Here is a 72,089-nt window from a genome sequence, read left to right as displayed (position 1 = left end):
TTGAAGGCGGGTGTTGGCGCCCGCAGGCAAATGTTTTTTAGGAAACCAAAAAAAAAATTTGAAAAAATTTAACTGTAGGAATACACATTTCAAAGTTCAAACTAAAATGCCCAGAATATTAAACAGAAAAAAATATTTAAAGTATTTAGTTCATGAAACAAGGATTATTTAAGAGGTACCAGATTGTCAATGTTTAAAATATTCAACTAGAGGTACATAACTAAAAAAAAAATTGAAGGCGGGTGTTGGCGCCCGCAGGCAAATGTTTTTTAGGAAACCAAAAAAAAAATTTGAAAAAATTTAACTGTAGGAATACACATTTCAAAGTTCAAACTAAAATGCCCAGAATATTAAACAGAAAAAACTATTTAAAATATTTATTTCATAAAACAAGGATTATTCAAGGGTACCCGATTGTCAATGTTTGAAAAATTTGGCTAGAGGTTAAATCATAAAAAAAAAATTGAAGGAGGGTGTTGGCGCCCGCAGGCAAATGCATTTTAGGAAACCAAAAAAAATTTTGAAAAAATTTAACTGTAGGAATACACATTACAAAGTACAAACTAAAATGCCCAGAATCTTAAACAGAAAAAACTATTCAAAATTTTAGTTGATAAAGAATTATTATTCATAGGGCACCAAGTTATCAATTTTCAAGTGAATACAAAATATTCAACTAGAGTTACAGTACTAAAAAAAAAAATTGAAAGGAGGAGTTGGCGCCCGCAGGCAAATTGATTTTAGAAAACAAAAAAGAAATTTGGAAAAAAGTTTACAGTAGCAACACACATAACGAAGTTCAAACTAAAATGTCCCGAAACATAAACAGAAAAAACTATTCAAAATATTTAGTTCATTATAGAATTCATGGGGCACCAAGTTATCAATTTTCAAGTCAATACAAAATATTCAACTAGAATTACAGTACTTAAAAAAAAAAATTGAAGGAAGGTGTTAGCGCCCGCAGCAAATTGATTTTAGAAAACAAAAAAGAAATTTGGAAAAAAGTTTACAGTAGAAACACACATAACGAAGTTCAAACTAAAATGTCCCGAAACATAAACAGAAAAAACTATTTAAAATATTTAGTTCATGAAACAAGGATTATTTAAGAGGTACCAGATTGTCAATGTTTAAAAAATTTGGCTAGAGGTTAAATCATAAAAAAAAATTGAAGGAGGGTGTTGGCGCCCGCAGGCAAATGCATTTTAGGAAACCAAAAAAGAAATTTGGAAAAATTTAACTGTAGGAATACACATTACAAAGTACAAACTAAAATGCCCAGAATCTTAAACAGTAAAAACTATTCAAAATATTTAGTTCATTAAAGAATGATTATTCATAGAGCACCAAGTTATCAATTTTCAAGTCAATACAAAATATTCAACTAGAGTTACAGTACTAAAAAAAAAAAATTGAAGGAAGGTGTTAGCGCCCGCAGGCAAATTGATGTTAGAAAACAAAAAAGAAATTTGGAAAAAAGTTTACAGTAGAAACACACATGACGAAGTTCAAACTAAAATGTCCCGAAACATAAACAGAAAAAACTATTTAAAGTATTTAGTTCATGAAACAAGGATTATTTAAGAGGTACCAGATTGTCAATGTTTAAAATATTCAACTACAGGTACATAACTAAAAAAAAAATTGAAGGCGGGTGTTGGCGCCCGCAGGCAAATGTTTTTTAGGAAACCAAAAAAAAAATTTGAAAAAATTTAACTGTAGGAATACACATTTCAAAGTTCAAACTAAAATGCCCAGAATATTAAACAGAAAAAAATATTTAAAGTATTTAGTTCATGAAACAAGGATTATTTAAGAGGTACCAAATTGTCAATGTTTAAAATATTCAACTAGAGGTCCATAACTAAAAAAAAAATTGAAGGCGGGTATTGGCGCCCGCAGGCAAATGTTTTTTAGGAAACCAAAAAAAAAATTTGAAAAAATTTAACTGTAGGAATACACATTTCAAAGTTCAAACTAAAATGCCGAGAATGTTAAACAAAAAAAACTATTCAAAATAATTAGTTGATAAAGAATGATTATTCATAGGGCACCAAGTTATCAATTTTCAATTCAATACAAAATATTCAACTAGAGATAAAGTACTAAAAAAAAAATTGAATGGAGGGGTTGGCGCCCGCAGGCAAATAGATTTTAGAAAACAAAAAAAAATTTAGAAAAAACTATTCAAAATATTTAGTTCATTATAGAATTCATGGGGCACCAAGTTATCAATTTTCAAGTCAATACAAAATATTCAACTAGAGTTACAGTACTTAAAAAAAAAAATTGAAAGGAGGTGTTGGCGCCCGCAGGCAAATTGATTTTAGAAAACAAAAAAGAAATTTGGAAAAAAGTTTACAGTAGAAACACACATAACGAAGTTCAAACTAAAATGTCCCGAAACATAAACAGAAAAAACTATTTAAAATATTTAGTTCATGAAACAAGGATTATTTAAGAGGTACCAGATTGTCAATGTTTAAAAAATTTGGCTAGAGGTTAAATCATAAAAAAAAATTGAAGGAGGGTGTTGGCGCCCGCAGGCAAATGCATTTTAGGAAACCAAAAAAAATTTTGAAAAAATTTAACTGTAGGAATACACATTACAAAGTACAAACTAAAATGCCCAGAATCTTAAACAGAAAAAACTATTCAAAATATTTAGTTGATAAAGAATGATTATTCATAGGGCACCAAGTTATCAATTTTCAAGTCAATACAAAATATTCAACTAGAGTTACAGTACTAAAAAAAAAAAATTGAAGGAAGGTGTTAGCGCCCGCAGGCAAATTGATTTTAGAAAACAAAAAAGAAATTTGGAAAAAAGTTTACAGTAGAAACACACATAACGAAGTTCAAACTAAAATGTCCCGAAACATAAACAGAAAAAACTATTTAAAATATTTAGTTCATGAAACAAGGATTATTTAAGAGGTACCAGATTGTCAATGTTTAAAATATTCAACTAGAGGTACATAACTAAAAAAAAAATTGAAGGCGGGTGTTGGCGCCCGCAGGCAAATGTTTTTTAGGAAACCAAAAACAAAATTTGAAAAAATTTAACTGTAGGAATACACATTTCAAAGTTCAAACTAAAATGCCCAGAATATTAAAAAGAAAAAACTATTTAAAATATTTATTTCATAAAACAAGGATTATTCAAGGGTTAGGTAATAAACAGAAAAAACTATTCAAAATATTTAGTTCATTAAAGAATTCATTGGGGACCAAGTTATCAATTTTCAAGTCAATACAAAATATTCAACTAGAGTTACAGTACTTAAAAAAAAAAATTGAAGGAAGGTGTTGGCGCCCGCAGGCAAATAGATTTTAGAAAACAAAAAAAAAATTTGGAAAAAAATTTAGAAAAAACTATTCAAAAAATTAAGTTCATAAAAGAATGATTATTCATGGGGCACCAAGTTGATAGAAAAAAATATCAAAATATTTAGTTAATTAAAGAATGATTATTCATGGGGCTCCAAGTTATCAATTTTCAAGTCAATACATAGTATTCATCTAGAGTTACAGTACTAAAAAAAAAAAATTGAAGGGAGATGTTGGCGCCCGCAGGCAAATTGATTTGAAAAAACAAAAAAAAAAATTTGGAAAAAAATTTAGAAAAAACTATTCAAAATATTTAGTTCATTAAAGAATGATTATTCATGGGGTACCACCAAGTAATCAATTTTAAAGTCAATTGAATCAAAAAATTGAAGAAGGGAGCCTGCAGGCAAATTAATTTTAGAAAACAAAAAAAAAAATGTGAAAAAAATTTTACTTTAGGAACACGCTTTAGAAGTACACGGGTACTCAGCGTACTCCCAGGTATAGCCGGTTAACCTTGAAAAATATTTATACAAAAAAATCTACTAGAGTTCAATGAATTGAAAAATAAATTGTTTGAGAAATCTGTGTGAAATAACACTAAAGAAAAGAATACGCTGGAAGTTAAATATTGCAATACATATTAACTACTATCCAAAAACTAGGTATTGTTTACATTATAATAATACGAACAGTTATTATGATCAGAGGTGTATCACCGTAATATATGTATTAGAAAATGTATAAAAACGAATGTAATTTATAAAGGATGCAAAAAAATTAAATCAGAAAAAGGTCCTGCACGGACTCTATTATGTGATTGTAATTTATGAAGGACATAAAATAATGTTTAATTAATATTGTGTTTGGCTGGGTGTACAGTCAATATTAAATAACAAACTATAAAGTCCAAATGCAAATAAAAACATAGTCAGATATCTGTTTTAGTGTTTGTAAATATGTGCGGAAAAAAATTAGATTTAGTACAATGTAAAAAAATGTGGAAAGAAAACCCTGAGAATTCTTTGACAGTAGGATAATAAAACACTATACTATATATTAAATTAAAACTATTGATTTTATACATTTTCTATTTACAAAAGCTCATAAGTATTGAAAACCTTATAAAATCCTAAAAAAATTATATTTTGTTATATTTTAAAATACATTTTATAATTTGTTGTGTTAAAAAAATCATTATTTAATGTTGGCTGTATTTAAGTTTTTAATAACTATACTGGTACAACTCTAGCTGACAGTCTTTAAGACCGTGTTAAAAACTATAATAATTAGTTAACGTCTAATTTACTGTCCTATCCTAACCTAACCTAACATAACCAAATTAATAATATTTAAATATTTTCTTTCATTGTTATGTTTACAATATCGAATACCTTTATAGTTAGTAGGAAAAGATCATCGCAAAGCTCACGACCAGTGATTGTAGTCGTCTATCATTACCATACCTTCAACTAACATTAGGTGTACCAAACTAGCCTTCTTATGACTAATTACATTAGGACACTTTGAATAAAAGATCCTGAGTTGATGGTTGCCGAACTTATAAGTGATTGATTAAGTTGATCCTTTGATTGTTGACACCTTAGTTCCCCTCGAAGACCGCTGGTAAGACTATTACCATATACTATTACGTCCTATCCATTATGTTATATCTATATTATCTATGATGGAGCCATACCCAGCTCACTCGTGTAAACAATTTGAAGCACATAAAAGCGATTAACGAGTCTCTATTAATGATAATATGAAATCCCAGACCTGCCCCCCATACTCTGATATTAATTAAGAGCCCAGCCCACCTTCATATTCTCTATGCAAAAAGTAAATTTAAGACAAATTTGTAAATCAATGCACAGTCTCTCTATTGTACTAATATTTGTGATTTCATTAATTTTCAGTATTTTGTATAATTAGATTGGGAAAACATAAGACAATATCATTTACAAGACTGTGACTAACACAATCATACTTTGATAAAAGTATATGATATAAGTACCTTCTATATTTGAATTATTCGTTTTTTTCCCGGTACTTTATTGATGGACGGCACTTTAACAACGGTCCCTCGATCTACTAAGGCAACCTTGAGGCATTTCCTTTTAGGAAATTAATTAAATTCTCAAACATAACTCTTAATTCAAGAGTTTGTAACTGATATAATATATGTTATGATATTTATGGACGACACTTGCACCATGGCCCCTCGATATAGTAATGTGGCGACCCGGCACATCTCTTTTAGATAAATGATTAAATACTTAATCAAGTCTTCCAATTTACTAAACATTTATGTTTTGTAGATAATTTGAAGAAAAATTTAAAATTGAAGAGAGACTGTGTGAATTAACAACATTTGTGGTATGAAATGTTTATTTGAACACCTGTTATAATGTATTATAATGAATTTAAGTTAATTTTTTATAATGTACTAAGTAAACATTTGAACGTTTATTACAATATATGTATATTATACATAGATTTCAAGTATGATTTTTTTTAGTTTTTTTTTTTGATAGTTACCTACCTACTACAATACAAGACACTTTATTTTTATATTTTGAAGCAACATTATATATTTTGGATTATTTAGATCTATATAAACTAAATTTCAGACCCATAGTTTAGTATTTAAAGTTTGTATGATCAAAGTCGTGGAACCAAATTTTATCAGACAAGAATTTTTTTTGTAAACCAATTTGAATTATTATTTATTAATTTAAAAAAATTTTAATAAAAACGTTTTCATTCAGTATTTTTTGAATATTTTATTATTTTTAATATTTTTGAATATTTCAGTGCATATATTTGCCTGTTTTTAGTGCATACACGCAGGCAAATATTTAACACTTTAGAGGATGTCAGATTTTTAGCGCACCATTTATTTCTCTCTCCGACCCACGCTCAATCATTTTAGTGTTTTCTTAATCGTACATTTGGTATGCTACGCGTGGGTCAAAGATGGAAAACAAATAGTGCGCTGACATCCCAACCAGCAACAAGTTTACACGAGTGAGCTGGGTATGGCTCCATCATAGATAATAAAGATATGGATAGGACATAATGGTCTTATCAGCGGTCTTCGTCCTTCGAGGGGAACAATTGAGGCCAAATAAAGTATGCTCATATCGAGTATCGACTATCAATATAAAGGAGCCTCAATTGCCTTCCCCCCCGGGAACGCGGCCTCAAATGTATTTAACATAGGCGTGGACTATCCATGGTGTCAACAATCAGAGGATCAACTTGATAATCAAACACTTAAGTTCGGCTACCTGCAACTCAGGATCTTTTTATTCAAATAGTGTCCTAATGAGTCATAAGGTTAGTTAGGTAAACCTATGGTTAGTTGAAGCTAGTGGTCTTTGCAATTCAAGATCTTTTCCTACGTATTCGACATTGTTAACATAACTATTCTACCTGTACACTTTTCTTTCCCCCGTCTCTCACAGCTATATACAGGTTCAGCCACTCTCATTCCACACCTCCATATGATCGGTATTCTGTCTATCCATCTCTTCTTCAGTCTTCTCGCCCCTCATTTCCCACCTAAATTAACTAACTTCTATAGCAACTCTCACTATCTCTTATCATACAGTGACCGAACCACCTAAACCTATTCTCTCTTGTTTTCACTACAATATATACACTAACCTACACTACCCTTAATTAATTAATTTCTTATTCTATCCTCTTTTGTACCTTAACACCTAACTTATTATTCTCATATCTGCTACCCTCACTCCACTTACCTACCCTAACCTTACATTTCTTTTTCATCTTTCCCTTTCATACACCAAACATTCTGAAATCCTGTTGACCCATTTCCTTATCTTCGCCATATTACACACTACCTAATTCCTATTCACCCAGTCTCTAGTTACCTACAAGTCATCGTACTTGATTATCGGTGAAAATATTTAAATATCATTGAGCGAATTCCCTACTCGAAAGAATTACTTAAAAAAATATCATACCTCCCAATTTTCTAATTTTTAACACGACTTTATTGATAGCCGGAATAGTGTTTTACCAGTATAATTACAATACAAATATTGAAAAATTTCGGGCAATACATCCTTTGATCAATTAACAATAATAAAAAAAAAACCTACTGAGAAATAAGAAAATACATACCCCGTGACGGAATCAAAATCTACTACGAAACTTAGTCTTCGAAGCACTGAAACGTTAACACATTTCAATCTGCTTATGATATAATATTATTCCCAGTTTGAAAATTTTCACTGACGAATACCATTTGTGAAATAACACGCATCTTATGCAGTAAAATGTTCTACAATATTCTAATGACCTATGCGTTACAGTCTACAGATATTATATAAACCTACCAATAAATACCTAATATTAATTTTTATTACACAGGTTACAGAGTTTGTATTTTTAAATGTTGTATTCAAGGATTTATTAGTTTTATTTTTATACCTAACAAAAATTACATTTATTCACAAGTCAGTTATCAACTAGAACTCGACTACGAGTAAGACAGCGTTTGGATTGTTCGGACTAGGTACTTGTCCAATACTCGACTACCAGAATTTAAATTAAAGAATGTGATATACCTAGGTAACCTATCGATCGATTCTAAAACAGAAACTTAACCTAGGTACAAATAATATCATAATATCAAATAGTGAAATGTGAAAATTTGAAGAAAATTTCCTATAGGTATATCCCGTAAAACCCCCAAAATATAACGTACGTTTGAGGTGTTCTCTTAAAACCCAAATATTTAATGCCTGTATCCCGTATGCATAGAAAATGTATGTTTCACATTTAACGAAAACTAAAACTATCGTGACGGAACTGAATTACGAAGAACGTATAAAACAAAAATAATCGTCACCATCTGATAGGTATAATCTGCTATGTATTTACAAATCATATTAAATAACATTAATCATTATGTATTTTCTTATTTTGTTAGGTAGGTATAAAAACCTACCTTCCTACTTATAAAAGCATTACCTAATCATTGATTTAAAATTTTAAAAATTATTCTACTATAACAATAAATGAACAGTTGTAGACAAAGTATTATAATTTAAGGTATTTTTCATAATATCCTAATTTTTGTACACCTATAACAACTGGATTTTAAAAACTACTCTACGTCTAGCGGGTATATAAGTTTGTCTGACAATAAATATTTACATTAGGTCTACCGCGTCAACAGAGTAGTAGGACAAAACTTACGTAATTATTTATTCTTCCGGCGAAACGCGTTCCCTTCGAGTGTATAATATTGTCTAGAGTCAGAGCTGTGCATCTCCGCCAAGAAAAATGCAGTGCGCGTCTTCATATCTCCGATCCAAAAGTTCAATCTGGAAGTATTGAGATTAATGACATTTATAAAAATAGGCACGTAGTTTAATAACCAGAATGTAACGAAATATGTGAGTACGTATTGGAATCGCTGTTCGTCTCAGACGATTGTCATTTGCCATAGATTATTTATAATTATAACCTCACCGTCCTAATCATAGAAAATATATATATGGTCCTAACCGATGGATGATGGATGATTACATTATCTTCAAAAAAACATTTATTTGTTTCTACTAGACGCAAATGCGGTAAATTGAATTCAAATTTATAATATAGATAACGGTTTTTTTACTTGGTAACCATTTATTTATTACTTGGTTTATAAACAAATTCTAATTGATATAAAATAGTAATTATATAAAAATAGTATTATTAATCCCAATATTTAAAAATAATGTTTCAAATAAAATAATGAAAAAAATTTAAGAAATACCTATTAATTAATATGTATTACATAAATAACAAAATAACTAAATAAATTTGTGTTTTTTTTAAACATTTTCACGTCCCCCCCCCCCACCCCTTGACAAAATCATTTGACTGATTTAGCTATTTTATGAATTAAGAACGATACATTGAACATACAAAACTGTACCTACCTACTTAATAGTTATCAACCTATTAACCCATCAATAATATTATATTTTTTATTGTGTACACTAATCGATTGGTATATACAAAATAACGTTAAGTTATAAATAGGACGTGGATTTAAATGCATTAAAAATAAGAAAAATGCCTTAAAAATACGATTTAATGCACTTATATTACAAAGCTTAATAAAATGGCCAGAAAAATTAAAAGTCCAATTTAAACGAATATAAAATAGAATTTAGATAAGTGTATAGGTAGTGTATTCGTTATATTTTGAGTTTCATTATAGCACATCAGTCCATCAGATGCTATTTAATATTAATTTGAAATAAAAAAAATCGACAGTAATTCCATATTGGCAAGTGTTGTTTTTTATAACTGAAAACTGAAGTTATAGTATCGAACATAATGGGTACGTAAAAAAATAGAAATATAAGAAAAAAAATTACCTTTATTTAATTGTATTTAATTTTTTTCTAATAAGTTTTTATAAAATTGACTTTATCCCATATAAATGTTCTAATTTCATTTTTCAATTCGTTGATAATATATGAAACGAATTCTTTGCTTGGAAATCAATGTTTTAGAAAATTCAGAAAATGCAGTTTATATTTAAATATTATAAATAATAATTTCTGATGCATTGATGCGGGATGAGTGAGGGGGTGGACAATCAGCCGAACCGAAATCTAACTTCTTAAACACTTAATATAAACAATTTTTCACACACGCGTCATGGTATGAAAATAAAAAAATATTTATAATTCATATATTTATACCGATTTTCTACCGAAAAAATAAATTACTTTAATCTCAATATTATTTATTAGTCAACGATATCTTTGCTCAGAATCGTTTTTCGTTTGTTCGTTTTGTATTTTAATAATTTATACGTGGTATATAATACCGGGGTTTATAACTAATAATTATAGTAGTTGTGTTTGTTTTATTTCATTAATTTATTTAGTACTATACCAATAAATTATATATTAATTAATAATTTTTAAAAGATTGTGTTCAAAAAAATGAAAAAAAAATGTGATTTTAATTAGAGTCTTGTAATGTATACCTACCTATATTTAAAAAATAAATAAATATAATAATAACTGTTGAACTTTTAGGGACATAATAGGTAACACATTCGTGTATGTAGTATTACACTATTTATAAAGGTATATTTATATACCTATACGAGTATATGAGTAGGTATATTATTTATAAGTGCGCACACGTCAGGATAGGCAGTTGACCATTCCGTGAATATACTTTTATGTGTACATGGTTATACATCCCTAATCCCTATGATATAGAATATAGATATTATGTGAACAATAGAAGTTAAGTATGTGACACTAAATTAATAGTTACCTAACTATAAATAACTTATGACATTGTATTTGGAAAAAAAATTACCAGTTATTAATTAAAATTGTATCTTATGACTATTATCAGTTATAAGTCATAACATATATTTCTATAAATTAAACCAAAATATTTATATATTTATATTAAGTACCCTGTATAGGTATGCACCTATTAATTATAATTATTCTACAAACAGGGACTGGAAAAACGACGACGGCGTTTATATCTCGCGTATTTTATACATTTCTAGTCCGGACCTAAAATATGCGCCTACAACACTTGGATAGCACATTTTTCGTGACATTAAATATTTGATTTAAGTCTTAAAAGTAAATTTAAGCCCCAAAAGAATATAAAAACAAATTTACTTTAATTATCGACTCCTTCGGCGGAATCCGTGACGTGTGTGAACTGCGACGCCCATGAGGAAACGCTCCAGAATACAGCCAGAACTTAGAATATTGTGATTTATGAAAAATAAAATTATACGAAACGCAGTAAGTTTTTTGCTCATATCTTCTTTGCTTATTGAAATTTTAGAATTTTTAATCGACTGTGTCTTCTGCAACAACTTTAAGATTTGCCATAGATTAAATAAATAAATGATAGATATCATACTAGGTACGTCAATATGATGAATCCATGGATATAATATAATGCAACTTTTTATATCAAAGAGTTCTGTGTTAAGGACCAATTTGTTCATTGAAATTTGATATGACAATAAACCAAAATAGTTTATAATTTTGAATTTGAATTATAATAATATGATATAGGTGTTATTTAAATTATTATTTTCGTTTATCAATTTAATTATTGATTAAGGTGGTGAATAGATATCAGAAGCACAAGAATATTTTTATAAGAGTATATTGTATTTTATGAATTATTAAATAAAAATGTGATTACTGTATTTTAGAGTTAACATAAAGCCATATATATTTCTAAAACTCCAAGTCTATAATTTTAGATTCTGAGCGGATCGATGACTGTATTAATTTTACAATGATGTGTTCTTTATTTTTTTAATATTTTTAATTGTTTTTTCTTGTGGTCTGTGTAAACTGTAAACGATAAGTATTCGTAATAAAGATTCAATTTTCATATATAATATTATATTATAGGCACTCAGTATGTAATCACATGTTTATTTTTAGTTTAATTTAATTGTAGGTATTTAGTAAATAATAATAGGTATACGAAATTGTGTTTTCGAATAGCAATTTATTGTTTGTATTAATACCTACACCATAATAGGGAACTAAAATTTTGTAAATGATGTACAAATGTATTTGTGGTGTTTTAAGGCTGGTTGTAAGATCAATTTATGAGAATCCTTGCATTAAATTGTTAGGATTATTTGATATGAATAATTTTTTTATTACATATAGGTTTATTACATATTGGTAAGTCGATCAGAAACTATATTTACACTGAATGTTAATAGTAAAAAGCTATTAAAAAATCTATTATTTGTATTTATTTGTTAATAATAATTAAGACTTAAATATTAGCAGTAATCTTGTTCCTTTCACAAAATGTTTTTAAATTATTTTTAATTTAATTTACATTTATCCCAAAGTGATCTCTGAATAATCATTCAATGATGAATTTAATAGTTACATTCTCGGTTACATTAATTGGATTATAAATTAAAATAAACTACAGTTTCCAGCTTCTACTACAACATTATTTTATATTTTATTTTATGTTTTTAATTTTTTAAACGCAGTCTGCACCTTGTGTTGGTGATTTTACACATAATATAATAAAATTGATACTAGTGATGAGTAGGTAAGTACCTTATTGTTTAATCAAATTATTTACACGATTATTAACTAAAAAAATATCTATGAAGTATAAACATCCGCATTTCCATTATTTATAAATTCATAATTGTATGAGCTTTACATGTTACATATATTTTTCGAAAAAACTATTTAAAAAAACAAGAATAATTCCTATTTGATGTCACACGGGTTGATATAGAAACTGACTGCTACGACAACTGTGCAATTTTTTTTAAGCATAATACGTTTTGAAAACGTCCAGAAAAGAGTTTGTTTTAAGACTGTCTGTCTTGATAACAACTAATTTAATTTAGAGTGTATTGTTATATTATATTATAATGAAATTAATAATTATAGTAAAATATATAATTGCAAGACATTTAATACCTATATCTATAGCCATCTAGGGTATAAACTATACTAAAAAAGGTGTAAGTATGCTAATAAAATATATGAGGTGTATAATGTATTTATGTATATAAAAATATAAAATATAAAGATTAATAACATTGTATTGTTTTAAATACTACGCGCAAACCTAAGGTGATACCCGGCGAATGGTGTAACATGCAAAAAGGTGCGTATTAAACTTGATGTGGTGAAACGAAGACGGTCTCACGTATTTTATACATTGCGCTATTGGGATTAAACTTATAAATGCTTCTACGTCACCTAGTTAACAGATTGTCCGTGGCAATAAATATTTAATTTAAGTCTAAAAAGTAAATGTAAAATAGTAGGTAATAATATGAAAACAAACTTACTCGTAAACATCTACTCTTCCGGTGAAACGTAGCTAGAGTGCCGCCATCGCCGAAGAAACAGCTATCTTCATCCATCTTTATCTAATCATCTCACTCCGATGAGCTGAAACTTGAAAGTATCGAAATATTTTATGAAAATAACCTGATCAAACGAAATTTGCGAGTTTGTGTTACAACTTATCCGGTTTAACGAGCTGTCCGTTTATATTTGTTGCCTATTATTTTTTTGTTCACTGAAATCAAAATATACAATATATTATATTTATAATACAATAGTATTTCTGAAACTATACTCTGTTAACCGTCGCCAACGAATTTCGACAATTGACGATTGCCATAGATATCATAAAATATATTATTTACTATTATGATAAATCCAAATAACTTATATATTATTATATAAGTACTCAGTATACCTATAGGTATATTTATAAATCGTATGTTCTTTTACAGAAATCTTTGTGATCTGCAATGCACCTATTCTGGTTTCCTATTTCAATTATAGTTCGTATGCCAAATTTAACTATACAAACTGGTCCGCAAGTTTATAGACATTCTAATACATTCTCCCACCAGTGCCAATAGACAAAGTGTTTGAGAAATTATATTTTTTTGGTACCTAATTAATTTACAATATGATGATGCTAAAATAATTCTGACATCCACCCATGGTGGTTTTACATAACAAGTCGAGGGATGTTTTTGATTTTAATTGTTCGAGCAAGAGCAGTGTGGTATACCGGGTACATATGAAAATACCAAAAATTTCAATCAGTTATAATACATATAACTTAAAAATAAGACTGACTGCCAAGTTCAGACTTCCCTGTCGTTTTCAGTTAAAAACTAATGATTTCCGGCAATTATTTTTTGCAATATCGTTTTTAATTCGTTGTTACTTCTAATATATACATATGCCTATTTTAAAAATATTATTCGTGGGTAATTGAAACGTCTAAAATATAATATTATCATATACAAATACGATAATAAACAAATAATAATAATTCAACTTAACCGGCTGCGGTATTAATAATATTTAATAATATCAATATAAATATAGTATACAATATCCTAGGCTGACAAATCGTCTCCACGTAAAATCGTTTTTCGTATACTATGATATTATATCATTGAATTCAAATTTAACACTATCAACAGTCACCCACTTGTAACCTACTGTTCAGCAGAGTCACTTCCAATTTTTTTTTTTAGATTCTGAGGGAAGCGATGAATGTATTGATTTTACAATGATGTGTGTTTTTTTTAATTTTTTTTTTTGTGTCTGTCATCACCTTTTAGGACAGTAAAAGTGCTTGAATATTCTTTAACAGAAACTTTCTGATAGGAAAGTGAATCTAGTTGGTACTATGGGGGGTCAAAAGTAAAATTTTCCCAGTAGTTTTCAAAAGAGACGTGAAAAACAAAGGAAAAACGGGAATTTTTTACGCAAAGTCCGTTTTCGAGAAAATCGATTTTGGTTTTTGGTGCAACTCTAAAACAAATGACCGTAGGTACATTAAATTTTGCCTGAATGCTTATATTAGAATTTTCTATACACCATAACATTTTCCAAATATTTTGACTTATTTCAAGCTGTTTACGGACATTTTCAGTTTCCATTTTATTTTAGTTTTTTTTTTCTATAAATATCAATAAAATGTTATTTGTTGGTTAAAAAAGCTTGAAAATTTAATAGAAGGTTCCTAGGTTATTGTTTCAAAGGCAGATGAAAAAAAATAAAAATCCTTAGTCACGGTTTTTATTTATAAGCATTTAAAGTTCAAATATTGACAAAATACGGAAAAATCACAAAAATTATCAAATTATTTTGAGTTGAGATTCATAAAATTTTTCTTTTTCATTCTAAGATTTGAAAATGTAATACAAGATTATCCATAAGTTTACCTACCTATATCAAAAAAAAAAAAAAATGTCTACAAGAAAGTCAAATTAAATTTTTGTGAACGTTTGAAATTCATATTTTTACAACATTTGATATTCACTCGATTTCTCATGTAACAATTTTCTTATTTTGTTGTAATTAAAAAACGTATGACTGTAGATACTTGAAAATTTCACTGAATGTTTATATTAGCATTTTCTATACACGATAAAATTTTGAAAATAATTTGATTCTTTTTGAGCTGTTTACGGACATAGTCAGTTTTCCATTATTTTAGTTTTTTTTTCAATAAATATCAATAAAATTTTATTTGTTGGGTAAAAAAGCATGAAAATTTAATTTAAGGCTGCTGATATATCGTTCTAATAGCAGTTAAAAAATAATAAAAATACATAGGCTCAATTTTTATTTATAAGCATTTAAAGTTCTAATTTTGACAACATTTATCAAATTTATAATTTAATAATTATTTTGTAGTTAAAAATTTATAAAATGTTCAACTTTTGTAGCTAAGGATTAAAAATTTAAAACAAGGTTTCACGTAAATAGGTTATATATAAATTACTTTATTCACTATAATATCATCAAATATACTTGGTAATATCATAGGCTGACGGACCGTTTTCGCTCAGAATCGTTTTTCTTATACAATGATATTATATCATTGAATTCAAATTTAACACCATCCATTACAGTGACCCACTAGTAACCTACTGTACAGCAGAGTGACATCAACTTACCCACCTTTTTTTAATTGACCTCCCTTTTTATTTAATTCCTGATAAACGAGTTTTGGATAAGTACCTACCTACATAATAGGTACCTGTCCTACCTATATTAATTAAAAACTATTTTTAACACGATGTATTTACTTATTATTTTTGTCTTTTAGTTTATTTAATTTTGTATGATTAAAATATGTTACCTTTATACCCAAATAATTTTTAAGTACCTACAAATAATATAGAACTCAATTTTATTTTAACAATAAATACTTTTATTAATACAGTGTTGACTTTGTAGATGGGTAGTAATAAATTAACTGTACATTCAGGATTACATGCATTCAGGTGAATAATTATAAGATTGCAATGATAGATGTAAGATGTAAGATGTTAGATGTAAGATGTATTGTTGATTCATCAATACGATGCTGGGTGGACTTGAGGACTTCCCATGTTCAGCGACCGGCGTCGACCCGTTTTGTGGCACAGCGGAAACTTCGTACAGCTGACTGTTCGACAAAGACACTGTAATATTATTTGAAAAATATTATTTCTACTTAATCGTAATAACTGGGTATAATGAGTTTAATATTATATTATATTACAATAAATATTAAGTACCTATATTATTAGCTTCTAATAATTGGGACGTCATTTTTGTAGATATTGATCCGGACAAAATGATGCTGGCCCAGCGCTATGCCACGGTTTATGGCGTACCTATCCGATGAAATTGTTGGAGACTCTTTCAAACTGGGCAATCTGATAAACGGTGACGTGATCGTTACTTCGCGGCCATCATAGGGTAGACCAGAATACACAAAAATGTAGGTCATCGGGCTGTCGGCTGTATGTATGATAAAGTCCTGGAAGTGGGAATTACAATAGCCCCTAAAATGCTGTTACACCTCAACCTTAATAAAAACAAAGAATGATTAAAAAATGGCAACGGAATTGGCCTACAAATCTGAAAATAAGTTTATGGACAGATAACTTCTCAACGTAATATTATGACCGATCCAATAATAACTTTCCATAGGTACATCAGACCTATGTGCGACGGCTGCTCACCAACGTATCCACCAGATAACTTTGGTAAGTTTTCAAACTATACCGCTCATTCTTGCGGAATGCTAAAGAAAATTAATTAGATAAATATTATAGGTACTATAACAATTTTTAAATATAGACGTTTTCAACTCACAGTTATGCAGATGGATGTCGACCGGTTTGGGAGCGACGTCTGATACGCCATTGTTCTAATGAATTCAAACATAAATAATATATTATTATAATATTTTTATATTATATTATTATAATATAATTTATTTATACTATTATAATATATTTATATTTATATTTATAAGTAGGAACTATATTAATATAGTCTATTAATTATTTTTTTACTATGCTTTTATTGTATTAAAATATACACAATTACTTATAACTTACATTATTGGACCGGACATACAGCAACGCCGAGTTGAGGTACCTGTCCATAAACACATTTTCATCAGAAAAATATAATATAAAATATAAAGTAAAGAAATGCATAAAGAAAAAACTGTATTTATTCATACAATTTTGAAATCAAAAACATTAGAACAAGATAATGCTTTCTTGATAAATTAAAAATATTTGAAGATTTTATTTGTCATACGTTTACATGGCAATAGTAAAATTCTATTAAACCTATTAGGTACGTAAACAACATTTATTAATATGACAAATATTTAAAATTTCAAAAAAGGGAGACCCTCGTGTTAATACCCCTCACTTTGTTTTTTGGATAGCGCTGGGAGTTTTTGTGCACAAACGTCGGGACCGGGTGCACATTTCTGCACAAACTATGCACAAACGTTTGGCACATTCAAAAATCCAAATATTCAATGTGGGGGGGGGCTACCGTTTCAATGGCCCCCCCATTTTGTTTTAGGGATAGAGCTTTCAGTTTTTGTGCACAAACGATTGGACTTGGTGCACATTTCTGCACAAACGATGCACAAACGTTTGGCGTGGTCAGAAGTTCAAATTTCGAAAGTGGGGGGGCCATTGAAATGGACCTAGTTTATCGTCTTACCACATTAACTTACGGTACGGTACCGGCAGCTTTCATAGCAACAGCTTGTTTAGAAAAATTAGCTGATACAGGAAACGATTACCTACGTGCACGTGAATCCATAAAAAGGGATTTTTATATGGATGACTATTTGAGTGGCGCGTCAACAAAAGAAGAAGCTATAAGATTAAAACATGAAGTACTGTCAATATTAGGGCAAGCGGGTTTCGACTGTTTCGAGCTACGGTCGTGGTCGTCCAATGACCCTAGTATTATAAATAGTAACACATATTATGTCGGTCGATGAAAAAGGTGCGGGTAACGACGTGCGTGTTTTCGATTGTGCGATAGCAAAAATACTAGGCCTATTCTGGGAACCGAGCGACGACGTATTAAGGTATAAAGTAAGCGAATACGTTGAAAATACGAAAATTATTAACAAACGAAAAATATTGTTCGAAATAGCTACAATATTCGACCCCCTCGGTTTAGTAGGTCCAGTGGTAATAGTAGCTAAATTATTTATGCAAAATGTATGGTAGTTACGTGTAAACTGGGACGAACATTACCGAAAGACGTATCAGACGAATGACTACAATACAAAAAATGTTTACCGCGACTAAATAAACTAGTAATTCCGCGTATGATTATAAGTAAACATAAAATTATAAATATCCTAATTCATGAATTTGCGGATGCATCGACAAAAGCGTATGGCGCATGTTTGTATTTACGCGGTACGGATGAAGTAGGTACACACACAGTGAGACTTATATGCGCCAAATCTAAGGTCGCACCGTTAACAACGATATCATTACCGAGACTAGAACTATGTGCTGCGTTACTATTGGCGCGTATGCAGCATCGTGTGATTCCAAAATTACGACTAGACATAGAGAGAAAATATTTTTGGTCGGATTCTACTATTACTCTTGCTTGGATCTCGTCACCGTCCACCAGGTGGAAAACATTTGTTGCCCACAGGGTTGGAGAGATTCAAGATTTATTCTGCACTAGTGAGTGGTCACACGTTAGTACACACGAAAATCCAGCTGACCTAATATCGCGCGGGTGTGATGCGTCACAAATTGCGGCTATGGAATTATGGTGGTATGGGCGTATGGCCCGAAGTGGTTGTGTTTAAATAAAGAGGAGTGGCCGGCAAAAAATGAGGTTTTAAACCATCAATTTAATGGTAAAAATATTCCTGAAAAACAAAACGTTATACAATTTTCCGGTATTTCCACGGATAAATTTTCTATATTTGACAAGTATTCGTCGTTGGATAAAATAATACGAATTACCGCCTATTGCGTGCGTTTTTATAATAAAATAAAAGAACCAAAAATATCAGAGTGCGGAGTCTTAACAACAACTGATTTGCATAATGCAAATTTGCGACTTTTAATTAAAGTACAAAAGGACCATTTTGAAAAGGAGTTAATGGAATTAAATTCGGCAAATGGTCAGGTATCGTCGAAAAGCAAGTTATTCGATTGAGGCCGTTTCTCGACGCAGATGGATTAATCCGTGTGGGCGGGCGGCTAAAAAAAGCGTTATCATTAGGTATTTTTCAAAAGCACCCCATAGTATTACCAAAGGATTCCGAGTATACTAATTTGTTGTTTCAACGGGAGCATGAGCAGTTATTACACGGGGGTCCGCAAGCAATGTAGTTAGCGTCGATCCGGCTGCAATATTGGCCACTTAATGCCCGGAATATAGCTCGAAAGACCGTGTACCGTTGTGTGAAATGTTTTCGAATGAAGCCTACCGTGGTACAGCCAATCATGGGTAATTTACCTAGAGAGCGTATAGAAACCCAATCTCGTGCCTTTCAAATCTGTGGTGTCGATTTCGCGGGGCCTATAATGGTAAAACAAAGTTTAAGGCGAAATGCACCCACAACAAAAGGATATATTTTTATACTTGTATGTTTTGCTACTAAGGCGGTGCATATTGAGGTCGTTATAGATTTGAGCACAAAGTCATTTTTAAATGCGTTGAACCGATTTTTTGATCGCAGGGGAAAATGTGCTATGATTTATTCCGACAATGCTACTAACTTCGTAGGAGCAAACAGGTATTTAAAAGAAGTGTATCAACTTTTCTGAGATCAAAAGCATCAAGAGGTTGTTCAATCTGGTCTGGCTACAATAGGAGTACAATGGAAATTTATTCCCTCCAGGTCACCTCATTTTGGTGGATTATGGGAGGCAGCGGTTAAGTCGATGAAATCATTATTACTAAGTGTACTATGCGAATCATATTTAACTTACGAAGAGTTATGTACTATACTCGCTAGGGTAGAAGCGTGTTTAAATTCTCGGCCTTTAACGGCTTTGTCCTCTGATCCCTTTGATTTATTATATATCACTCCAGCTCATTTCCTAATCGGAGACTCCCTAATGTCTATACCAGAGCGGGATGAAACAAATACGCAGGTAAACCGGTTAGACCGTAGGCGTCGCGTTCAACAATTTTCACAGATTTTGTGGAAACGTTGGAGCCGAGAGTATTTGCATCAATTGCAAGGGAGGTCAAAATGGGCTAGTGAAAAGGGACCCAAAGTGGATATCGGCAGTGTAGTGCTAATTAGTGAAGAAAATCTGCCACCCTTACGGTGGAAAATCGGACGAGTGAGAGAGGTGACACGGGGAAATGACAACATCATTCGTACAGCGGTAGTCAAAACGGTGGATGGTGAGTTAACCCGGGCAGTGCATAAGCTGTGCCCACTACCATTCGAAGGAAAGGATGGTTAAAATCAAAGGCAAAAATAAATTAATTCTTGTAATAATAATAATAATAATAATAATTTTTTTTTTGATATGAATTGTTTGTATGAGTTTTATTCTTATTATCTATTATTAATATGTAACAACAATAGATTTTTTTTATTGATACCTATTATTATTCATTATGTTACATTATTATGTCATTATATTAGTCTTGTACTCATGTTTTATAATTACTGTTGGTTGAAACATATTTCAAGGCGGGCGGCATGTCGCGTATCGGTTGAACTGTTATCGAGTAGGTAATAATCGGAATGATAATATTGTTATCGGCTAGTGCGGCCGACGGGTTTGCCCTCGATCAATTTGTATTGTACATAATAATTTAGTCGTCGTCGAAAAAGAGCAAACGTGACATGTCGGCTCCGCATTATAGTGAAAATAAAATAAAAGTATTTAATATTCTATTTTCTCGATTTCGTATAAATTATTAATTAAAATAATAGTCTAATCAACCTGAATATCCGAAGTAACCAGCAAAGGAAACTTACAGTCCACTCCGCAACAAGTCGTATTAAGGTTCGCTCAAACCGAAGCGGCAGCGAAATTTAATGTCCATACGTTTTAATACGAGTGGCACTCACTAGCGCGAAATTAATACCGCGGCGAAAATGTTACCGCAATATTGAGCGCGATATTTTTATTTTTAGCTGCAGACACTATATTTTTCGCTTACCGCTGCGATAATCAGTTGTAAATTCCCAACTCATATTATTAATATATTTATCAAACAGATATCTAGTCATCGTAATCGTGCACCTTGAAGTTTGCACCTCGCAGTTGAACCTAACGTCGTGGTGTTTGAATGTATGAACGATTCTCTTGTTTACAATTTAATTTTTTATAATAAAAATGACTAATAAAGTTACATATTTTAATTGTACAGTGCAACAATGCAATATGAATATTAATATATTATTATCACATCAACATAATATTCAACATCCTAACTCTAATTATAATATATTATAATTTTTTGAGAGCTATAGCCTATAAGTCCCTAAGCCTAATTATAATCCTATGGTACCTTTTTTGTTCTTCATCATCCATTACAGCTGCTAACAGTAATACATCTTCTTCATCTGAACTTGAGTTTTCATAATAAATATCCATGGTATGATAACAATTTTAAAAAAATATAGAAATATGTTGTTTTGTACTTTTAAATATTAATATTAGTAAAAAAAATATAATACGTAATAACAAAATACATGTACGCGCATGGGTGTCACAATGTCGATTAATAATTTTTGGCAAAATATTTCGCTCCGGTTAGGTTAGATCAGCGGTATTTCAAAAGCGATAAATACCGCTGCCGCTACCGCTACCGCTTCGGATTGAGCAAACCTTTAAAAATTATAGAACCGACCATAATATTATAATTATAATAATTTTCGCGAATCAAGAGGGGTGGAGTACTGCAGCTTGATATTAGAGGGCGCTAGCGTCCTTATCAGTTATCGTCCGTGGTTTCGGCACAGATTATATGATAATATTTTCATATAATCTGTGGTTTCGGCACAGAATTATTCTGTGGTTTCGCCGTTTCGGTATCAATTATCAATTATCAATTGATAATGACTGTGCACAGTGGTCAATAATCAAAATATGAAATTGGCTTGCATAAATCATATTTTTAAATTATTTCAAAACGAGTTTACGACCAAACATATTTAATTATTGTCGAGTTTCGACTACATATAACGTTTATTGAAGATATTATTATGATGTTGACGATAAAAGTAAGTAACATAAACCTTGTGAAATTCCCAGATAAGCCTTTAAAATGTATAAATCTGATAGTATACGTTCAGCGTGTACGTGTACAAGTTGTCGATTTAAATTTTAAGTACACTATGGAAACTTTAGAAGTTCCAAGAATTTATTTATATTAGGTATATTAAAAATTAATTTTTTTTCAATAGTTTTATGTATAAAAGAATATAACTATAAATTTTTTCATTTTGCCCGTATAAACATAATATTATAGGTAGTACAACTAATTGTTTTTTTTAAAATAAAATTAGCGTATATGTGCGTCCTTGCCTAACAGTAAGTTTTTTTTGGACCAGTAGCGGGCATGAAGACAATTTGAGGTACAACAATTTATTTGAGTTTTTAGGGTGAAAAGACCACAAATTCCCACAACTGTCCAATTCAGACAATATTTGTTCAGTTTTATTTATAAAATAGTAAATCTTAAGAGGATTCCAAACCGCGACTGTCTGTTTTTTTCTAACACACGCGCAACATAGGATTTTAGACAGATTCTTTGCCAAACATAACAATTGATCTAATGACGCTTAAGAATAAGAATTATAAAAACCGATTTGAATTTGTCATCAAGGGGATAATATCAAAAATGTGGGAAAGTCGATTTCAAGTAGACTTGACGATGAATTCAAATTTAAAATTAGATCAATTGGTATGTTTGACAAAAAACACGTCTAAAATACAATGTTGCGCGTGTGTTTAGACAAAGACAGAAAATCACCGGATGGAATCCCCTTAAGAGAATATATAAATTGAGGTCGAAATTAATAAAATAAAAAATAACTATTACATTTTTGCATAAATTTAAATAAAAAATAGAATTTACATTATCTTCAAAACGAAAATCAATAGCATCACAAATCATCATTGATAGTTATTGGATAAATTAAAAATTTTGTTTTTGGAACTAAAAGTGTCAAAATAAAACCTAAAAAGTGTAATGGAAAAAGGTTAGGACAATGAATAATTTTGAAAAAATGCCGAAGGAAACAATGGGACTTACATGGTATATTATTTAATAATTATTAGCACAGTTATGACTATAATTATAAGTAAAAAACAGAATTTAATGCACCTGCATGTTTTTTTCGTTTTAATATTAGAATAGAAAAAGATTATATGACTAATTGATTCTATTAAATATCGTAACATTTTAAGTAAATCGCATATCTAAATATTTACACAGACTTAAACATTAACATTGGTTTTGTTCTTCACCGATGTCAGTTGCGTATCTTGGATTTTATCATGACAAGGGGGAGGGGGAGGGGATATAAAGATTTTAATAGTCAAAATCAGTATACACATATTATATTCTTATTATATACATGTCGTATTGTGTACACAATTTGGTCTCTGGGGATGATATGCCCTTTCCCCCCAAAGACACGCCACTGACCTATATGAATATTTACAATATTTGGCTAAATATTAAACTGTTGATTTCCTTATAAATTATATAAATATTTATGATGTAACAATATTATTAATATTTTATTTGTTCATGATTCAACATTATAATAGTCATTTAACACTGGCAGAATAATATCCAAAAATATATTATAGTTTTACCTAGTAAAAAATAAAAATTTAATATTTTTATAGCAGTTGTATAAAATAAAATATTTCAATGTTTTGATTAATTGAAAATCTTGTATAGTTAATATATTATAATATAAATATTTCAAGTATCTTTACATTAATCCTAATCAGAAGTATGTAATATAATATCATTATATATTCTTTTTAAAGAACAGGTGTTTTGGATATTGATTTGGCAACTCCTGATACAGTAATTATTCATGATTCTTGGATTCCTCAAAATGATGTACTTGCAAGCTTTTTCAAGTGCTAATCATAGAAATCAAGTAAATGAGCAAATAATTTGTTTTTATATATAATAATTATGACAAAAATAATTTTTATATTTTAGGTTATGATGTATTGTTTTGTTACAAGGCAATTAGTAGAACAACGAGTTAGTCATATTATACTCAAAAGAAATATTAAGTTAACTCACTTAATTGTAAAACCTGGTAAGTGGAAAAAACTAATTAATATAATTAACTAATTTTAATATACAATAATAGGATTATATATTACAATTTATAATTAAATAACTATTTCAAGAAGAAGAGGCGTTTAATATTATTTTTGATATGACAAAGACTATGTGAAACTAATTAAATTATCACTGTTAACTAGGATAAAGAAGAGTTATTTATTAAAATGATGAACGCAGTTCTAAAAAAATGAGACATCAAAATTGGTACGGACTCAAAAACAAATATTTGTCAAATCAGTATTTATCATCAATCAAATTGGCTATACTCCTTCAACAAATTTTAACACACAAGGATTAGAGAAATTAATAGGTTCTACGGTACATATGCCAACAATTAATTATAGGCCTATGAAAACTATCAAAGCAGCTGATGCACCTACAACTTAATCCTTGTGACGCTAGAAAGTAACTAATCTGATCATTATGAATATTATTATTATTAAAAATATTGTTAGTACATTTTTTAAACATAATATCAAACTAACTCAGAAATGAAAACAATTATTTGCCATGATTTTTGATGCATGACCCTGCTAGATAGATAGTATCTGAACTAATGATTCTTAATATTATATTTTTGACACTCCTTTAATATATTATTGGACAAACTCAATTAAATCATTTTATGCAATGAATTTAATAAATATTACAGAGTTGTATAAATTAGGAATTTATTTAACAGAAATATAATATTCAATTTGAAACTGTGCATTCAACAGCACACTATTCAAACCAGTGAACAAAAGTTAGCTTTATCGTACATGTGTTAGATGGAAACAACACATTCGTGTACAACATCTTCTTGACGGTATTGGTATTTATCGGGACAATATTATTATACAGCACCATATATTTTAGTGATATAAATAGGAATTTTATGTTACTAAAAACTAATGTCCTGTGTAATATTATTCTATTTAATACCCTTCCCATAAAATTAGATTCTAATTTAATATCTGTCCCGAGTAATATTAATTACTATCCTAATTATCCTAAGTATCTTTAAGACTGTTCCTACTGATAATATTGTATACATTTATTTTACTAGTTTTTATGACTCCCGTTAATAGTATTTCAATAAAGTACCATTACGGTATTATAGTACAGTTTCTAAATTATAAAACTATTTAGAAATAATGTTTCCTTTTAATATTTCATTCTTAACAAATATTTAATGATTTTTGATACCTTACCATGCTAGATAGTATCTGGAACTGAACTGATGCTTATTAATATTATTTATTTATTATATTTTTTTTTAACTCTTTTTAAACATTCAACTAACCCATGTGTGATTAAATAATCATTAAAATTATATGTATTTGATGCATGTTTTTTCCTTATGATCATTATTATGATAGATTATATGTTTGCATTCCTCTGATGTGTTTTCTAACAATGTGTTCTCGTCAACATTAGACGTGGGTGGTTAAAGATATTAAAAATATCTCTCTAGTCTATCTATGGTTCCATATTAGTTCTGATATTAAACTAATTTTTTTTATTTAAATTTAAAAAAAATTGTAGTCATTTTTACATCTGCGCACCCTAGTTTTTACTATTCTCTTTCTCCTCAAATTTTATTGACTGTTTTAATTGCACTAAACTGTTGTTTCATCGCAAAACGTATTATTAATGATGAATTGATAATAATTTATTAAACAATATCACAAAATATTGATATATTAGTTATATTTCTGTCGTTACTTTTTTAAACGTTATATCATCATATTTTTTTCATTTAATATCAATTAATAAAATTATGATTAATATTTAGAGTTCTCAGAGAATGGCTAATCAACATAGAATGTCAAAAATCTTACACATATAGGGCTGAAAAATAACACATGTATAATATACATGATAATGATAATATTATTACCTGATCTGTTAGCTGATTTTTTTTTATACTATTTTTTTTTAGACATTTGTTAAAGCAGAAACCTTAAACTGAAAAAGTAATGGATTTTAATAATGAAAAACCAAATACAGAAAAATCACTATAGAGACAATGTATTTATTATTTCTTAAGATAGAACTGCCTGAACCAGCTAAACAAAAAGAAACAGATATCAAAGTAAAATTTCCTTAAAATAAACAAAAAGAAAAGCAGATACGTGGATGTTGCTGCTGTACAGTAGGTTACAAGTGGGTCACTGCATAATGGATTGTATTAAATTTGAATTCAAGGATATCATATCATTGTTTACGACAAACGATTCTAAGCGGAGATGGTTTGTTAGTCTCGATATTATATATTATTATATTTCATTATAGCTTGTATGTTAAATTAATATTATAAATTACAACAAAATAACTAAAATCGTTATTTTTATTTTTATTCGTTTCTATGGTGATGAACAAAACGTTAGAAATTAAAATCCCATTTTTAGTGGTTTTTTGTAATTGGTCGGTGGTTTTCCCGTGGCATTATACTATATCGAAAAATGACCTCTCTAAAGTACCATGTTGATCCAATTTGCTAAAAGATAAGATACTATATGTTGAAATCGAAGCACTCCTTCTGGTAAAAATTTTGTATAAAGGATATAAAAAAAAAAAAATAAACCATTGTAAAACCATTAGATTCCTTGCTCCACTCAGAATCTGAATCATCAAGAGCAAATAAAAAAAAACTACATTTAAATATTTAAAATTGTCGTAATTTTCTCATTAACATTTTTCAACTTAATTTTTCAGGAACTAAAGAAAGCTGCTGAAAAAAAGGCAAAAGCACAGAAAATAGATAAAGCTATAAGAGGAAAGAGTGGAATAAGAACTAAAGAAAAACGATTAATAATATTATGAGAAAGGTAAAATCCCAATACATTATTATGCCACTAGTCATGACCAATGTAGACTGAGCTTATCAATTTGTAATTTATGTATTTTGCTATAGTTTTTCTTTAAATGTCATATAAAATTCTAGAGAATTTACAATTTTTATTATTTTTTTAATATTTAATGTAGATAATATACAAGAAATATATAAAATATTACATGTAAACCTTCACCTAATGAATGACAGATTAATAATTTCAGAAAAATACTTAGGACTCACCGATATTTGTCCCAATTATTATTATTATCATTATTCATGCATATGGCTGAAAATCCAACCTACTTATTATGTACAATTTGGGGACAACATATTTTTTTTTTGGTGTATTACTTTAATACATATAATTATAAAATAATTACTGATATTTTTGTTTGTGTTTTCATTGAAATGGTAAAAATAGTGATGCCAATCTCACTTGTATAACTCAACTATTAAAAAGGTAATAAGTGGTATCACTCTGCTGTACAGTAGGTTATAAGTAGGTCACTGTAATGGATGGTGTTAAATTTGAATTCAATGATATAATATCATTGTATAAGAAAAACGATTCTGAGCGAAAACGGTCAGCCAGCCTATGATATTATCAATTATATTTGATGATATTATTGTGAATAAAGTAATTTATTTATAACCTATTTACGTGGAGCCTTGTCTTAAATTTTCAATCCTTAGCTATAAAAGTTGGACATTTTATAAATTTTAACTTTAAAATAATAATAAAATTTAAACCTTGATACATTTTTAATTTTTTTCATCTGCCTTTGAAACAATAACCTAGGAGTCTTTTATTAAATTTTCAAGCTTTTTTAACCAACAAATAAAATTGTATTGTTTTTTTATAGAAAATGTTGTATAAATATGAATTTCAAACGCTCATAAAAATTTAATTTGACTTTCGTGTAGACATTTTTTTTTTTGATAAAAGTAGATATTAGATAGAGTACTTCTTTCGATATCTGCATCCTTTAGCTTTCTTAAAATCTTTAAATGTTTATGACCTATGATTCTGCTCCTAATTTTTATAGTAGTCTGGTAGAGTGAAGTATTATTTTCTAGTGCTCATAAAAAACTCTAAGAACATGTTTAAAATATTTTACATATTTTATTATATGATTAGCTATATCATTTATATTATAATATTATTCAATAATAGTTATCTTATAAACTTCAAACTAATTTTGAAAAATTGTTTAGTTTTTTGGTGTTTTCTTGTTTTAGCAACTTCCTAATTTTTTCTTTTGCAAGTGAATATCAGAATATCATTCTTGTTTTGACATTATGCGTTGTGATATATTTGGTTAATATTTGATTGTGTATTGAGCAACTAACCTTTGTCAAAAATAAATATTTCTTCAATAACTACAAATTATGTTTGAAAAATAAACAGTGAAAAATGTATATGAAGTTCTTAAATTGAAATGCAACATTACAAACATGATCTTTTATCGGGACAGCTAGTTATATGTATTTAGATATTCTACAGTATAATCTAGTACAGTGCTTCTCAATTTTTTTTGTAATGAGGCTCCCTAAATTTAATTTAAAGCTGATATATTGGTAATTATTCATTAGGATCTTACCAATCAGTAGAAGTACTTGACTTATCTTCAAAATCACCTTCTTGGACACCATCGGTTAATTTATTAGTGAAACGTAAGGAAGCAGGAGTTGGAGTCATACAGAATGATTTATATGCTGTAAGCTATGTTGTAATCTAATTTATATTTACAGATATTTTTGTTATAAAGTAGGAACCTATACATTATATAATAAATTCAAGGTTGGTGGATCTGGCAGATTTGGTACTAATAGTTTGAATAGCGCAGAAGTTTTAAAGGGTAATACTCAAGAATGGCATATGATATCTAGTATGTCGACTAGACGATATTCATTAGGGGTTGAAGTACTGAATAATCTTTTATATACGGTAACTAATATTTTATTTTTAATTTGTAATAATTATGTTCATTTGTATTAAGGGTAATCGGAATAAAAATTCCCCCAAAGAATATTCCCTGAAATACAATATTTTGATTAATTAAAATTGTAAACTAACTAAATATAATTCCTATAATATATATTAAATAATATATTCAATTCAATGATTCAATATTTGTGTCAAAAGCAGTTTTTTTTATTTGTTCCCTATATAGCAGTAGCCAGTAACAAAGCTAAATTATATTTTTTATATAGATTTACACATTTTATTGTACCTAATGAAAAGGAAATTATAATTAATGTTAATATTTTAATGTTTGAAAATTATAAAAGTTAGGTAATTAAGTTGTTTTCAATGTTTTTTTTCAACATTAATTGTAGCTTAATTTCTTGGTACTTGATCAACATTGATTTTTGTTTTTAATTATTGATAAACTTATTCTGTATTTTATTTAAATTTTGATATATTAATTAAATATAAGTATAATATATTTGTAATTAAAAATAATGATATGTATTTATTCTATCTTTTTCATTGATAAATGGTGTCTGGTGGATAGTATTGTTTTCCTAGAGCCAGGAAATGTTATTCTGCAATTTGTATTTGAATTATGTATTTATTCAACGTTTCATAAATATGTATTCAATCATTGTCATTGAAAAATGCTATGCAATAATATTGCATTCTGGAAATTTTTTATCGTGACGCCAGGGGTTTTTATTTCGCAAGTATTCATTTTAATTCAATTTTGCAGATTGGAGGTTATGATAATTCATTAGATCAGGTTTTAAACTCGGTTGAGTGTTATCATCCAGCTACCGATGCATGGACTTCAGTCGCAAAAATGCAAGTACGTCGATGTAGTGTTGGTGTATGAGTATTAGATGATGTACTATATGCTGTGGGTGGATATAATGGATCAAAAACTCTGAAGAGTGTTGAAACATACAGTTCTAGTAGAGGAATTTGGACTAGTATTGCTGACTTGCATTTGTGTCGAAAATATACAGGTAACTAATCGTAAAATAATTATTCATTATTTTGTGAAACAATTTGTTCTGTTTAAAAATGTATTGAATTTAAATTAAATTGTCTATATAGGAGTAGTTGCATTAGGTGGATTACTGTATGTCATCGGTGGAAGTGACAGAACTTGTAATTTGAAGTCTGTAGAAGTATACAACCCCAAAACCAATACCTGGACTATGCTAACAGCGTTGCCATATGGAGAACCATGTTATGGGTGTACATTAGTGATTGACAAGCCACCTCATTTTTAAAACTTATGAGCAAAAGAAAATTTGAATTACTAAAACTTATGAAAATAAATTTGTTTTTATTATTGTATGTACATAATTATTAAATATTTCAATAAATTGGGCAGTATTACAATTATTTATTGTTTTTAAAATTAAAATTAAAATATAATAATTATTATACTATGAAAATTAAATTATTATTTTTGAAGAAATCTGTTAGTAAGTAGTAAGTTGTAAGTTCTTACGACTATAATTCTAGATATGTTATGCGCTTATAGTAATTTGATGATTTACAATTTTTTTTTGTTATTTTTTTTGTTATAAATTTATTACAAGGTTCATCATAAGTAGTTCATATTTTAATCGAAAATACAAAATTTTTCTTTTTAAATCTAAGATTCGAAAATGTAATACAAGATTATCCATAAGTTTACCTACCTATATCAAAAAAAAAAAATGTCTAGGTACAAGAAAGTCAAATTAAATTTTTATGAGCGTTTGAAATTCATATTTTACAATATTGGACATTCACTCCATTTCTCATGTTGCAGTTTTGTTATTTTATTGTTATTCAAAAACAAATAACTGTAGACACATTAAAATTTTACTGAATGTTTACATTTTTATTTCCTATACACCATAACATTTTGAAAATGTTTTTACTCTTTTTGGGCTGTTAACGGACATTATCAGTTTTCCATTTTTTTAGTTTTTTTTTCTATAAATATCAATAACATTTTATTTGTTGGGTAAAAAAGCGTGAACATTTAATACAAGGCTCCTGATATATTGTTACAATAGCAGTTGAAAAATATTAAAAATACATAAGCACAATTTTTTTTATTAGCATTTAAAGTTCAAATTTTGACAATTAAAATTACATTTAAAATTTACAAATTATTATGTAGTTAAAAATGTATAAAATGTTCAACTTTTATAGCTAAGGGTTGAAAATTTAACAAAGTTCCAGGTAAATAGATAATTATATAAATTACTTTATTCACAATAATATCATCAAATATACTTAGTAATATCATAAACTGACTGACTGTTTTCGCTCAGAATCGTTTTTCTTATACAATGAAATCATATATTTAATTCAAATTTAACACCATCCATTACAATGACCTACTGTACAGCAGAATGACATCCATTGGTATTCATGTTGTATGCGGTCTACCGCACTTTTGTCGTCTTTTCTTTTGTTGCATAGTTAAAAATATAAATGTAGAATTTCTATATAATATTTAATAATACAAAAAACTCAAAAAAGTGTATAAAAATATGCATTAATTCATTAAAATATGTAGGTAAATTAAATTAGTATATGTATATATAAAAACTAACTCACAAAAAATGTAAAAATATATAGAAATATTCAAATATGCATTAATCAATTTAAATTAGGTACAATATAATTTACATCTCTTAAAAAACAATCAAATGTGTTGTCATTCTTGTTTTTTAGACGCCACCATTGTTCCGCCAAATATGAGGACAGCAATGATAGAGATGTACCATTCATTTTTTTAATGATTCGAAGTTTTAGACTTCCCCATAAACTTTCAAAACGTTGTATGTACGCACCACTGGTGGGATTGACAAAAAATTGGGAATGATTGACGGTTTTATGTAGGTATGTAGGTACAGTGGCGGATTTTCAAAATTTTTCTGGGGGGGGTCCTAAAAAATAATATGCATTTCAAATGTGCTATTTTTATTTTTATAAAAACAAATGTGTTATATTATATTGTGCTTATGTATATAATATATATACTATATTGTCTATATTCATAAAATTTACAAAATAAAATCTAATCTTCTTTTGGTTTTGCCTAGTTCTGCCAAGACTGCGTCAACTGTTAAGCATTGCTCATCCCTATGAATCGACATCATTGCCAAGCCGTTTAGTCTAGCCTGAAATCAAAATATTTTTTTATTGATGTATTTTGCATAATATTTGATTATTTATTCTTACCTCGTTCATAGAATTCCGTAGATATGTTTTGATTCTTTTCAAATTTGAAAAGGAGCGCTCATTTGATGCAGTAGAAACTGGTATAGTAGCAAGGATCTGAAGGAGTTTGAAGACACTTGGGTACATTTCTTTATTGCAAAATGTCATTGCTTGGAGTGCATTTTCTGGCTTTTTTCCCATGTTTTTTAATCTTCTTTGCCATAATTTATATTCAGTTGATAATAACGAATGATTTGTGAACTCCAGATCATCTTTGTAATCATCGGCTAATTGAATAAATTTATCTTCATTTTCTTCTGTATCAAACAGTGACTGAAAATTGTTAAGCTTAATCTTATGATTGACAAACCTTTGTTCAAGTTCAGTTATATAAGAATCCATGTACGGATTAAATATGGATACACGGTAATACTCTTCGGTAGATTTTGCTTGAATATTCATTCTATGTACTTGTCTTCCTATAACTCTCGGCATTGTTATTTCCACTTGAAATTGAGCAGCTAAATCATGTGCAGCTGTATATATTTTTTTAAATGAGTTTTCAGCATTATTTCTAAAACATTTCATTTCTTCTAAAGTTTCATCAGCTAATCTAGTTGCTAATTTTAAATCAATGTCAACTTTTTGCAACTGTTTAGATAGGGGTAAACCAAATCCAAAACCTTTTGATAATATTAATAATGAAATAATGAATTCTCCATCTAAGATTGATTTTTGTAAGCGTTGTGCTTTTCCACTTGTATCATGATCGTTCCATTCTGATATTTCACTAAAAGACTCTACAATAAATTCAAAAAGTTCTAAAAAATCATGCACCGCGTGATAACGTTCAATCCATCTCGTTGCACAACTACGTTTTAGTGTTTTTTTTTGTTGTGTCATTAGAGGAATCTAAAATTTTGTATGATAAAACATTTTTTCGTTTGGGATGTATGAAAAAATCTCGAATTTCGCCAATCAAGCTTAAACAATTCATGATTGGTCGCACACCACATGATTTAGAGACAACAAGGTTTAAAATATGTGCAGAGCAATGAACATACATCGCAGAAGGATATATTTGTCTTATGTGAGATTGAACGCTATTATAGATTCCCGACATAGACGCAGCACCGTCATAACCTTGTCCACGAAGAAATTTAAGCTCTACACCGAATTGCTTAAGAGTTTCTAATATTAAATTTGCTAAACCTTTACCTGTTGTATCATGTGCTGGTACAAATTGTAAAAACTCTTCACAAAGCACAAGTTTATTTAAATCAACAAATCTGACACAGAGAGACATTTGTTCCACGCCCGATATATCAGCTGTTTCGTCAGCGAGTATTGAGAAACATTTTGCAAAATTTACACGTGCTACAATATTTTTGAGTAAAACTGAATTACATGCTTCAATAATAGAATTTTGACTTGTTTTACTCGTATATTTAATTGTACCATCACTTTCTAAACACATTTTCAAATTTAAATCTCCTTGAGCTCTATAACGAAGAATTTCTCTAAGGTTTCCTTCATTATTTTTTAAGTCATTGTCATCAGATTTAGTGATAACTAAACGACCATCATCACGATGCCCTCGTAGAGAAATGTTCTGACGCCCACATAAAATAATAGCTTCAATTATTGGTTTAATTTTGTTTCTATTTTCTGTAATCTGTTTAACTCTCTCGGTATCTAATTGTTGTTCAATAGACATTTTTGGATTTTTTAAAACGTTTGAAAAATTAGTAGCATCAAGAAAACATTTTTGGTGATATTCTAGAGATGAGTGTTTGGTAAATATTTCAACCGCGTGTTTCCAGTTATTAAATTTTTTTACTACAAGACTACCTAACAATTGAGAATTGTGTCCACCATGAGATTTCGAAAACGCTACACAAAATTTACAAAATGCACCGTCTTGTATTCCTGAATACGACAACCAAGGAAATCGCAGTAACCATGTATATTGAAATTTAAGATTTCTTACTTTTTGGTCTTTTCCAGAAGTAATTGATGTTATCGGAAATTTATAATTTATTTCTGGTGTCCAAACTTTATTTAATATGTCATAAATTTCATTTTGTGAAAGTATTTTGTTGCAGAATAAACTGATATCATAATTATTATGAGTTAAGGACGAAAACGGAGTTGCTAAATCATAAATAGATTTTTTTGTACTAATATCAGTAATATTAGGTGAAAGTGGTCTTTTAGTTGATACATTTTCTCTTAAGGTACAAGTTTGATTAACATTTGAAGTTTGAATAGGTTTTAAAAAAAAAATTTTAATGGATGTTTGGTTTTTAGACGACATTTTATTGAAAAATAAGTTCGTACTCACTTATGATTTTCTGTAAATCGACTATTGCGTTATTACAGTGTGTCAGTGTTAGTGTCAATTGGCGACGGTCAACTAATCTATACATTTTAATAGTAGGTATAAAATTACAGAAATAGTGTGATAATAATATTGTTCTCTATAGTGGAAAAATACGCAGATAAACTCACTTTCGCTATACAAAAGAATATCGGGAATTAACGTTACGACGGACGATTTTATCAAAACTATTAAAATACGATTGTAAAATATTTTATTATATTATTATTATTTCAGTAGATTCTTGATAACCAACCTACTTATATTTGAAATATATATATATATATTATTATGTTATACGGTATACCTACTGCAGGGTCAGACTCTGTGTATGTATTATTTAATTATAAATGTATTATATCAGTGTCTGGGGGGGGGTCCAGACCCCATGGACCCCCCCCCCCCCCCGTAAATCCGCCACTGTGTAGGTACCCTTTATTTTCTATCGTCTTACATGCAATCCATTCATCCGAGTGTATTTCTGTACCAACTTCAATTTCATTTTGAATTATTTCGTGTCATGTTTGTCTGTCTCTTTTTTCTACAATAAAGTATCTTGCACCAATAATACCATTTTCATCTTTTTAACACATACCAAACACCCATGAACCAGTTAGTTTTTTACCATAATTTCTATTATTAAAATCGGGTTCCTCTTCGTCGCTCGACTCGTCTACATCAACATTTTCAGTACCTAGCAATATCAGCTCCCAATAATCGTCCTCTGTTGAACTTTCTTTTACCACTCATTAAGGATTCATCGACTTGAACAATAGTATTTATACCCCCTATTTTACTTCTTTTTTCAAGAGCAGCTATTGGTATGTCACGGCATAAATTCATCCAGTCGGTCACTGTGTGATTTCCATGCCCCGTTAATTTTATTATGGTACTTTGTGGTATTTCAAAACACCAATAATAAGATAGTTCTAAAATTTGTGACAACGATAGACCACTATTACATTGGCCATTTTTATCAGTATAGGTACGTGAAAAACGTGTGACCTTTCCGGACGGATTGAGTTCTTTGACAGCCTTTCTTTGCGCGTATAGAATTTAGTCTGTGAGCCACAGTAAACACAAGGAAGAGTGCCGATTTCAATAAGTCCTCTATCCTTTAAAAAAGCTACGGTATTTTCTTCCGATTGAACAATTGCATAACAATGTTCGGCTAACATGATGCTTAAACACAGAATGCAGAATAATGTATCACGTATAACGGCACAAACTAAACTGTAACTGATTTTCTCATACGTTTACGATTATTGCTATATTAGATTAACCTATATTGCTATATTAGATTATAAATCGTTAAGATAAAGCTTAATAGCCGTCGGATCAACGGGAATGACCTAAAATATGTAGGTATATAGATGCGCGACAGTAAACCGTATATTATTAAATATTATTAATACCGTAGCCGGTTAAGTTGAGTTATTATTATTTGTTTATTATCATATTTGTATATAATAATACATTTTAGACGTTTCAATTACCCACGAATAATATTTTTAAAATAGGTATATAAATTACAAGTTACAACGAATTATGAACGATATTTCAAAAATTAATTGCCGAAAATCATTAGTTTTTAACTGAAAACGACAGAGAAGTCTGAATTTGGCGGTCAGTCTTATTTTTAAGTTATATTATAGCTAATTAAACTTTTTGGTATTTTCATATAATATATCCGGTGTAGTCACTCGCACACTGCGCTTGCTCGAACAATTAAAATCAAAAACATCCCTCGACTTGTTATGTAAATCCACCATGGGTGGGTGTCAGAATTATTTTTGCATCATCAATTTTGAAACGTTGATTTACCTAGATTAAAAAAAAATTAATTTGTTATACTTAAGCTCGGTAAACTTTAAGCGTTGTACGGGTGCGTAAAACACCGAAAATCGTGAACTTCGTAAGGCTGTACCATAAATACCAATGGCTTCCCGGGAGTAGAGTTTTGGACAAGTACCTACATAGGTAACTTATAATAATTCATATTGTAAATTAATTAGGTACCAAAAAAATATAACTTCTCAAACACTGTGTCTATTGACACTGCCGGGAGAATGTATTAGAATGTCTATAAACTTACGGACCAGTTCAGGCGCGGACTGGTAAAATAGGGCACGGGATGCTACACAATTTAAAGGGCAAATAACATAAATTGTTGGGGCGAATTCAATACATGTAGATTACAATATTAATATATTTTATTTTGTTTTGAAAAAATATTGAATATACGTTAAACACGTAAATAAGTAAAAGTTACAAAAAACTTTCAATCAAAGTTGTACAATATTATAGATTACTAGTAATCGTAAGTTGGTAACAATCTGTTGTTCATTAGGTGTCTAGAGTCTTTAAATATATAATAAATAATATTAGGCAAATATATTTTAGGGCAAGGGATGATGTAGCATCCCAGCATCCCAGCCAGTCCGCGCCTGGACCAGTTTATATAGTTAAATTTGGCATGCGAACTATAATTGAAATAGAAAACCAGAATAGGTGCATTGCAGATGACAAAGATTTCTGTAAAAGAACATACGATTTATCAATATACCGTATAGGTACTGATGATACTGATAGTACTAGATAATACTATAATATATAAGTTCTATGGATTTATCATAATAAACAATATATTTTATAATATCTATGGCAATCGTCAATTGTCGAAATTCGTCGGCGACGGTTAACAATTCTAATAATTTCAGCAATACTATTGTATTATAAATATAATATATTGTATATTTTGATTTCAGTGAACAAAAAAATAATAGGCTACAAATATAAACGGACAGTTCGTTAAACCGGATAAGTTGTAACACAAACTCTCAAATTTCGTTTGATCAGGTTATTTTCATAAAATATTTCGATACTTTCAAGTTTCAGCTCACCGGAGTGAGATGATTAGATGGAGATGGATGAAGATGGCTGTTTCTTTGGCGATGGCGGCACTCTAGCTACGTTTCACCGGAAGAGTAGATGTTTACGAGTAAGTTTGTTTTCATATTATTACCTACTATTTTACATTTACTTTTTAGACTTAAATTAGGCGTAAAATAGGAATTATTCTTGTTTTTTTAAATAATTTTTTCGAAAAATTTATGTAACATGTATAGCTCATACAATTATGAATTTATAGTTAATAGAAATGCGGATGTTTATACTTCATAGATATTTTTTTATTGAAATCGTGTAAATAATTTGATTAAACAATCAGGTAGGTAACCTAACCTACTCATCACTAGTATACATTTTTTTATATTACGTGTAAAATCACCAACACAAGGTGCAGACTGAATTTAAAAAATTAAAAACATAAAATAAAATATAAAATAATGTTGTAGTAGAAGCTGGAAACTGTAGTTTATTCTAATTTATAATCCAATTAATGTAACCGAGAATGTAACTATTAAATTCATCATTGAATTCAGAGATCACTTTGGGATAAATGCCAAACGTATAAATGTAAATGTAAATTAAAAATAATTAAAAAACATTTTGTGAAAGGAACAAGATTACTGCTATATTTAAGTTTTAATTATTATTAACAAATAAATACAAATAATAGATATTTTAATAGCTTTTTACTATTAACATATTCAGTGTAAATATAGTTTCTGATCGACTTACGTATAAATAAGTACCTTCTATAAAATAATTATTCATATCAAATAATCCTAACAATTTAATGCAAGGATTCTCATAAATTGATCTGACAGCAGCCTTAAAACACCAAAAATATATTTACACAGACCACAAAAAAAATAATTGAAAATACTAAAAAAATAAAGAACACATCATTATAAACACATCATTATAAAATTAATACAGTCATTGATTCGCTCAGAATCTAAAATTATAGACTTAGAGTTTTAGAAATATAGTTGGTATTATGGTATTTGATGAATTTACTGTATACGTTTATGGCTTTATGTTAACTCTAAAATCCAGTAATCACATTTTTATTTAATAATTCATAAAATACAATATACTCTTATAAAAAAATTCTTGTGCTTCTGATATCTATTCACCACCTTAATCAATAATTAAATTGATAAACTAAAATAATAATTTAAATAATACCTATATCATATTATTATAATTCAAATTCAAAATTATAAACTATTTTGGTTTTATTGTCATATCAAATTTCAATAAACAAATTGGTCCTTAACACGGAAGTCTTTGATATGAAAAGTTGCATTATATCATATCCGTGGATTCATCATATTGACGTACCTAGTATAATATCTATATCATTTATTTATTTATCTGTGGCAAATCTCAAAGTCGTTGCAGAAGACACAGTCGATTAAAAATTCTAAAATTTCAATAAGCAAAGAAAATATGAGCATAAAACTTACTGCGTTTCGTATAATTTTATTTTTCATAAATCACAATATTCTAAGTTCTGGCTGTATTCTGGAGCGTTTCCTCATGGGCGTCGCAGTTCACACACGTCACGGATTCCGACGAAAGAGTCGATAATTAAAGTAAGTTTGTTTTTATATTCTTTTGGGGCTTAAATTTACTTTTAAGTTAAAACAAATATTTAATGTCACGAAAAATGTGCTATCCAAGTGTTATAGGCGCATATTTTAGTTCCAGACTAGAAATGTATAAAATACGCGAGATATAAACGTCGTTGTCGTTTTTCCAGTTCCTGTTCGTAGAATAATTACAATTAATAGGTGCATGCATCAATATATATATGTTCTGGTTTAATTGATAGAAATATATGTTATAGCTTATAACTGATAATAGTCATAAGATACAATTTTAATTAATAACTGGTAATTTTTTTTTCCAAATAAACGTTATTATAAGTTATAGGTAACTATTAATTTAGTGTCACATACTTAACTTCTATTGTTCACCTAATATCTATATTCTATATCATGGGGATTAGGGCCGTATAACCATGCACACATAAAAGTAATATTCACGGAATGGTCAACTGCTTAACCTGACGCGTGCGCACTTATGAATAACATACCTACTCATATACTCGTATAGGTATATAAATATACCTACATAAATAGTGTAATACTACATACACGAATGTGTTACCTATTATGTCCCTAAAAGTTCAATAGTTATTATTATATTTATTTATTTTTTACATATAGGTAGGTACATTACAAGACTAATTAAAATCACATTTATTTTTATTTTTTCGAACACAATGTTTCAAAAATTATTAATTAATATATAATTTATTGGTATAGTATTAAATTAATTAATGAAATAAAACAAACACACCTACTATAATTATTAGTAATAATAATATATCTATGTATAAATTATTAAAATACAAAATGAACAAACGAAAAACGATTTTGAGCAAAGACATCGTTAACTAATAAATAATATTGAGATTAAAGTAATTTATTTTACTATTAGACATTAGCACCTACAATAGTAGGTTAAAGTCATTTTTGCCCAAATAATAACATTTGAAAGTGTCATCGTGTCTATAAATTATAATAATATACTCTAAAAGTTTCATAAATCCGCGAATACTATTTTTAAATTACAACAAAATAACTAAAATCGTTATTTTAGATTCTGAGCGAAGCGATGAATGTATTGATTTTACAATGATGTGTGTTTTTTTTTTTTTTTTGTGTCTGTCATCACCTTTTAGGACAGTAAAAGTGCTTGGATTTTCTTCAATAGTAACTTTTCTGATAGGAAAGTGAATCTAGTTGGTACTTTGGGGGGTAAAAAGTAAAAATTTCCCAGTAGTTTTCACAAGCGACGTGAAAAACAAAAGAAAAATTAAGGAAAAACGGGAATTTTTACGCAAAATCTGTTTTCGAGAAAATCGATTTTGGTTTTTGGTGTAACTCTAAGAAAAATGACCGTAGGGACATGAAATTTTGACTGAATGTTTATATTAGCATTTTCTATACACCATAAAATTTTGAAAATATTTATTAAATATTTTATATAGTTTTTTTTTCTATAAATATCAATAAAATTTTATCTGTTGAGTAAAAAAGCTTGAAAATTTAATAGAAGGCTCCTAGGTTATTGTTTCAAAGGCAGATGAAACAAATTAAAAATCCTTAGTCACAGTTTTTATTTATAAGCATTTAAAGTTCAAATTTTGACAAAATACGGAAAAATCACGAAAAATAGCAAATTATTTTGATGAGAATTCATAAAAATTTTTCTTTTTAAATCTAAGATTCGAAAATGTAATACAAGATTATCCATAAGTTTACCTACCTATATCAAAAAAAAAAAATGTCTAGGTACAAGAAAGTCAAATTAAATTTTTATGAACGTTTGAAATTCATATTTTTACAACATTTGATATTCACTCGATTTCTCATGTAACAATTTTCTTATTTTATTGTAATTAAAAAACGAATGACTGTAGATACTTGAAAATTTTACTGAATGTTTATATTAGCATTTTCTATACACGATAAAATTTTGAAAATAATTTGATTCTTTTTGAGCTGTTTACGGACATAGTCAGTTTTCAATTATTTTAGTTTCTTTTCCTATAAATATCAATAAAATTTTATTTGTTGGGTAAAAAAGCGTGAAAATTTAATATAAGGCTCCTGATATATCGTTCTAATAGCTGTTCAAAAATATTAAAAATACATAGGCACAATTTTTTTTTATAAGCATTTAAAGTTCAAATTTTGACAACATTTATCAAATTTATAATTTATTAATTATTTTGTGGTTAAAAATTTATAAATTTATAAATTTTTAACTTTTATGGCTAAGGATTGAAAATTTAAAACAAGGCTCCACGTAAATAGGTTATATATAAATTACTTTATTCACAATAATATCATCAAATATACTTGGTAAAATCATAGGCTGACTCGTTTTCGCTCAGAATCGTTTTTCTTATACAATGATATTATATCATTGAATTCAAATTTAACACCATCCATTACAGTGACCCACTTGTAACCTACTGTACAGCAGAGCGACATCCACTTATCCACCTTTTTGGTTTTAATATGTAATTTCGTCCAAATTTTAACTTATAATATCTGTAAAAAGTAACTGTGTTTATAATAGATTATTTAGATTTTTCGGTTACAATATGAACCAGGAGCGGACTGGGCCGGCGGGATACTGGGAACTTTCCCTCTGAGACGAACAGCGATTCCAATACGTACTCACATATTTCGTTCCATTCTGGTTATGAGCTAGGTGCCTATTTTTATAGATGTCATTAATCTCAATACTTCCAGACTGAACTTTTGGATCGGAGATATGAAGACGCGTGCTGCATTTTCCTTGGCGGAGATGCACAGCTCTGACACTATCAATATTATACACTCGAAGGGAACGCGTTTCGCCGGAAGAATAAATAATTACGTAAGTTTTGTCCTTCTACTCTGTTGACGTGGTAGACTTAATGTAAATATTTATTGTCAGACAAACTTATATACTCGCTAGGCGTAGAGTAGTTTTTAAAATCCAGTTGTTATAGGTGTACAAAAATAAGGATATTATGAAAAATACCTTAAATTATGATACTTTGCCTACAACTGTTAATTTATTGTTATAGTAGAATAATTTTTAAAATTAGAAATCAATGATTAGGCAATGCTTTTATAAGTAGGAATAAGGTAGGTTTTTATACCTACCTAATAAAATAAGAAAATAGGTACATAATGATTAATGTTATTTAATATGATTTGTAAGTACATAGCAGATTGGTGACGATTATTTTTGTCTTATACGTTCTTCGTAATTCCGTTCCGTCACGATAGTTTTAGTTTTCGTTAAATGTGAAACATACATTTTCTACGCATACGGGATACGGGTATTAAACATTTGGGTTTTAAGAGAACACCTCAAACGTACGTTTTATTTTGGGGGTTTTACGGGATATACCTATAGGAAATTTTCTTCAAATTTTCACATTTCTAGGTTTATATAATATCTGTAGACTGTAACGCATAGGTCATTAGAATATTGTAGAACATTTTACTGCATAAGATGCGTGTTATTTCACAAATGGTATTCGTCAGTGAAAATTTTCAAACTGGGAATAATATTATATCATAAGCAGATTGAAATGTGTTAACGTTTCAGTGCTTCGAAGACTAAGTTTCGTAGTAGATTTTGATTCCGTCACGGGGTATGTATTTTCTTATTTCTCAGTAGGTTTTTTTTTTATTATTGTTAATTGATCAAAGGATGTATTGCCCGAAATTTTTCAATATTTGTATTGTAATTATACTGGTAAAACACTATTCCGGCTATCAATAAAGTCGTGTTAAAAATTAGAAAATTGGGAGGTATGATATTTTTTTAAGTAATTCTTTCGAGTAGGGAATTCGCTCAATGATATTTAAATATTTTCACCGATAATCAAGTACGATGACTTGTAGGTAACTAGAGACTGGGTGAATAGGAATTAGGTAGTGTGTAATATGGCGAAGATAAGGAAATGGGTCAACAGGATTTCAGAATGTTTGGTGTATGAAAGGGAAAGATGAAAAAGAAATGTAAGGTTAGGGTAGGTAAGTGGAGTGAGGGTAGCAGATATGAGAATAATAAGTTAGGTGTTAAGGTACAAAAGAGGATAGAATAAGAAATTAATTAATTAAGGGTAGTGTAGGTTAGTGTATATATTGTAGTGAAAACAAGAGAGAATAGGTTTAGGTGGTTCGGTCACTGTATGATAAGAGATAGTGAGAGTTGCTATAGAAGTTAGTTAATTTAGGTGGGAAATGAGGGGCGAGAAGACTGAAGAAGAGATGGATAGACAGAATACCGATCATATGGAGGTGTGGAATGAGAGTGGCTGAACCTGTATATATATAGCTGTGAGAGACGGGGGAAAGAAAAGTGTACAGGTAGAATAGTTATGTTAACAATGTCGAATACGTAGGAAAAGATCTTGAATTGCAAAGACCACTAGCTTCAACTAACCATAGGTTTACCTAACTAACCTTATGACTCATTAGGACACTATTTGAATAAAAAGATCCTGAGTTGCAGGTAGCCGAACTTAAGTGTTTGATTATCAAGTTGATCCTCTGATTGTTGACACCATGGATAGTCCACGCCTATGTTAAATACATTTGAGGCCGCGTTCCCGGGGGGGAAGGCAATTGAGGCTCCTTTATATTGATAGTCGATACTCGATATGAGCATACTTTATTTGGCCTCAATTGTTCCCCTCGAAGGACGAAGACCGCTGATAAGACCATTATGTCCTATCCATATCTTTATTATCTATGATGGAGCCATACCCAGCTCACTCGTGTAAACTTGTTGCTGGTTGGGATGTCAGCGCACTATTTGTTTTCCATCTTTGACCCACGCGTAGCATACCAAATGTACGATTAAGAAAACACTAAAATGATTGAGCGTGGGTCGGAGAGAGAAATAAATGGTGCGCTAAAAATCTGACATCCTCTTAAGTGTTAAATATTTGCCTGCGTGTATGCACTAAAAACAGGCAAATATATGCACTGAAATATTCAAAAATATTAAAAATAATAAAATATTCAAAAAAATACTGAATGAAAACGTTTTTATTAAAATTTTTTTAAATTAATAAATAATAATTCAAATTGGTTTACAAAAAAAATTCTTGTCTGATAAAATTTGGTTCCACGACTTTGATCATACAAACTTTAAATACTAAACTATGGGTCTGAAATTTAGTTTATATAGATCTAAATAATCCAAAATATATAATGTTGCTTCAAAATATAAAAATAAAGTGTCTTGTATTGTAGTAGGTAGGTAACTATCAAAAAAAAAAACTAAAAAAAATCATACTTGAAATCTATGTATAATATACATATATTGTAATAAACGTTCAAATGTTTACTTAGTACATTATAAAAAATTAACTTAAATTCATTATAATACATTATAACAGGTGTTCAAATAAACATTTCATACCACAAATGTTGTTAATTCACACAGTCTCTCTTCAATTTTAAATTTTTCTTCAAATTATCTACAAAACATAAATGTTTAGTAAATTGGAAGACTTGATTAAGTATTTAATCATTTATCTAAAAGAGATGTGCCGGGTCGCCACATTACTATATCGAGGGGCCATGGTGCAAGTGTCGTCCATAAATATCATAACATATATTATATCAGTTACAAACTCTTGAATTAAGAGTTATGTTTGAGAATTTAATTAATTTCCTAAAAGGAAATGCCTCAAGGTTGCCTTAGTAGATCGAGGGACCGTTGTTAAAGTGCCGTCCATCAATAAAGTACCGGGAAAAAAACGAATAATTCAAATATAGAAGGTACTTATATCATATACTTTTATCAAAGTATGATTGTGTTAGTCACAGTCTTGTAAATGATATTGTCTTATGTTTTCCCAATCTAATTATACAAAATACTGAAAATTAATGAAATCACAAATATTAGTACAATAGAGAGACTGTGCATTGATTTACAAATTTGTCTTAAATTTACTTTTTGCATAGAGAATATGAAGGTGGGCTGGGCTCTTAATTAATATCAGAGTATGGGGGGCAGGTCTGGGATTTCATATTATCATTAATAGAGACTCGTTAATCGCTTTTATGTGCTTCAAATTGTTTACACGAGTGAGCTGGGTATGGCTCCATCATAGATAATATAGATATAACATAATGGATAGGACGTAATAGTATATGGTAATAGTCTTACCAGCGGTCTTCGAGGGGAACTAAGGTGTCAACAATCAAAGGATCAACTTAATCAATCACTTATAAGTTCGGCAACCATCAACTCAGGATCTTTTATTCAAAGTGTCCTAATGTAATTAGTCATAAGAAGGCTAGTTTGGTACACCTAATGTTAGTTGAAGGTATGGTAATGATAGACGACTACAATCACTGGTCGTGAGCTTTGCGATGATCTTTTCCTACTAACTATAAAGGTATTCGATATTGTAAACATAACAATGAAAGAAAATATTTAAATATTATTAATTTGGTTATGTTAGGTTAGGTTAGGATAGGACAGTAAATTAGACGTTAACTAATTATTATAGTTTTTAACACGGTCTTAAAGACTGTCAGCTAGAGTTGTACCAGTATAGTTATTAAAAACTTAAATACAGCCAACATTAAATAATGATTTTTTTAACACAACAAATTATAAAATGTATTTTAAAATATAACAAAATATAATTTTTTTAGGATTTTATAAGGTTTTCAATACTTATGAGCTTTTGTAAATAGAAAATGTATAAAATCAATAGTTTTAATTTAATATATAGTATTGTGTTTTATTATCCTACTGTCAAAGAATTCTCAGGGTTTTCTTTCCACATTTTTTTACATTGTACTAAATCTAATTTTTTTCCGCACATATTTACAAACACTAAAACAGATATCTGACTATGTTTTTATTTGCATTTGGACTTTATAGTTTGTTATTTAATATTGACTGTACACCCAGCCAAACACAATATTAATTAAACATTATTTTATGTCCTTCATAAATTACAATCACATAATAGAGTCCGTGCAGGACCTTTTTCTGATTTAATTTTTTTGCATCCTTTATAAATTACATTCGTTTTTATACATTTTCTAATACATATATTACGGTGATACACCTCTGATCATAATAACTGTTCGTATTATTATAATGTAAACAATACCTAGTTTTTGGATAGTAGTTAATATGTATTGCAATATTTAACTTCCAGCGTATTCTTTTCTTTAGTGTTATTTCACACAGATTTCTCAAACAATTTATTTTTCAATTCATTGAACTCTTGTAGATTTTTTTGTATAAATATTTTTCAAGATTAACCGGCTATACCTGGGAGTACGCTGAGTACCCGTGTACTCCTAAAGCGTTTTCCTACAGTCAAACTTTTTCCAAATTTTTTTTTTTGTTATGCTATATGCTTGCGGGCGCCAACATCTCCCTTCAATTTTTTTTTTTTATGTTTTTAACTCTAGCCAAATTTTTTAAACATTGAAAATCCCATGAATAATCATTCTTTAATAAACTAAATATTTTAAATAGTTTTTTCTGTTTAAGTTTCGGGACATTTTAGTTTGAACTTCGTTATGTGTGTTTCTACTGTAAATTTTTTTCCAAATTTTTTTTTGTTTTCTAAAATCGATTTGCCTGCGGGCGCCAACACCTCCCTTTAATATTTTTTTTAGTACTGTAACTCTAGTTGAATATTTTGTATTGACTTGAAAATTGATAACTTGGTGCCCCATGAATAATCATTCTTTAATGAACTAAATATTTTGAATAGTTTTTTCTAAATTTTTTTCCAAATTTTTTTTTTGTTTTCTAAAATCGATTTGCCTGCGGGCGCCAACACCTCCCTTCATTTTTTTTTTTATGATTTTAACTCTAGCCAAATTTTTTAAACATTGACAATCTGTTGTTACCCTTTGAATAATTCTATAATGAACTAAATATTTTGAATAGTTTTTTCTGTTTAAGATTTGGTTAGGACATTTTAGTTTGAACTTCGTAATGTGTGTTTCTACTGTAAAATTCTTTCCAAATTTTTTTTTTGTTTTCTAAAATCGATTTGCCGGGGGGTTCCAACACCTCCCTTCAATTTTTTTTTTAGTACTGTAACTCTAGGTAAATATTTTGTATTGACTTGAAAATTGATAACTTGGTGCCCCATGAATAATCATTCTTCAATGAACTAAATATTTTGAATAGTTTTTTCTAAATTTTTTTTTTGTTTTCTAAAATGCATTTGCCTGCGGGTGCCAACACCCTCTTTCAATTTTTTTTTGTTGTTATGTGACTAGTTGAAATTTTTGTATAGACTAATGTGTATTCCTACAATAATATGTTTTTAAAAATTTTTTTTTGTTTTCTAAAATGCATTTGCCTGCGGGTGCCAACACCCTCTTTCAATTTTTTTTTGTTATGTGACTAGTTGAATTTTTTGTATAGATTTTTTAATGTGTATTCCTACAATAATATTTATTTTTAATTTTTGTTTTCTAAAATGCTATTGCCTGAAGCGCCAACTTTCTCCTTCAATTTTTTTTTTTTAGTTATGTAACTCTTGTCGAATATTTTGTATTGACTTGAAAATTGATAACTTGGTGCCCCATGAATAATCATTCTTTAATGAACTAAATATTTTGAATAGTTTTTTCTAAATTTTTTTTTTGTTTTCTAAAAATAGATTTGCCTGCGGGCGCCAACACCTCCCTTCATTTTTTTTTTTATGATTTTAACTCTAGCCAAATTTTTTAAACATTGACAATCTGTTACCCTTTGAATAATTCTTTAATGAACTAAATATTTTGAATAGTTTTTTCTGTTAATGATTCTGGGCATTTTAGTATGTACTTTGTAATGAGTATTCATACGGTAAAATCTATTTGCCTGCGGGCGCCAAAACCTCCCTTCAATTTTTTTTTTATGTTTTTAACTCTAACCAAATTATTTAAACATTGTCAATCTGGTACCCTTTGAATAATTCTTTAATAAACTAAATATTTTGAATAGTTTTTTCTGTTTATGATTCTGGGCATTTTAGTATGTACTTTGTAATGAGTATTCATACAGTAAAATCTATTTGCCTGCGGGCGCCAAAACCTCCCTTCAATTTTTTTTTTTTTAGTATTGTAACTCTAGTTGAATATTTTGTATTGACTTGAAAATTGATAACTTGGTGCCCCATGAATAATCATTCTTTAATGAACTAAATATTTTGAATAGTTTTTTCTTAATTTTTTTCCAAATTTTTTTTTTGTTTTCTAAAATCTATTTGCCTGCGGGCGCCAAAACCTCCCTTCAATTTTTTTTTTTTTTAGTATTGTAACTCTAGTTGAATATTTTGTATTGACTTGAAAATTGATAACTTGGTGCCCCATGAATAATAATTCTTTAATGAACTAAATACTTTGAATAGTTTTTTCTAAATTTTTCTAAAATTTTTTTTTTGTTTTCTAAAATCGATTTGCCTGCGGGCGACAACACCTCCCTTCATTTTTTTTTTTAGTATTGTAACTCTAGCCAAATATTTTAAACATTGACAATCTGTTACCTTTTGAATAATTCTTTAATGAACTAAATATTTTGAATAGTTTTTTCTAAATTTTTTTCCAAATTTAATTTTGTTTTCTAAAATCGATTTGCCTGCGGGCGCCAACACCTCCCTTCAATTTTTGTTTTAGTACTGTAACTCTAGTTGAATATTTTGTATTGACTTGAAAATTGATAACTTGGTGCCCCATGAATAATCATTCTTCAATGAACTAAATATTTTGAATAGTTTTTTCTAAATTTTTTTCTAAATTTCTTTTTGTTTTCTAAAATCGATTTGCCTGCGGGCGCCAACACCTCCCTTCATTTTTTTTTTTATGATTTTAACTCTAGCCAAATTTTTTAAACATTGACAATCTGTTGTTACCCTTTGAATAATTCTATAATGAACTAAATATTTTGAATAGTTTTTTCTAAATTTTTTTCCAAATTTAATTTTGTTTTCTAAAATCGATTTGCCTGCGGGCGCCAACACCTCCCTTCAATTTTTTTTTTTATGTTTTTAACTCTAACCAAATTATTTAAACATTGTCAATCTGGTACCCTTTGAAGAATAATTCTTTAATGTCTTTAATGAACTAAATATTTTGAATAGTTTTTTCTAAATTTTTTTCCAAATTTAATTTTGTTTTCTAAAATCGATTTGCCTGCGGGCGCCAACACCTCCCTTCAATTTTTTTTTTATGTTTTTAACTCTAACCAAATTATTTAAACATTGTCAATCTGGTACCCTTTGAATAATTCTTTAATGAACTAAATATTTTGAATAGTTTTTTCTGTTTATGATTCTGGGCATTTTAGTATGTACTTTGTAATGAGTATTCATACAGTAAAATCTATTTGCCTGCGGGCGCCAAAACCTCCCTTCAATTTTTTTTTTTTTTAGTATTGTAACTCTAGTTGAATATTTTGTATTGACTTGAAAATTGATAACTTGGTGCCCCATGAATAATCATTCTTTAATGAACTAAATATTTTGAATAGTTTTTTCTTAATTTTTTTCCAAATTTTTTTTTTGTTTTCTAAAATCGATTTGCCTGCGGGCGCCAACACCTCTCTTTAATTTTTTTTTTTTAGTTCTGTAACTCTAGTTGTATATTTTGTATTGACTTGAAAATTGATAACTTGGTGCCCCATGAATAATAATTCTTTAATGAACTAAATGTTTTGAATAGTTTTTTCTAAATTTTTCTAAAATTTTTTTTTTGTTTTCTAAAATCGATTTGCCTGCGGGCGACAACCCCTCCCTTCATTTTTTTTTTTAGTATTGTAACTCTAGCCAAATATTTTAAACATTGACAATCTGTTACCTTTTGAATAATTCTTTAATGAACTAAATATTTTGAATAGTTTTTTCTAAATTTTTTTCCAAATTTAATTTTGTTTTCTAAAATCGATTTGCCTGCGTAAGCAAACACCTCCCTTCAATTTTTTTTTTATGATTTTAACTCTAACCAAATTATTTAAACATTGTCAATCTGGTACCCTTTGAAGAATAATTCTTTAATGAACTAAATATTTTGAATAGTTTTTTCTAAATTTTTTTCCAAATTTAATTTTGTTTTCTAAAATTGATTTGCCTGCGGGCGCCAACACCTCCCTTCATTTTTTTTTTTATGATTTTAACTCTAGCCAATTTTTTAAACATTGAAAATCTGGTACCCTTTGAATAATTCTTTAATGAACTAAATATTTCGAATAGTTTTTTCTAAATTTTTTTCCAAATTTTTTTTTTGTTTTCTAAAAATCGATTTGCCTGCGGGCGCCAACACCTCCCTTCATTTTTTTTTTTATGATTTTAACTCTAACCAAATTATTTAAACATTGTCAATCTGGTACCCTTTGAAGAATAATTCTTTAATGAACTAAATATTTTGAATAGTTTTTTCTAAATTTTTTTCCAAATTTAATTTTGTTTTCTAAAATTGATTTGCCTGCGGGCGCCAACACCTCCCTTCATTTTTTTTTTTATGATTTTAACTCTAGCCAATTTTTTAAACATTGAAAATCTGGTACCCTTTGAATAATTCTTTAATGAACTAAATATTTCGAATAGTTTTTTCTAAATTTTTTTCCAAATTTTTTTTTTGTTTTCTAAAAATCGATTTGCCTGCGGGCGCCAACACCTCCCTTCATTTTTTTTTTTATGATTTTAACTCTAGCCATATTTTTTAAACATTGACAATCTGTTACCCTTTGAATAATTCTTTAATGAACTAAATATTTTGAATAGTTTTTTCTGTTTAAGATTCTGGGCATTTTAGTTTGTTCTTTGTAATGAGTATTCATACAGTAAAATCTATTTGCCTGCGGGAGCCAAAACCTCCCTTCAATTTTTTTTTTTAGTACTGTAACTCTAGTTGAATATTTTGTATTGACTTGAAAATTGATAACTTGGTGCCCCATGAATAATCATTCTTTAATGAATTAAATATTTTGAATAGTTTTTTCCAGATTTTTTTCCAAATTTTTTTTTTGAATTTCATACGTGTATGAACTGTTATTAAATAAGTTATATATTTTTATTGTCATAGATTAAACGTTTATCATCTGTGGGAGGAAAGTCAATAAAAATTATGGCAAAAAGAATAATGGCTATATTATTTATACCAGAAATATTATGTGAATTTTCATATAGTGGTCGTGGTAAGAAAAAAACGACCATTTGAGAAATTGCTTCTAAATAAAATTATTTTTGGTAAGTTAAACTTCAATAACAATATAGTAATTTTTTTTTTGTATTAATTAATTAATTTTTAGAATTTTAATTTTTTAGATTCTATCCTTACAATCAAAAAATTAGACAATGCTGATAATGCAGCTAATGAAATTGAACAGGTTATTAAGTACGTTCTTATTCAAACTCCATTTAAAATTAAAGATAAGGCAGGAAAATAATTTTTATAATAATCCTAAATATATTATTATAGTGTACAGAATTTCTTAATAATAATTTCTGTATACTTATTAATACTGATATTATAATTTTAAATGAAATTTTAAAAACAATAGATATTAGGTAAACGTTATAAATAACATTCATAATATACACTATACCTATTTGAAAGATTAATTACTTAACAAATGTATAACATAAACGTTAAATTCTTTTTTATATTAATAACTACGCTAAGTATAAACTCATTTACATAACCAGTTATTTACATTCTATTTAATTTTTACACTAATAATTTGTTTAAATATAATGTTGTTTCATACATGATTTTTTTTATGGTTATGAAGTTACATGATACACATTTACTTTGTTAATTTTATATTTTAATATTTTGCAAATTTTTTAATATTGTATAATCACAAGATTTGTATTTCTTGCAATTTTTTTATTATTTACTTTGCTATTGTTTTAATCAATTGTAGATATTATTCACTTTTCCATTTTTACATTATGATAATTTAATAGTATTAATAATCATTTACATAACCAGTGAATTACATTCTATTTAATTTTTATACTTATAATATTTGTTTAAATATAATGTGGTTTCGTATATTTTTTTATGGTTATGATGTTATATGAGACACTTTTATTTTGTTTATTTTACATTTTAATATTTTGCAAGTTTTTTTTAATATTATATTATAATCACATGATTTGTATCATAGGCAATTTTTTTATTATTTACTTTGCTTGTTCTAATAAACTGTGGATAATATTCACTTTTTCATTTGTTATATGATAAATATAGTATTTTAATTAATTTTGCAATTATCATTATTTACCTCTAGTTAAGTCTTCTCTATACCTATACCTATAAGGCTATAACCTCATTATATAAATAAAACTTGTAATAATAATTCTGATTGAACTATTTATACCATTCAATTAAAGGTAAACAAACATTAAATGTATGTCATTTAATCTATATTTAATGGTTGAGTTAAGCTAGAATATAAAATATATTAAGGTTCAATTAACATAATATTTATTCAATTATACAAAGTTCAATTAATATCCAATACCAATTAAGGAATGATCATATCGAGGTCAAATAAATCTTGAAGAAATGGTTTTAACAGGTTAAATAAATATTTATTTTATGACACTCAACCAACATTGTAGATAAAGTGTTCATTCGATCTATTTTTTTGGTCCAAATAAGATTTATGCGAGCTTTATTTCATCTTAAAACGATCACTACTCAATCAAAACTTAACATTCATTTAACTATAAACATTTAAATAACGACATTAATTTAAAGTTAATTAAAAGTTGGCATGTTATGTGGGATATTAGTAATTATATTTCAATATGTACTTATGAAATATACGAATAAATGTTAGCTTATTCTATGTCTGATTCATAAAAATAAATTAACTCCCTATTCAAACCATTCATATTGAAGCAGATACTGACTATTGAGTTAGTATACTTCATTAAAAGTTACAAGTTTACAAATCTCAAGAGTTGTTATTATTTAATATCGTCTATTTGCCATTTGGGACTTTGGTAAGCACATAATATATATATGTATATAATATTATATACATATATTATATTATCTGTGTTGGTAAATGTATTACAACGACACAATATTAATATTATATTTTATATTATTGTATTAAATAATATTATAGGTACCTACTACCTAATAAGTTGTAGGTAGTGATCTAATCACAAAAACTCGAACCCGGGAAACGGAACGTTAAACAACAACAAAGACGCAGATCAGCTGATTGTGTTAACGTTTACCTATGATCTGAAGTCTAAACCTAGGAAACGAGCTAGTAACCGACTTGATGTTATAACCTTGTTTACCCGTATTCGTAAACGGTACTGCTATATAGGCGGGGTACGGGACACGAGGTCGGCTACTCGGCTCGTTTAGTCGTTTACTTTAATAGTTTTCTATCATGGGTGTCATGGCGTCATAGAATATTTTGTTGTTAAACCTTAACGGCTTATTGCTCAACGTGTTTTCTTAACTCGCTTCGATAATCGACGCCAGTGAATCACGGTTCAATATTATCACGTACCTACTCTATAAATTGTTATTCGTGTACTCACATTGTTAATATTGTTATAATAGTGCGTACTGATGTCGGTAATTTGGAATTCAATGCATTTAATTTTAATATAATCGTTTGATTGACATTTACTTTTGTTTACAATATTCAATATGACGTGGTCGGTTATTCACTTCTTTAAAGATAATGGAGTAGAGGTAGTACCTAGCACATGGTTTAAAGATGATACATGTGCTTGGCCTAAGACCCATGTGAAACGTTTTATTAAAAACCAATGTACACCAAATACTAGAGGGTTCAAAGCTAGGGCATTGTCTACAAATATTTGTAAGCTTATATTTTTTTTACAAAATAATAACTACATTGTATAATAATATAACCTATAATTATTTTGATATACATTTTAGAATTGTTTCTTGTTGCTAGAACGAAATGCAAAAAATAATTGATCACTTCGGATTTATCATCTACTGAAGATGACAATTATTCTAAAATAAAAAATACAAATAATGGAAAAAAATCAAAATCTGGTAATAATTGCAGTAATAACAAAAAAACGGGATATGGCGCTGACAAATCAGGTAAGATGGTTATATTATGTATAGTATACCTTCTTTAATAATTTAATTAATATTGGAAAAAAATTTTATTATTAATAGTACTTTATACAATTATTAACTTATGTTTATAAAATGTGTATTATTTTTATTTTATTTTTGTAGACATTGAAACTGATAGCGATGACAATAATTATGAATTACCAGCTTATGATTCTGGTAAGTAAATATATATAATTATAATAACTATACCTACCTAAAATGTATTGTACTTCAAAATTGATAAAAATCTTTATTGTTGGTGATAATAATTCCAGTACAAATAACAATAACTCTCTGTCTAAGAAATGTAAGTTTTGTAAGTTTTCAATGATTTATTAATATAGTATATTTAATTTTATGTTCTCTATATTCATTTCTAATGACTCATATTTTTTTACAGCTTGTGTTGATGATATGCTCATTACTCCATCAAAAAATATACGAACATTAGTCAAATCACCATCAAAAACTCCAGTTTTTGAATCTAGTATGTACCTACCTATAATATATTATATATATAATACTATTTTATTCTAATCATGTTTTTGGGGGAATTATGTAATATACTTGTAGAATATTAGTTACTTGAATAATTTCATTATAGTTGTCCAAACTGTTTCACAAAAAAAAATTTTAATTATATTTCCGTTTACAGTTGATGATAATTTCTGCATGGTGAAAAATGTGTCACCTTATAGAAGAAATAAACATTTTGTACTTTCTCCTAATAATTTGGCAAGAGCAGAAAAAAACAAAAAGAGGAATTTATCTGAATCTCCTAGAAAAGTTTATCCATCTCCTGAAACTTTTCAATCACGTATGTATACCTTTATATATTTAAGTAATTTACAATCTATACAACATTATGTACAATGGGCAAATTTGATAATTAATATAATAGGAATAACAGAATTTAACATTTAGGGGCAGGCACTCAGCAGCACCACCCGACCGAGAACATTTTAGATGTCGTGGTTTTTTTATTTTTTTTTTTTATTTTAGTAGGTCTCTAGGCCACTGCCTTTTGAGTCTTCTACGTACATTGCCAGGAAGTGAGGTGGAAGAAAGTTGCTTTATTAATGGATTACTGTGAGAGTTTAAGTTGGAGTGAAATTTAGAGTAATGTGCTTTTGCTAATTGATTAAGTGTAGGAATTTTAAGGTCTTTGTGAAGATTTTTGTTTGTGAAATACCAAGGAGAAGATGTTATTAATCGTAGACAGATAGATTGAAAAGCTTGAAGAGTGTTGGTGTTAGGGGGCTTTGCAGAGCCCCATAACTGGATACCATATGTCCAAGCTGGTCGAATTATTGATTTGTATATTGTTAGTTTATTGGAAAGGGAAAGTTTGGATTTTAGGAGTGGTCTAAGGATATGGAGTCTAGAGTTAACAGTTTTGCGTTTCAGTTTAATGTGTGGGCTCCAGGTTAAGCGTTTGTCGAGAGTTAGTCCAAGGTATTTGACTTCGTTTGCCTTAGGAATTGTTATATTGTTTAACGTGACAGATGGAGAATCGAGATTACGTAGTGAAAAAGTTACTTGAACAGATTTAGTTTCATTTATTTTAATTTTCCATCTGTTTGCCCACAAGCTGATCATATTTAAATGGTTTTGAATCATTTCGCTGGCTTTGACGTGGCTTTCGTGGGAGGCGGTTATTAGCGTATCATCAGCGTATGTGCCTAAAGATGTATAAAATGTCTTGGGTATGTCATGAGTGAAAATCGAGTAAAGGAATGGAGCGATGTCGCTTCCTTGTGGGACTCCAGCTCTAATAGTGTAACGGGTTGAGTAGGTGTTATTTAGGCAGTATGTATACCTAATAATTAATTCTATTAAAATGCAATTTTTCTATCATATAAAAAAAAATTAAAAATATTTTAAATTACACTCAAAACACAGAGAAAAAAATTAAATCAGCACCTCTTATTAAGATGACTAAATACCATTGTTAGTATATATAAATAATATGAGGAACTTTACGGGACACCCCTTTTTTTGGTCATTTTTTGGGGGAACTTAGTCATATTTTTGACGAAAAAAATGATGGTGAAATCAGAATTTTGCGCTCGTACTTACTTTTGAAGTTATAGCTAATTGTAGTTTTCTGTTTATACTATAATCCTTAAATACCCATTTTGTGTAACAATTTTCGTATTGAACTGTTGCGCAGTGGTAACTTTTAAGCGAAAGTTATCAAGGGATCAGCGGTATGAACCTTGGCCAGGACAAACTTTTTTTGCATTTTTTGCAAATAAAAACATGTGATTGCTCCCTACGCCTACCGGCTCCGGTCGCCGAACTCGAGGTCCTTCGGAACTCGGTTGGGGGCTCGGCCCAGGGCAGAAAATAGTCCGCCTAGGTGGGAGGGGGGAGACCCCTTCGGGGTCTGGGGGGGGGAGTTGGATAAGTGTAGACCTAAGCTAACTTAACGGATGACCTAACCTATTGTTTGACATATATAGTAGTGCTATATAACAGATGTATACTTACCTATTAGTTACACCATCTAAAATACCCAATAGTCAATAGGTACAATTACACAAAATAAAGCAAGTGGTTCATAAACAGGTACATTAATAGTGGTGAAACATAAACAATTGATTAGATATCCAGAAACCAAAAAAAAAAAATTACAAATAAATATTTTATTATACATTTTATGAGGTCTACTCTGATTGTTACAGATAAACATCGATAAGATTAAATGACAAATTCAAGCTTTAAATATTACCTAAATAATATTATCCATTGTGTTTTTGTATTCGTACGCGTCAATATTACAATATTATATATTATATAGTCAGGCCCGGATTAAAATCTATAGTGCCCATAGGCTGTAAAAAATTTGGTGCCCCCAATTAAAAAAAAAATATTGTACACATTTCTCTACTCGATACTTGAATAAATAATAAAACTTTATTTTAGGTTTATTAGCCACATCAATATGTACATGTATATAATACCTATGTGAAAACAAGTAAAAACATAAAATTAAAATTAAACAAAATATATTTTAGATATATAAAAATATAAAATAATCATATTACAAAAAGTAACAAACCATTATTTTATACTTTTCTTTTTCTTGCTTTTTGATGGGAAAATATGTTAATAGTATCATTAAAATCTAATTTTTCAACCAATTCTGCTTCAATGCTAAATATTGCTAATGCATTCAGTCTTTCCTCCTTCATGGTTGACCTCAAGTAGGATTTTACTCTTTTAAGTACAGAAAAAGCTCTTTCGCCGGAGCAGTTTGAAACTGCTGTACTAAGGTACATACGCATAACTATTTCTAAATTTTTAACCTAGGTATTTTACTAAGTAAAATCACTTCTTTTTCTTTTTTATCAATTGCACGCTTTCTCGCTTGTGCTCCACTAATATGTCGTTCCTGATCCATTTTTACAAAAATATCGAACACTAAACCATATATAACGCACTACTCGCACTAAAGTAAAACCTTTATAATTTAAATTTACAAGTTACAATAGTGTTAACAAAACATACGTACGATCAAACGGACGAATTTTCGATGCACGTGACGCGTGTATACGAAATACTAATACTATTTAATATTTTATACTATTTTATCCAATTTATGACCATCGGCGGCGAGCTACGACAAATATAAATAAGTAAATGCACTGGCATTGTCTGCCGTCTGCGGCTCTACATACGTTATCGGTGTGCGACCGGTTCTACAGAAAAATAACAATCTAAAAATAAAACGAGGTTTAGAAGACCGCACGACAAAACGCATTGATTATTACTATTTCAAATTTCCGATATTATTTAAATAAAAATAACATCAGGATAGTATTGTGCTTATTGTCAATAATTATTTTACAGATTGTACAATTTTTCTAGTTAAAAAAAAAAAAAATAAGGATAGTATGTAGTGCCCGTGCCCCTAAATCCGTGGTTGTGTAGGCTGAAGCCTACACTGCTTACGTCTTAATCCGGGCCTGTATATAGTATTTACAATGGAAAAACATATAAATTTGTTCGATTTGATAGAGTGGTCAAAATTAGACGATGGGTTAGGTTTGATCAACAAATTACAAAGTTTTGGTACATTGCCAACCGAAATGAAATGTATCCGAGGGCATGACATGAAATTGACCAAAGATCTGTCGAAAAATGATAATTACAAGTGGATTTGTGGGGAAAAAATAGGAAGTAAAAAAGCGAGAAAGAATTGCAACTATAGGTAAATATAAAAATAATAACTAAAAACTAATGATACAAACTAAATATACAACTACAATTAAAAACAAAAATAAAACTTTAACTATTAATATTTATAGCATGTCACTCAGACAAAATACATTTTTCTACAAGTCCCATCTCAGCCTTTTGGAAATATGTAGTTTTGTTAATTTTTGGACGATGAATGCCTCATTCCCATTAATGAAACTGCAATTACGACTTGCCCACCAAACACTTACTGATAGGTCATCATTTTGCCGTGAAGTCACATACGATGCTATGGTGGTACGTAAGGTGAAGCTAGGCGAGTATGGGCACACGGTAGAAATCGATAAATCGAAGTTTGGACGACAGAAAAACACCACCGGGGCCATAGGGTTAAAGGGCAATGGGTTTTTGGGGGTTATGAGCGGGAGACCGGCAACTGTTTTATGGTACCCGTTGAAAACCGTAACGCCACAACCCTACTGGCCATTATAAAAGAATGGATAAAGCCTGGGACAACCATAATTTCAGATTGTTGGAAGGTAGTATATTTTATACCTACAATTTTAATTATAAATTTAATAATGAAAAATAATTAATAAAATATTAAATAATTAATATTTAGGCTTACAATACCTTGAATAACGAAGGCTATGTGCATATGACGGTTAACCATAGTCTCCATTTCAAAGACCCGGAGACAGGCGTCCATTCTAATACAATTGAGAGTTTATGGAGGCATTCAAAAGCCTCCATGTCAAATTACTGTCGTAAAAAAACATTTTATGCGGGATACTTGGCCAAGTATATGTTTACGAAACACTGTCGGGCGCATAAATTGGACCCGACAGCTGAATTTCTAAAACACGCAGGTTTAGTTTATAACATAAATAACACCGAACACGTTGGTCACGATAGCAATGAAGGTGGCGGTGACAATAGCGGCGACAGCATTGACAGCGGTGACGAACACGTGGAAGAGGAATACGATGAATTGAATGACGAGAGTGAAGATAGCGATGGTAATGACGACGGGAACGATTTGACGACAACGGCAGGAACGACAAGCAGCTTCGGTGGCATTGTGGCAACTTAGACTCGTCAAATAAAATATTATGATAACTTTGTTTGAATTTTTTAATTAATTTAACACCTATGCAAATAATCGATTGGTACGCCTGTCGGGTACGTTCTAATCCGCCCGGAGTGTAGATAATTAATAATAATAATAATAATAATAATAATGAAAATAACACAGTACTAATAATCTAATAATATATAATAATAATCGTACAGCCCTAAAAACCAAAAATAATAAAATAATGACATTTATTAATTATTAGGTACTATTTATACAATGGGAAAAAATGCAAAAAATTATTTTATTGAACGCGATACCGAACCCTAGTTATAAAGCATGGCAACGTATACACAGTAAGACCCGGCCAAGATAGTCCAATGAAAATTTGGTAATTTATAAAGTTATTTAACATACTATCTACTAACTTTGAAGTGCTATAACTTCGTAACTATGTCTGAGCGCCAAATTCTGACTTCACCATCGTTTTCAGCGTACTTAACTACTTAAGTTTCAATAATAAAAATTGCAAAAAAAAAGGTGTCCCGTAAAGTAGAAATATACCTAAAAATATAATATAATAAATTTATAACTGTTCAATGATTACAATTTACTAGGATTATGTTACTTACTTATTGTATTTTCTTATGTTGCAGTATTAGAAAATAAACAAAAAACGCCTCCAAAACCAAATAAATTAAAAAATTCTTCAGGTATGTAAAAATATTAACCTTCTAATGTTTTATTTTTAAATGTTTTAATTATGATGTATAATATATAATTTCAGAAGATCAATTTAAGGAACTCATTTTATACAATCTTTTAGTATTGAAACACAGCATTAGAAACATCAATGAAAAATTGACATTGGTTGTTGAAAGGCAGATCTCACACAATTATAATATTGAAGAATCTAATGATCTTACATTAGAATATTCTAATTTGGACTGCTTATTACCAATTGATGAAGAAGATACATTAGACAATATAGAAGAAAAGATAAGAAATACCATGCATCATTGGTAAGTAATTTCATTTATAATTAGACTTCATAAAATATAGACAATTTTTTTCTTAAATTAATGGTTTTTGAAACAATGTTTCAAGTTCAATTATTTAGACTAAATCGATTACAAATGTATTTTAATGTTTACAAAACGTATAACAACTATATACCTATTGTGAAACATATTTTCATTATGCATTCATGCCTAGTTTTAATTATGATAAATCATTTTTATGTAATTAAATACTCGTTAAATAAATCTGTACCACAGAAGTCATGTAACGCAAGTCACAAAAATGACATTTTTACTGGAGAGACAATACAAAAATGTTTGTATTGCAATGCACTTACAATTGTATATTTCAAAAATATTATTTCGCTTTACTTTTCTTAAGTATCACTCTAGACATACGTTTCTATACTTCTATCATAGTTTAGGGCTTAAGTTAGTATACTTCTTACTATCTATAAATTTATTGTTAGTTGGACTTACGTTAAAATACAATTAAACAGATCACAGAAAGAATATTCCAACAATAGAACTGACTCAATATTTGAAAAAATGGACTTGCATTAGTTGACTTCTGTGTTACAGAAATATGTATAGCTTTTATTTATTGAATGATTTTAAAGGTTAAAATTAAAAGTTTTTACTAAAGAATATAATGATTTGACTTAGTAACATTAAATACATATTACATTAAATCTTTATATTTTTTATCAAATTCAAATTATTAAATGGTTATTAATATCTTATTATTCCTATTCTACATTATTTTAGTAGGTCCTTAACTTAGGTAACATGTAAATATATTTTTACTATAGATATAATTACTGTATTATAATAATATACATACTTATAGTACTATATGGAAGGTTTAATATTTTATGACATTAAACTTTATTTTTTTTTGCTTATTACATTTTAGACTAAAAGTTAGCCTGGACTTGGCGGAAAAAGTATCAAAATCATGGTCAAAAGAATCATGGGATATTTGTTCACTGACAACATCTTAGCCTTATATTCTTTTAATGGCAGAGCAAATAAAAAAAAATGTTTTGCAAATCTATCAATTTCAAAAGTTATATATGTTGTAAATATATTATTTATTTTTACGTAATATGCACTCATAAATTCTTCTATTACTTTTCTTTATCTATTATATTATATTATTATGAATAACTGGTAGTATATAATATAACTAAGAATTTGTTATACTCTTAAAGTCTTATATAACAGCTACCTTTTTAAATTAATAACTCATTATATATTTTAGTCAATAAGTAATTTATGGAAGTTAATAATTACTAATATTCACATACAAAATGTTTAATTCCAAAACAACCATTTTAATAATGCTATAATTATGATTTAATACTTTTTCTTTGATTCAAGCAATTTAATCCTATATATTTGATATATTATATTATCTAAAATAATAATTATACATATAAATGTAATATATGCCGGTCTATATGAGTTTAATGGATGGAATATGAATATGTGTTTAATATATTATAATAATATGCCTTCTAACATTAAAATGCAATTATTAATTTTTGTTTTTATAATTATTATTGTTATTTGTTTTATTGTCCAGATGCTGTTAAATCAATTAAACGATTGAATAATGAATCATCGACCGATGAAATTGAAAAATACATTAAGTATTATCTCATTTAAGCACCATTCAACATAAAAAAGAAAAAAGAAATGTTTCATTGAATATGAATATCATTTAATTTTTTAATTATTATGTACAATATAATATAGCTAGGCTAGGTTTGCCTTTTAGTTATATCATATTTCAACTATATATACTATTATATTATATTCTAAATAAATGTATAGGTACATTATGTTTTACTATTATTATATTGTTATAGGGCCTAACAATATATGTTGAATTACATATTCAATACATTAAATATTTTGAATATTTTTGAAATAATAAAAAATTTTATGCAATTATTAAGTTTACATTTAAATTATTAAATATTCTATTAATTAATTGTATAAAAATTGCTGTAAATATACCTATATAATTATTTTTTAGAATATTTTAGTTAAAAACCGACGATCTGCTCAATATTCGACAAACATTTATCGGAGGTGAAAAAAGTTATATGAACGGTTGATTGGTGTTAAAAGAATATCTATTCAATATTAAACAATATTAAGGAATGTTTAAAGAGTACTTAACGAACCTTGAAGATTAAAGGTTTTTTAAACCTTTAAGTATATATAATTATTTCATATTGAGTTCCATGTCATTTCATATTTATAGTGTGTTAAATTAACATTAATTTAGTTGATATCCAATTGGTTGGCAATACTTATTCAGGGTTAAACATTGACTTGCCTACTTTGATTTTATGTTTATTTAATATTTGCATGCTATGTGGGAGCTATCTACGATCATTTGACTTTAAGTTACACCAAAAACTAAAATCGATTTTGATAAAACGTGATATTATTGGTAGGCTAAATTTCTATTTTATAATAGATCAATAGCCAATAGATTACCTATAAATCACATTTTTTTATTTAAATCCCGGTAGTCGAGTTTTGGACAAGTACCTACATAGGTAACTTATAATAATTCATATTATAATTTAATTAGGTACCAAAAAAATATAACTTCTCAAACACTGTGTCTAGAGGAACTGGTGGGATAATGCATTCGAATAATAAAATGTCTATAAACTTTTACGACCAGTTTCGCATAGTTAAATTTGGCATGCGAACTATAACTGAAATAGATAACCAGAATAGGTACATTGCTGATCACAAAGTACTTTCTGTAAAAGTACATACGATTTAATATTTATCAATAGACTGTATAGATACTTAGTATAATATAAAGTTCTATGGATTTATCATAGTAAATAATATATTTTATAATATCTATGGCAATCATCAATTGTCGACATTCGTCGGCGACGATAAACAATTTTAATAATTTCAGTGAACAAATAAGTAATAAGCCATCAATATAGACCGACAGTTATGAGCCGTATACATTATAAGGTAAGTTTTAACACAAACTCATACATTTCGTTATAATCAGGTATTAATATTTCATAAAATATTTTGATACTTTCAAGTTTCAGTTCAGAGCGAGATGAAGATGGATAAAGATGGTTTCTTCGGCGACGGCGGCACTCTAGCTAGGTTTCACCGAAAGAGTCGATGCTTACGCGTAAGTTTGTTTTCATATTATTACTATTTTACATTCACTTTTTAGGCTTAAATAAAATATTTATTGCCACGGACAATCTGTTAACTGGGTTACGTAGAAGCATTTATAAGTTTAATCCCAAAAGCGCAATGTATAAAATACGCGAGACCGTCTTCGTTTCACCACGCCAAGTTTAATACGCAACTTTTTGCATGTTATACTATATACGCCGGGTATCACCTTAGGTTTGCGCGAAGTATTTAAAACAATATAATGTTATTAATCTTTATATTTTATATTTTTATATACATAAATACATTATACACCCCATATATTTTATTAGCATACTTACAGATTTTTTAGTGTAGTTTATACCCTATAGATGGCTACAGATATAGGTATTACATGTCTTGCAATTATATATTTTACTATAATTATTAATTTCATTATAATATAATATATAACAATACACTTTAAATTAAATTAGATGTTACCAAGACAGACAGTCTTAAAACAAACTCTTTTCTGGACGTTATTCAGAGATCACTTTGGGATAAATGCCAAACGTATAAATGTTAATTAAATTAAAAACAATTAAAAAACATTTTGTGAAAGGAACAAGATCACTGCTAATATTTAAGTTTTAATTATTATTAACAAATACATATACATAATAGATATTTTAATAGCTTTTTACTATTAACATATTCAGTGTAAATATAGTTTCTGATCAACTTACCTATAAATAAGTACCTTCTATAAAATAATTATTCATATCAAATAATACTAACAATTTAATGCAAGGATTCTCATAAATTGATCTTTCAGCAGCCTTAAAACACCAAAAATACATTTACACAGACCACAAGAAAAAATAATTAAAAATATTAAAAAAATAAAGAACACATCATTATAAAATTAATATAGTCATCGATCCGCTAGGAATCTAAAATTATAGACTTAGAGTTTTAGAAATCTAGTTGGTATTATGGTATTTGATGAATTTACTGCATACGTTTATGGCTTTATGTTAACTCTAAAATCCAGTAATCACATTTTTATTTAATAATTCATAAAATACAATATACTCTTATAAAAATATTCTTGTGTTTCTGATATATATTCATCACCTTAATCAATAATTAAATTGATAAACTAAAATAATAATTTAAATAATACCTATATCATATTATTATAATTCAAATTCAAAATTATAAACTATTTGGTTTTATTGTCATATCAAATTTCAATAAACAAATTGTTCCTTAACACGGAACTCTTTGATATAAAAAGTTGAATTATATTATATCCGTGGATTCATCATATTGACGTACCTAGTATAATATCTATATCATTTATTTATTTATCTATGGCAAATCTCAAAGTCATTGTAGTCTTGCAGAAGACACAGTCGATTAAAAATTCTAAAATTTCAATAAGCAAAGAACTTACTGCGTTTCGTACAATTTTATTTTTCATAAATTACAATATTCTAAGTTCTGTATAATCTGGAGCGTTTCCTCATGGGCTTCGCAGTTCACACACGTCACGGATTCCGCCGAAAGAGTCGATACTTAAAGTAAGTTTGTTTTTATATTCTTTTGGGGCTTAAATTTACTTTTAAGACTTAAAATTAATATTTAATGTCACGAAAAATGTGCTATCCAAGTGTTGTATGCGCATATTTTAGTTCCGAACCAGAAATTTATAAAATACGCGAGATATAAACGTCGTCGTCATTTTTCCAGTCCCTGTTCGTAGAATAATTATAATTAATAGGAGCTTACCTATATAAGGTACTTAATATATATATGTTTTGGTTAAATTTATAGAAATATATGTTATAGCTTATAACTGATAATAGTCATAAGATACAATTTTAATTAATAACTGGTAATTTTTTTTTCCAAATAAACGTTATTATAAGTTATAGGTAAATATTAATTTAGTGTCACATACTTAACTTCTATTGTTCACCTAATATCTATATTCTATATCATAGGGATTAGGGCCGTATAACCATGCACACATAAAAGTAATATTCACGGAATGGTCAACTGCTTAACCTGACGTGTGCGCACTTATGAATAACATACCTACTCATATACTCGTATAGGTATATAAATATACCTATATAAATAGTGTAATACTACATACACGAATGTGTTGCCTATTATGTCCCTAAAAGTTCAACAACTATTATTATATTTATTTATTTTTTACATATAGGTAGGTTACGTCATTACAAGACTAATTAAAATCACATTTATTTTATTTTCTCGAACACAATGTTTCTAAGATTATTAGTTAAAATATAATTTATTGGTATAGTATTAAATAAATTAATGAAATAGAACAATTAATACATCTACTATAATTATTAGTAATAATAATATATCCATGGATAAATTATTAAAATACAAAACGAACAAACGAAAAACGATTCTGAGCAAATACATCATTAACTAATAAATAATATTGAGATTAAAGTATTTTATTTTACTATTAGACATTAGTACCTACAATAGTAGGTTAAATTAATTTTTGCCCAAAAAATTACATTTGAAAGTGTCATTGTTTATATAAATTATAATTATATACTCTAAAAGTTTCATAAATCCGCGAATACCTACTATTTTTAAATTACAACAAAATAACTAAAATCGTTATTCTTCGTTTTAATATGTAATTTCGTCAAAATTTTAACTTATAATATCTGTAAGAAGTAACTGTGTTTATAATAGATTTTTTGGTTACAATATGAACCAGGGGCGGACTGAGCCGGCGGGATACTGGGAACTTTCCCGGTGGGCCGCTACTAAAAAATGATTTGTTATTGCTATTTATTTATAATTATTATTAATATAAAAGATCGGCATAAATCGGTAGAAAATCGGTATAAAAATAAATTATAAATATTTTTTATTTTCATACCATGACGCGTGTGTGAAAAATTGTTTATATTAAGTGTTTAAGATGTTAGATTTCGGTACGGCTGATTGTCCACCCCCCTCACTCTTCAGCATCAATGCATCAGAAATTATTATTTATAATTAGGCCACGGATTTAAATATAAACTGCATTTTCTGAATTTTCTATGACATTGCTTTCCAAGCAAAGAATTCGTTTCATATATTATCAACGAATTGAAAAATGAAATTAGAACATTTATATGGGTTGAAGTCAAATATTTTAAGGCATTTTTCTTGTTTTTAATGCATTTAAATCTACGTCCTATTTATAACTTAACGTTTTAGGTTGATAACTATTATGTAGGTAGGTACCGTTTTGTATGTTCAATGTAACGTTTTTAATTCAAAAAGTAGCTAAATGAGTCAAATGATTTTGTCAAGGGGGGGGGGAGGAGGATATGGCTGATTTTTTAACATGCACAATTTCAAGTGTTCATAACCTCCTATGCTACTCTAAGGAGAAGTGACACAATTTCGTAAGAGAGGAGGCGTGAAAATGTTTAAAAAAAAACACGAATTTATTTAGTTATTTTGTTATTTAGGTAATACATATTAATTAATAGGTATTTCTTAAATTCTCTTTATTATTTTATTTGAAACATTATTTTTAAGTATTGGGATCAATAAAACTATTTTTATTTAATTACTATTTTATATCAATTAGAATTTGTTAATAAACCAAGTAATAAATAAATGGTTACCAAGTAAAAAAACCGTTATCTATATTGTAAATTTGAATTCAATTTACCGCATAGAAAAAAATAAATGTTTTTTTGAAGATAATGTAAAAATATCCATCATCCATCGGTTAGGACCATATATATATTTTCTATGATTAGGACGGTTAGGTGCCTATTTTTTTAAATGTCATTAATCTCAATACTTCCAGACTGAACTTTTGGATCGAAGATATGCATTTTCCTTGGCGGAGATGCACAGCTCTGACACTAGACAATATTATACACTCGAAGGGAACGCGTTTCGCCGGAAGAATAAATAATTACGTAAGTTTTGTCCTTTTACTCTGTTGACGCGGTAGACTTAATGTAAATATTTATTGTCAGACAAACTTATATACTCGCTAGGCGTAGAGTAGTTTTTAAAATCCAGTTGTTATGGGTGTACAAAAATAAGGATAATATGAAAAATACCTTAAATTATAATACTTTGCCTACAACTGTTAGTTTATTGTTATAGTAGAATAATTTTTAAAATTTGAAATCAATGATTAGGCAATGCTTTTATAAGTAGGAAGGTAGGTTTTTATACCTACCTAATAAAATAAGAAAATACATAATGATTAATGTTATTTAATATGATTTGTAAGTACATAGCAGATTATACCTACCACTTGGTGACGATTATTTTTGTCTTATACGTTCTTCGTAATTCCGTTCCGTCACGATAATTTTAGTTTTCGTTAAATGTGAAACATACATTTTCTACGCATACGGGATACGGGTATTAAACATTTGGGTTTTAAGAGAACACCTAAAACGTACGTTTTATTTTGGGGGTTTTACGGGATATACCTAAAGGAAATTTTCTTCAAATTTTCACATTTCTAGGTTTATATAATATCTGTAGACTGTAACGCATAGGTCATTAGAATATTGTAGAACATTTTACTGCATAAGATGCGTGTTATTTCACAAATGGTATTCGTCAGTGAAAATTTTCAAACTGGGAATAATATTATATCATAAGCAGATTGAAATGTGTTAACGTTTCAGTGCTTCGAAGACTAAGTTTCGTAGTAGATTTTGATTCCGTCACGGGGTATGTATTTTCTTATTTCTCAGTAGGTTTTTTTTTTATTATTGTTAATTGATCAAAGGATGTATTGCCCGAAATTTTTCAATATTTGTATTGTAATTATACTGGTAAAACACTATTCCGGCTATCAATAAAGTCGTGTTAAAAATTAGAAAATTGGGAGGTATGATATTTTTTTAAGTAATTCTTTCGAGTAGGGAATTCGCTCAATGATATTTAAATATTTTCACCGATAATCAAGTACGATGACTTGTAGGTAACTAGAGACTGGGTGAATAGGAATTAGGTAGTGTGTAATATGGCGAAGATAAGGAAATGGGTCAACAGGATTTCAGAATGTTTGGTGTATGAAAGGGAAAGATGAAAAAGAAATGTAAGGTTAGGGTAGGTAAGTGGAGTGAGGGTAGCAGATATGAGAATAATAAGTTAGGTGTTAAGGTACAAAAGAGGATAGAATAAGAAATTAATTAATTAAGGGTAGTGTAGGTTAGTGTATATATTGTAGTGAAAACAAGAGAGAATAGGTTTAGGTGGTTCGGTCACTGTATGATAAGAGATAGTGAGAGTTGCTATAGAAGTTAGTTAATTTAGGTGGGAAATGAGGGGCGAGAAGACTGAAGAAGAGATGGATAGACAGAATACCGATCATATGGAGGTGTGGAATGAGAGTGGCTGAACCTGTATATAGCTGTGAGAGACGGGGGAAGAAAAAGTGTAAAGGTAGAATAGTTATGTTAACAATGCTGAATATGTAGGAAAAGATCTTGAATTGCAAAGGCCACTAGCTTAAACTAACCATAGGTTTACTAACCTTCTTATGACTCATTAGGACACTTTTCAGAATAAAAAGATCCTGAGTTGCTGCAGGTTGCCGAACTTAAGTGTTTGATTATCAAGTTGATCCTCTGATTGTTGACACCATGGATAGTCCACGCCTATATTAAATACATTTGAGGCCGCGTTCCCGGAGGGGAAGGCAATTGAGGCTCCTTTATATTGATAGTCGATACTCGATATGAGTATACTTTATTTGGCCTCAATTGTTCCCCTCGAAGGACGAAGACCGCTGATAAGACCATTATGTCCTATCCATATCTTTATTATCTATGATGGAGCCATACCCAGCTCACTCGTGTAAACTTTTTGCTGGTTGGGATGTCAGCGCACTATTTGTTTTCCATCTTTGACCCACGCGTAGCATACCAAATGTACGATTAAGAAAACACTAAAATGATTGTGCGTGGGTCGGAAAGGGAAATAAATGGTGCGCTAAAAATCTGACATCCTCTTAAGTGTTAAATATTTGCCTGCCTGTATGCACTAAAGACAGGTATATATATGCACTGAAATATTCAAAAATATTAAAAATAATAAAATATTCAAAAAAATACTGAATGAAAACGTTTTTATTAAAATTTTTTTAAATTAATAAATAATAATTCAAATTGGTTTACATTAAAAAATTTTTGTTTACACACTTGGTAGGTAGGTAACGTATGAACCGAAAATATAAAAACATTTTAAGAAAATAAGCATAAATACGAAGAAATCATGAAAACATGCAATTATATTAACTTACCAGAAAAAAACGCATATTGGTAATGGTGTTGTAATAATAGAGATCTCCCCAAAAAAATACGTACTAATAGTTCAAACAAATCATAAAAGCCAACTGTAATAAATATTAATTTATGATAAAGTATATTAAAAAGCATTATTATCATAAATGAAACAAAACTATCAACTATGGACCGTCACATAATATAGGTATTTCTATATTTTTAGCTTCATAATTTCTGTTAAAATATTAGGAAAATGTATTAAGTACCGTAAAAGTGCTAAATTTGAGTTATTACTTAAAATATTATATTCATAACAAATTATAATAGAAGGTTAGGTACTGTTATTCCACATAGGTACCTATATTATAGTTTAATTTAACTACAACATTCTAGTAGAGTCTGATAAAATTTGGTTCCACGATCATACAAACTTTAAATACTAAACTATGGGTCTGAAATTTAGTTTATATAGATCTAAATAATCCAAAACATATAATATTGCTTCAAAATATAAAAATAAAGTGTCTAGTATTGTAGTAGGTAGGTAACTATCAAAAAAAAAACTAAAAAAAATCATACTTGAAATCTATGTATAATATACGTATATTGTAATAAACGTTCAAATGTTTACTATAGTACATTATAAAAAATTAACTTAAGTTCAATATAATACATTATAACAGGTGTTCAAATAAACATTTCATAACCACAAATTTTGTTAATTTACACAGTCTCTCTTCAATTTTAAATTTTTCTTCAAATTATCTAAAAAACATAAATGTTTAGTAAATTGGAAGACTTGATTAAGTATTTAATCATTTATCTAAAAGAGATGTGCCGGGTCGCCACATTACTATATCGAGGGGCCATGGTGCAAGTGTCGTCCATAAATATCATAACATATATTATATTAGAAATACAAACTTAATATTTCACTAACAGTAAATATTATAAAAAAATATTACGTAATGTACTATACTCATATTATATTATGATTGTATTAGTTACAAACTCTTGAATTATAAGAGTTATGTTTGAGGATTTAATTAATTTCCTAAAAGGAAATGCCTCATGGTTGTCTCAGTAGGTTAGGTTTACTAATTATTACTAATTATACAAAATACTGAAAATTAATGAAATCACAAATATTAGTACAATAGAGAGACTGTGCATTGATTTACAAATTTGTCTTAAATTTACTTTTTGCATAGAGAATATGAAGGTGGGCTGGGCTCTTAATTAATATCAGAGTATGGGGGGCAGGTCTGGGATTTCATATTATCATTAATAGAGACTCGTTAATCGCTTTTATGTGCTTCAAATTGTTTACACGAGTGAGCTGGGTATGGCTCCATCATAGATAATATAGATATAACATAATGGATAGGACATAATAGTATATGGTAATAGTCTTACCAGCGGTCTTCGAGGGGAACTAAGGTGTCAACAATCTAAGGATCAACTTGATAATCAATCACTTATAAGTTCAGCAACCTGCAACTCAGGAACTTTTTATTCAAAGTGTGCTAAGTAATTAGTCATAAGAAGCTAGTTTGGGAAACCTAAGGTTAGTTGAAGCTATGGTAATGATAGATGACTACAATCACTGGTCGTGAGCTTTGCGATGATCTTTTCCTACTAACTATAAAGGTATTCGATATTGTAAACATAACAATGAAAGAAAATATTTAAATATTATTAATTTGGTTATGTTAGGTTAGGTTAGGATAGGACAGTAAATTAGACGTTAACTAATTATTATAGTTTTTAACACGGTCTTAAAGACTGTCAGCTAG

General features: G+C 28.6%; 3 protein-coding genes and 2 pseudogenes across 4 annotated transcripts; 3 read left to right on the top strand and 2 right to left on the bottom strand.

Annotated features, from left to right (window-relative positions):
• Window positions 1–26,783: 26,783 nt before the first annotated feature.
• On the top strand, window positions 26,784–31,024 carry LOC132942392 (kelch-like protein 2; annotated as a pseudogene).
• A 1,355-nt stretch (window positions 31,025–32,379) lies between these two features.
• Window positions 32,380–32,989, bottom strand: LOC132942391 (52 kDa repressor of the inhibitor of the protein kinase-like). The gene is made up of 2 exons (XM_061010715.1): window positions 32,558–32,989; window positions 32,380–32,496 (listed from the first exon to the last, which is right to left on the bottom strand). Exons 1-2 carry the CDS (start codon window positions 32,936–32,938, stop codon window positions 32,380–32,382), a joined length of 498 nt encoding a protein of 165 aa, XP_060866698.1. The 5' UTR covers window positions 32,939–32,989.
• Window positions 32,990–33,407: 418 nt separating this feature from the next.
• LOC132943581 (zinc finger MYM-type protein 1-like) lies at window positions 33,408–34,253 on the bottom strand. The gene has a single exon (XM_061012616.1). The coding sequence runs from the start codon at window positions 34,251–34,253 to the stop codon at window positions 33,408–33,410; it is 846 nt and encodes a 281-aa protein (XP_060868599.1).
• Window positions 34,254–53,763: 19,510 nt separating this feature from the next.
• Window positions 53,764–62,687, top strand: LOC132942390 (uncharacterized). 2 transcript variants are annotated; one of them, XM_061010713.1, is made up of 9 exons: window positions 53,764–54,245; window positions 54,345–54,499; window positions 54,641–54,694; window positions 54,918–55,004; window positions 55,173–55,334; window positions 60,452–60,508; window positions 60,583–60,817; window positions 61,731–61,895; window positions 62,403–62,687. In XM_061010713.1, coding segments are annotated over exons 4-8 (528 nt in total). In that variant the 5' UTR covers window positions 53,764–54,245; window positions 54,345–54,499; window positions 54,641–54,694; window positions 54,918–54,931; the 3' UTR covers window positions 61,732–61,895; window positions 62,403–62,687. The 2 variants fall into 2 exon arrangements, with proteins under 2 accessions (XP_060866696.1, XP_060866695.1); XM_061010712.1 differs by having other exon boundaries at window positions 54,326–54,499.
• On the top strand, window positions 58,748–60,036 carry LOC132942389 (uncharacterized; annotated as a pseudogene).
• Window positions 62,688–72,089: the final 9,402 nt, after the last annotated feature.

The sequence above is a fragment of the Metopolophium dirhodum genome, chromosome 4 (assembly GCF_019925205.1).
Source record: "Metopolophium dirhodum isolate CAU chromosome 4, ASM1992520v1, whole genome shotgun sequence".
NCBI classification, from domain to species: domain Eukaryota; kingdom Metazoa; phylum Arthropoda; class Insecta; order Hemiptera; family Aphididae; genus Metopolophium; species Metopolophium dirhodum.
The sequence above is the reverse complement of the archived record's forward strand: the minus strand, read 5'-3'. Positions and strand labels throughout refer to the sequence as shown.

Coding starts and splice junctions, on each gene's coding strand:
- LOC132942391 (XM_061010715.1), bottom strand. CDS start 32,938: ATGGATTCTTATATAACTGAACTTGAACAAAGGTTTGTCAATCATAAG. Junction 32,497..32,557: donor TACGGAATTCTATGAACGAG/GTAAGAATAAAT, acceptor TTTTGATTTCAG/GCTAGACTAAACGGCTTGGC.
- LOC132943581 (XM_061012616.1), bottom strand. CDS start 34,253: ATGTCTATTGAACAACAATTAGATACCGAGAGAGTTAAACAGATTACA.
- LOC132942390 (XM_061010713.1), top strand. CDS start 54,932: ATGCTCATTACTCCATCAAAAAATATACGAACATTAGTCAAATCACCA. Junction 55,005..55,172: donor AACTCCAGTTTTTGAATCTA/GTATGTACCTAC, acceptor TTCCGTTTACAG/TTGATGATAATTTCTGCATG. Junction 60,509..60,582: donor TAAATTAAAAAATTCTTCAG/GTATGTAAAAAT, acceptor ATATAATTTCAG/AAGATCAATTTAAGGAACTC.